We start from the raw sequence: 56584 nt of genomic DNA on the forward strand, positions 1-56584 counted from the left end.
ATTAAGAGGGAAGTGGTATTTGCCAATGAATGTCCCTCAGTCGATATGAGCGCAATAAAAAAGAGCCCATTTATGACATCATGGAGCTTGTGGGTATCCTGTCAGGCATCAAACTAGTAGAGTTGGGACATCGACCAATTGGGGATTATAATGCTTATGAGAATGCCATAAACGTTGTTATCTAAGCCTTTGATAATAAATATTATTTTTACACGATTTCACGACAATATATGAAGGAAGAAAACATTTTATTTATAATTTAAAAGGAAATATTTCATTATAAATTAACTTATCATTCGGTTTTCTCTTAAATCCATTTTTGTCCACAAAAATATAATGTTTATTTTCTTCAGCATCAAGTAAACTGATTAGAATATTAGCAGCCATTTAGATTAGTTCTACATCGATATATATATATATATATATATATATATATGTATATCGAAGAGGGACTATTGCTATGGATGGAATGTCGTTAAGTGTTTTAGTTTGTTTGGCGTGGGAAAGCGACGACACGGTAGATGGAGCTACGAAAAATAATTTTTATAAATTATATCTTTGGCGACACCGGGATTCGAATCCAGATAGCTACTGGCCGCGTAATCTCCAACAAGTCGGCCCAGGCCGTAATATTAGTTCCACATCAGTGTATTCGAGTGGCCAAACCCATACACCCTTAGTAGACACAGGTAGGCAAACTAATACAAAAACTGTTGAGGCTACGTGATTTCTTATCGTTTGATATATAAATTGCCATCCTAAGTTAAAGAGTGGGTGCCGCCCACCCTCAGGATACCCGGGTGGGCAAACCAATTTAAAAGCTGTTGCGGCCATGTGATTTCCTATCGTTTGATATATAATTTACCATCCTATGTTAAAGAGTGGCCACCGCCCACCCTCAGGATACCCGGATGGGCAAACCAATACAAAAGCTGTTGAGGCCATATGATTTCCTAGCGTTTGATATATAATTTACCATCCTATGTTAAAGAGTGGCCACCGCCCACCCTCAGGATACCCGGGTGGGCAAACCAATACAAACGCTGTTCAGGCCATGTGATTTTATATTATCTCGGTGATTAAATTAGTATTTTCTTAGAGCAGATATTTAATATGGATTATTAACAACTGCATAAATCATATTATTGCAAGAATGTATTTATGTACTAAGAATATGGCAAGACGGAGATTCTGTCCCCATGGTCGCATACTTTTCAGCTTAAGGGCCTGTGGCCAAAGCCCTAGCCAAAGTGCTAGCCCAGTGAATTTAACATGTTTGATTCTAGCAAAGCAGACTTTTGCAACACGCCCCAAGTTCGACTGCTTTGGACTTTTTGGTCTCACTCTTTCAAGTAGACGCTAGCGTAGACGATTCCAATCTTTTACTTTTATTGTTCTATGAGACCAAATTGTTTTTTTCGATAACTCTCCCTTTAAGGGGGTTGGTCGGAGGGGGCGGAAATTAACGGCACTGCGTGCGCGTCAAAGAGCTCTATCGAATGAGACCAACTTGTTTTTTTCGGTCACTTTCCCTTTAAGGGGGTTGGTCGAAGGGGGCGGAAATTAACGGCACTGCGTGCGCGTCAAAGACAGGGTTGCCACACGTCAGGGAAATCAGGGAAAAGTCAGGGAATTTAAAAATGGGCCTAAAAGGTCAGGGAATTTTAAGAATTGGTAAACATTCAGGGAAAAGTCAGGGAATTAAATTTTATCTTGGCACTTTTTGAAGGTAATTTAACTCTAGATCTATGACAAATTCCACGATTATCATTTATTTCCTTGAATGGTTGGCTAATTTTCTCAACATTGCAATAACCTTTTTACTGAAATATAAGTTCATCTAAACTTATTAACTTCTGATAAAATTAAAATATAAAAGAAACATTTTGGCCTTAATAAGTCAGGGAAAATCTGTTAAAATGGTCAGGGAAAACAGGGAATAGTCAGGGAATTTTAATCGGAAAGTTTTGTGGCAACCCTGAAAGAGCTCTATCGAATGAGACCAACTTGTTTTTTCGGTCACTTTCCCTTTAAGGGGGCTGGTCGGAGAGGGCGGAAATTAACGGCACTGCGTGCGCGTCAAAGAGCTCTAACGAATGAGACCAACTTGTTTTTTCGGTCACTTTCCCTTTAAGGGGGCTGGTCGGAGGGGGCGGAAATTATCGGCACTGCGTGCGCGTCAAAGAGTTCTATCGAATGAGACCAAATCTCTGGACCAACTATACAAACTATACAAGTTCGCCAAGAAGGCGATAATATTATTTTGTGCCACATATAAACGACTTCGATAAGAAAGTGCCATACTTATTTATTACTTCTGACCATACACGGTATCGATAAGAAAGGGCCACACTTATTTATTACTTCTGACCATACACGGTTTCGATAAGAAAGTGCCACACTTATTTATTACTTCTGACCATACACGGTTTCGATAAGAAAGTGCCACACTTATTTATTACTTCTGACCATACACGGTTTCGATAAGGGGGTCGAAATTGGGGCGGGGGGAGGTGAAGTTTGAGGTTAACTTGACCCTAAAACACCGTAAATATACATAAAATAACGCGGAAAAACGAACGGGAATTGCGATAACTTAACTTGACAAATCCCCCCGCGTTGCAAAGAAAGATTAGAGTTTCGAGAAGAATTCTAGGCGAACGCCCTGGCTGGATTGGTAGAGCGTCGGTTTTCATGGTTCGAATCCCGGCGCCGGCGGTAATAAGAATTATATTAACAATAAATTATTTTTCGCAGCTCCATCTACCGTGTCGTCGCTTTCCACACCAAACACACAACACTAAACGACATTTCGTCCATAGCAATAGTCCCACTTCGATATATATATCTCGATGTGGAACTAAAAACCGACGCCTATACGAAACGATCCTCTGAAATCCTTACTCGGGGGGATTTGGCTAGTTAAGTTGTCGCAAATGTCGTTTCTTTTTCCAAACTTCGCCTCCCTCCCCCCCAACCCAGTGGATTTCTACGAAGGGTGACACGGGCGTGGCGGGAAGTTTGAATTACAGTGTGGGGCTACACAACTTTTACCGATGTCCAGTTTCAGGTCTGTCGGGTAAACAGAGGCCACAATTTCGACCCCCCTTTAATAACAATACGCACTCTTCACCGTCAACTCTTTAACTTAGGATGGTACTTTTTATATCAAACGATAGAACGCGCAGTGCCGTTAATTTCCGCCCCCTACGACCAATGCCCTTAAAGGGAGAGTGATCGGGAAAAAAGTTGGTCTCATTCGATAGTACAATAAAAGAAAACATTGGAATCGTCTACGTGCAAGAGTGAGCTTAAAAAATCCAAAGCAGTCGAACTTAGCTGCAAAGTATGCGACCATGGGGACAGAATCTCCGTCTTGCCATATTCTTAGTACATAAATACATTATTGAAATAATATGATTTATGCAGTTGTTAATAATCCATATTAAATATCTGCTCTAAGAAAATACCAATTTAATCACCGATATAATATTAAATTCGAGAATGACATATTCTATTAATTTCAGTTCTGCAAAATTAAATTAATGGGTATTTTTTTTAAAGAATTTCCGAACTTACATGACTTTTGGTGCCTAAACTACCCAAATGTTTAATATAAATTTCCTAAAAAAACACATTTGAATCCCAGTTTAATAATAATAATAATTTAAAAGAATTATTTTCGTCGTGTTTTGCTTACCTATTTCACCTTTGATACGTTCAGTCTATCTAACGATAGGAAATCACATGGCCTCAACAGCTTTTGTATTGGGTTGCGCACCAGGGTATCCTGAGGGTGGGCGGTGGCCACTCTTTAAAGGGCAACGCAAGTTAGCTGCCATTTGTGTGAATATGTATGGAAAGTGCGAAATTTACGGTAAACTCTGCGTACTGAGTGGGTGTGTAGGCGGTTAAAAAGCACGTTACTTTTTCTTTATTTTGCCACAGAACTTGCGTTGCCCTTTAACATAGGATGCAGGGGCGGATTAACCCTTTCGGCGCCTTTGGGCAGAGAAACATTTTTCGCCCCTGGGCATTGTCTAACGGGCTGGTCAACTAAGTAGGGGCAAGCCAAGTACTTGGACCCTTGTTTTGGCGCCCCTAGAAAAATTCCGCCCTAGACACGTGCCTACTCTGCCCAATGGATAATTCACCCCTGATAGGATGGTAAATTATATATCACATTGCCTCAACAGCTTTTGTATTGGTTTGCCCACCCGGGTATCCTGAGGGTGGGCGGTGGCCACTCTTTAACATAGGATGGTAAATTATATATCAAACGATAGGAAATCACATGGCCTCAACAGCTTTGTATTGCGTTGCCCACCCGCGTCCCCTGAGGGTGGGTGGCGCCCAAGTTTTAATCCTTCAACTTAGGATGGTATTTGATATATCTAACGATAGGAAATCACATGGCCTCAATAGCTTTTGCATTAGTTTGCCCACCTGCGTATCCTGAGGGTGGGCGGCATCCACTCTTTAACTTGGGATGGAAATTTATATATCAAACGATAGGAAATCACATGCCCTCAATAGCTTTGTATTAGTTTGCCTACCTGTGTCTACTAAGGGTGTATGGGTTTGCCCACTCGAATACACTGATGTGGAACTAATATTACGGTCTGGGCTGACTTGTTATTTTTAAAATCCCTCCTTTTTGACCAGGGCTACGTTCAGCGGGACTCAGCGGACTCAGCGCTGAGCTCAACGGTCGGCGGTTTTTTGCTGAACGGGTTTTTTGACTTCCGGTTTTGACGTCACGTTGATCATCGGAGACTCAGCGGAAACATCGGCTGAGCGAGATGGTTTTCCCGTTGCTCATCGGTGTCGTGACGTCATTCGACAAAGTTAAAGGAGGGATAGCAGACGTTATTTTGTTCGTTAAGTCAGCGAACTATTAAATCGTACAACAACTTTTAGATTTTTGTGACGTAGCGTTGATTAAAAGAACTCAACGATAACTCAACGGTTTTTCTCCGTTGATAGTTGTTGAACGCAGCCCATTCTCACTCTTCAATAGAACTCGTGAGAAGAGATTACGTCACCTCCTGTGAGAAGGACCGTAAAAATTTTGATAAGTGAGAATTCTCACTATTAAGGGAAGAATTCTTAGAATTTTGACTGGTATCAGTGAATTCCTATTCTAGCAGACGACATTTCTAAATGTCAACTAAAAGCATGGACACTGTATCTCTCCATGGTAAAAGGCTTAGGAAACTCGTAAACCAACATTACTTAAAAACGTTAAGAAATCAGGCGATAGTATCGGCACCTGGGACCCTATTCTCGAGTCGACTTCGAGAGTGAGATCGAGATAAATTAGAGAATAGCCTCCCTGGTAGAGATAAAATGAAGCTTCTTCCTTCCCCCTTTCTCTATCTACGCACCTCTCTCTTACTAAAGCAGCTGGCATCATGCATTGCGAGACGAGTTACGTTTCTCTTTTCCGCCACCGGGTGGATTAAGCGCTGTACTTTCGACAGTCGTTAGCTTGAACCAACACTGCCTTTCGATTCAAACTTAGGGTTGATAGGCTTATGATTTAACTATATCCAAGAGTACTTTTTTCTTCAATGAAGTGTGCCTCATATCATCCGGTATACTTGCCCACAAACATCCAATTTAGCCTGTCGTGGTACAGCTCGAAGAGCGAGCCTAACATCGTACCATTTTCAACAACGACAGACCAGGCCACTTCTTCTTAAAAGCCTGGACAGGCGCTCTTCAAACCGCGAGTCTGCTTACAGACATCTTCGGGGAGGAGCCAGCTAGCTTGTCCGTGGAATATGTTTTCCACGTGGTCGTGGACTGTCCTCAGTTCTATGACTATCGTGTTGAAGTAAACGTGGTGGATTCAGGAGATGAGGAGTTTCTCCCTAAAGTACACTATTTTCATAAAATACAGTGAAACCATCGTATTAGGCTTAAAATATTTGTATACATCTGCCCAAGAACTGTTTACCTTAAGTTGTAGGACAGAGCCTCCTTGTTAGTGTTTTGGAATTTAGTTCAAATAATGATATCATTTTGTTTTACATTCGCCACTATTTGGTTCCCATTTTGAATAATGTGGTTCGTATTTTACCCTTTTTATATTGCAAAAAGAACCAATTTTACCTAATTTTTTAAAAGATTTGGTGGGAACCCTGCTCTAATCTCGCTTTTGAAGAGGAACTAAACTGGACTGGGATAAAATCACCGCTACGAACAGTGGCGGACTGGCCATAGAGTGAACCTGCCCGATGGCAGGTGGGCCCCACGGATCTTTCATGAAGTGGGCCCCTCAAACATGATAGCGGTATAGTTATTAAATCTGGGGCCCTTTGTCTTCTGGCAGCCCAAAATATTAGACCCAGTCCGCCACTGGCTACGAAAGGTGAATAATAAAGGTTTACTTTAGCAGAAATACATGAATGTATTTCTGACTTTAGTCTACGGTTTGGGAATTTACCAAATACCAATAAAAGCCCCTGTAGCCGGGAGTATTGGCTCTCTCCTGTAATCCCAAGCGTCTGGGAGGCAGATTTTGTGGATGGCCGAGTGAGGACGACCACCAATCCCCCAACAGGTGGTCGGAGTACTTCCGCCACGGGTGTCCCCACCCCTGTCCCCACGTATTCCCCCGTTGGCGTGGCCGTTACACATATCTCGCCCTGATTAATCCGATGGACGAGAGGACTGAACTGTACCACACGTTACAATCGAATAAAAGAAAAACACGTCCCTGTAAGCGCTATACCGTGGAATACCAGGCAACAAGATTCTGTTGTACACGTGAAATAACCGAGTCTCGTAAAATACCAAATTCCTTATGTTATGTACAGTCTTTACGTAAGGAAGTTGGTTGCCGGCGGTATAATTTGAGGATAATACCATATGTAACATAATTCCTCATAAGTATGCCTCTGTATAATATTTAAATTGAAAAAAATTCAATGAGACCTTGTTTCACGCGGAACATACATTGAGCGGACCCAAAAATGCAAAAATGCTTATAATCCTTGCGCTATTGAAAAGGTTACCATGGATGTGAAATCATGTGATCGCGAGGCACGAGCTAAACTTGACAGAAACGCGCGTGGAATTCTCACTAACTTCCGTTTCCCATCAGTAAAGTTGATGACGCATATTTCGTCACGGAGTTGTAAGTGACGTAATTTACGTCATATCCAGTGAACAGCGCTGTTAGACGTACCATAATTATGGTTCAAATCAATAATTTTAGGTAGAAATTTGGGTTGTACCATAATTTTAGCGATGTACCATATGGTACGCTTATTTACATAATTTTGATAGACTGTACTATAATTTCAATATTTTTTTAAATAGTATCATATTCTCAAAAATTTCGATTTCAATAACAAAGTCATTGCATGCTTTTACTTTCTGGTGTTCTGAACACCGTGTTCAGCCCCGCTTTCTCGTAACGGCTGCGGTAGAACTGCGCTAGGCAGGTTTGCAACATTACTTAGTCCTCTCTTGAGTCTTCTCTTTCAACCTACGGCAGTCTCAGACTAGGTCGTAGAATAAAACACTGATCTGGCAGCCAGCACAGAGGAGCGCTGGTTCAAGCCAATTATATGAACCTTGCGTTCAAGCTTTCGTAGTGTCGCGTGGTCTGTCACTGTTGCCGGCAGTTATTTATAAAAGTGGTCAAATGACAGGTCAAGTATTTCAAGAACATGTAAATCTTTGAGGAAAACACTTAAAAGGACTACAGCATTACATTTAGATTTGAAATTCCCGCCAAACTAGCTAAAAACGTCATAAATGGGAGGTGCAATAATTTTGCGAAGAATTCAATAATTTTTTATCGTCGATACCATAATTTCCGTTTTAAAATCTGACAGCGCTGCCAGTGAACAAGGTTTCATTAACGAAAATGCTTTTATGGCATACTTATGAGTGATTATGTTACATATGATAATACTATTGTTCTATCTTATTTTATAATTGTTATTTTATGGAAATTCATACATTTTCAAACACACTGTTAAAAATAATATTGAAATCTTATCTTTGCATTATTCTTTGATATTATCAAGCGCTTTGTTTAAATTTTATTATATTACCATATTACTACTTTATTACTGTTACTTATGCTATTACTTACATATTTATCAGTTGAAACTGGGTTACTGGGCCTTCAATATGGTTTGTCCATTTGGCACGTGGTAGTAGGTTAATAGTTGAATTTAAGATTTTGAAGCTATTTTAAATGTGTTTTAATGGATAAAAAAATCGATCTACCCCTAAATAATTCGGATTATAAAAATGTAAGTTACTGGAATTCTCGATACGAAAATGAAAAGGAAAAGGATTGGTTACTATCCTACGAAGGGCTGGAAAACATTTTAATTCACCATGTACGCAAAAATGACAAAATATTGATGCTTGGTAAGATATTAAATTTAATCAGAAGATAAATATCCTAAGATAGGTGATAAATCAAAATTTTTATTTTTAGGCTGTGGAAATAGTTTATTAAGTGAAATGATGTTCATTAATGGTTTCCACAATATAACCAACATTGATTACTCATCAGTTGTCATAGAAAATATGTCGAAGCATTGTGAAAATTGCAGCAAAATGAAGTGGCTTACAATGGATGCTCAGAAACTGCAATTTGAGAATGAGTATTTTGATATTGTCCTAGAGAAAGCCACCATTGATTCATGTTTAGTTGGCAATAAAGATCAATGGAATATACCTGATGAAACTAAGAAATTTGTTGATACAGTTCTGAGTGAGGTAAAGGAAGTGGCTAAAGATACGTTCACACTATGCTCTTTTTTAAAAAAATGTATAGTTGCGTTTGACGTTTTTAGAAGCAATTTTAATTAATTGGCTCCAGAAAATGTCATTTCTCCCTACTAAATGCCTAATAGAAAAGAACTCTGAAAATTACACCTAAATAGAAGTAGTAATACAAAGAGCCAGGACATATTTGTAAAAGCGTTATATTTTAAATTATGTGCTACTTAATATTTCAATATAGTATTGCTCGTTCAATATTGCATGCGCCTCCTGATAGAGAAAAATGGGTGTGCGCTCTCAACCCCAGCGCGTAGAGGAGGAAAGAAAAAGAGAGCGGTATTTATTGTAGCGCCTATTTTGTAAAGTAACTTTATTGCCTAGCCTATTGGTACAAACCCTCATTATTGACTGGTTTGGAGGGACAGGTGTCATTTTCTGAATGCTCAAGATGAAAATCGCTGCTTTGACTGACTTCATAAGTACAGTATGAAACGTTTTTAAACAAATTTTGCCCCACAAGTTTGTTGACAAAAATTTCATAGTGTGAATGTACCTTCATTTTATTTTGATTTTGTAAAAATATGTAATTATATATTCCTAGGTTAGCAGAGTTTTGAAAGAGAAAGGAAAATTTTTATCAGTGTCATTTAGCCAACCTCATTTCCGTGGACCATTGTATGCTTGCACAAAGTTCAATTGGTCATTTTCCAAGAAAGAGCTGGGAACAGATTTCCATTATTATGTATATATTATGACAAAGGGGCAAGCTTTGCAAAGTGATATATTTTTCTACAGCCCCCCCAATATCACAAGATTAAAAAATGAATGTCCAAGTTCGGAATCTGATGAAGACAATTTTCTATTTTCAATAGAACATGACTAATTCCATTAATTTTAAATTATATTATATATATTGCATAAAGAATATTTTTTAAGACAATTAAATATTTTTATTTTAATAAATCAAAAAACGTGGAAAAGGAGATTTATATTCCTTTAATAACTTCTTCAACTTCTTCTTTAGTGAACATGTGATAGCCAGTGCCTGGTTTAACCACCGATACTTCAACGTTTGAGGAATTAAGTTTCTCTTCCATAACTTGTTTCAAAATTGTTAAAGCTGATTTTAAGGCTTCTTCTAAAGTCATTGTTCTATGATAGGCTTCTTGTAATGATTGCTGAGCTCCTAAAATAAGCAATTTATCATTAATTTCAAGACAAAAAGTCTTTATTTTATTTTAAACCTTCGGATCCAGAACCAATAGCTTTAGCGTCATATTGTACGTATGTTCCTGATGGATCCATGTGATAGAGTTGTGGTCCTTTATCATCAATTCCCGCAAACAGAATTGCTACTCCAAATGGTCTGCTCATGGCATTTCCGTCATCATCATTGTCACCAAACTGGATAGCAAGATTTGAGACAGCTTGAGCGACACTTTCAACTTGCATCTTCTCATCATACAGAAACCAATGATTTTGTGCTTCAACACGAGCTTTATCTACCTGAAAATCAATGTTGTAAGTAAACTTCTCTTAAAACCTACTACTATAGTTTTTGACTGACCATGGTACGTGAATCTGCCATAAGACCACTAACAGCACAACCAATATGTTTATCAATCTCTACAATTTTCTCAATCGTGGTTGGTTCCATGAGAGTCGAGGTAACCCTCTTTTCAACTGCCAGTACTACACCTTCTTGTGTTTGAATACCAATAGCGGTTGAACCTAATTTGATGGCTTCAATCGCATATTCAACTTGGAAGAGACGTCCCTCTGGGGAGAAAGTATTGACACCTCGGTCGTACTCGGATCTCGTGAGAAACATAACTAAAAACTTATATTTTCGCGAGTACGATTAAGTAATTTACCTTTAAGAAATGTATAATATTTTTCTAAAGGTTTTGCCCGGCGAAATTCTGCGAGCCGTCACGTCAAGCAGAGGCTTAGCACAATGTGATTTTGCTTTGTCATTTCGTTCTATTTTGGGATTATATTTGGTGGTAAATGTTACGTAAGTGAAAAAGCAGTCCAATGGTGTTTTAGCTATAGAAGTAAAACTACTAGGAGATGAAATCAATTAATAAACGCGTTTTTCGCCCTCTAGTAGCCGAAAATTTTAAATGTTTCGAGTCTTTCGACGTAGCCGGAAACTGGTAGTCTCCAGTTCGCTTGCACCAAATGTTTTCATTTAGTCGAAAACTATCAAAAGTTCGAAAGTTCATCTTTGGGGCATCTTAACAGAGGGGTGCCCCCTCAAGCAAAAATTTGACATACTTGTAAGTTATTCCTGGAACTTTAGAGGGATGTATAAGAGGAATATCCTCTCCCTATATTTCATCTGATAATCTTATCCTAGTTTAGTTTTTTGGGAAGAGCTCTAATTTTTTGGGGTGAATATCAGCTAGGCCAGAATATTGATCAGATATTTGAGACCCAAACAGTAGACGGTTGTCAAGGGGACAAGTACCATTAGTAATAATATATCATGGTGTCTGTTTTTAATCCCAGCTTAGCCAATTCGTTTGGCTCAGGAATATCAAATTCATACCTGTCCGAAGCTCATAATCATATTATGGCTTCGGACCATGGTTCTGAAGACCACTTTAACATTGCCCGAGTCATTGATAACTTCAAAAAATGCTCTGAAGAAGAAGAAGGGTTACTTATTGACAGCTACTTAGAAGCTTATTTGGAGCTTCACAGGTACGTAATGTTTCTTTTTTTAGTTACCCACTGAAACCTTTATTTTAACTTACATTCTTGGTATTTAGATTCTTTCAAATAATGGGCTCTGTATTCAGTTTCGTGGCGTCTGATGTTCACGAGAAAATAAATGTACTTCAGAACTATAGGCGTTCCGACATAGGAGTAAACTACGTAACAATTGAGAGGATGATTGATTTTGAAAGGGACAACCATTTATTGAACAGCAAAGATAGACCATCAGGGTCAAGAACCTTGCTCAGACTACATCGTGCCTTAGAGTTTATCTCGATGTTTATGCGATCTCTGGCATCGGCATCTGCAACTGATAAAACCTCCTCATTGGCTCAAAGTGCTTATCAAGATACTCTCGCTAAATATCATCCCTGGCTTGTTCAAAAAGGTGCTACTCTTGCCATGTATGCACTTCCGTACAGGGATGATCTGATCAAGAAAGTCTGTGGACAAGCCCAAGTTACCGAAGCCAATTCTATGATGGCTAAACTTGCAGATTCTGCTGACACCGTTTACAACAAGACCCAAAAGCTCTATGCTCAGTACGATTTGTTGGATCTCCCTTAATTTAGATCCTGCTGATTGTCACTTCAAGGAAAAAATCAAAGCACTTTGCTCTTACATTATATAGCCAATTTTCCACTATTCCATAATTTAAGGAGTTGTCAACACACTTCAAATGGGCGGAGCCTTGCCAAGCAACGTCTATGCAGCTAAAACTTTTCAGCTCCTTGAAGATCAAACTATTTTTATATTTTTATTTAGAAGTTAATTCTGTTAAAAGTATATATATTTTGTGATCATTCATTTTTGATAGTAAGTCTTCATAAATTGTTTCTAATATTATTATTATTATTATTATAGAAATTTAATTCAACTAAGCAGTTGTGATGTTTTGAAATTAAAATTTTTCAGTAATATAAATTAAAGCCAAAATTTTTGTTAAAGCTTTGATTTTTTCCTCCAGATGGCACCACTACATCGCCGTTTCTTAAAAATTCGAGTTCGCGCCAAAATGTTTAAGAGTTGTTTTAGGTTATTTTTCCCTAGTCAAAACGTTTTCGGTTTTTTAAACGCCATGCTATTTTATTCCTTATCACGTGAGGAATTCTCGACGTGTAAATTAACGATAAAAAACTTCAAAAGATACACGTTGGCCTTTTCTTATCGTAATTTTTTATTGACAAAAGTTTCAAAATAACTTTTTATTGTATTCGAGAGATTGCCGAAAGAGAAATTGGGTATTTAATATTGTTCACCGACCCGCTGGTGTTTCGTAACATGTGTTCATTGTAAATATATTTCCTTTAACGCGGAGCGATTGAATTAAAGTACTTCTTCGCGCGTATTGACATCAGTTCCACCAGACACCGTTCAACCATCAAACGGAGAGGATGACGCTTTTGCCCCGTTTAACTTTGTTCATGTTCGTACATTTACAAATAACCGGCTTGTTGGCAGTTTCAAACGGAGTCAATGGTATGTTATTAACTTTTGGCTTTCATTCGACAGCTTTTAATTTTCATACGCTATTTCGCTGCGTTTTTCCATGGCCGGCTGTATACCGGCTATGGCTTAACAATACTCTTGCCCCTTTGCACCACGGGTATTGATTTCTTTTAATGAACCTTAGAAAGTTCAATGTGCCTTCCGGTATGTTTTATTTAACGGTACGGGGGTATACAAATCTTTTAGTGTATGCCCCGATATTTGTCGGTATTCGCTTAAGTGCAATTCATTGTACCTACCTTGTTAACAATTTTAGGATTTTATTTGAATAACGTGATATGATTACGGGAACCGTTACAATATCAGACACCCGTTTACGTTATCTTTAAATAAATAAATAAAAATAGTGCTGATAGCAACCAGCACGTGGCGCCCTAGGGCTGCAGGTCTATTAGCTCAATGGTCAGGGTGACCTTAAGTAGAATTTATTTTCGTGTCCTAGATAGTTTTAAAGGGAAGATGGTCTGTGACATAGTTTCGTCGATTTTATTTTGACTTAGAACGGATGATTCGTAAAGTACACAATTTATCCAAAGGTGGAAATTTGTTTTAAGGATGTGTGGGTTCCGTAAGGAAAATCAGCGTATGAATGACCCCCTTTTGGACTAGATCACTTGGCTACTGCATCGGCGCCTAGTTTCACGTAATTACCCCAGTAGAGGGATTAAATTATCTGACAATATAACGGAATTGGATACCGTTTTTCTAAATCATCCTCTCGTATTCGATAATAACAGTACCGTAATACAATCTCAAAATTTTATTTATTTGGGATAGGGTTACGTAATTTAGAGCCTTGTTGATAAAATAAATTGATACTAGAATATTGAAACGATAATTAGATAATATCAGTTTTATATTTCAAAATTCCACTATCGCGAGAAACCGAAATCTTTCGTTTCTTCGGGACATTTAGTGTAGATACTTTCCAAGATGACGTCAGATCTGAACCCCAATGCTCTTCATTTGTCGCATAAGTCATTTTACTAACCCAATTTGAAGCAGCAGACGAATTTATATAGCAGACTACAATTAAGAACAATTAGACGTTTTTCTTTCCCATTCACGCATTTTTACTAACTTTGCATTTCCACCAATTGCCCCTACGACCGCCCAGGGGTAAAAAGTGTAACACCAAACGACTTCTCAAATACACTGAACCTCTACGTTGTAGTATAGAGTAATATCGGCGTGACGTATGTCGACGTCACCAATGCTTTTTCCTATAGATAAAAAACTGCCCTCAAAATGGCGGCCATAGCCCAAATCTGCAGATTGATACTACTCTATCATAGAAATCTCATAGGTAACTAGAATGCTGCCGTGTAACTGGCAAATGGACCAAACGCCGTGGCAGACGATAGCCAGATCTCAGTCAATCAGAGCTCAAAGAGTGGTTCTGCCAAGAATTTAATGTCACCAGAGATAATGACGTGTCCTAGCTCCCGCGATAGAAGCGGAACCAAGGATGATTATTATCCTCCTTGGCGGAACCACTCTACGGCCTCTCATTGGCTGAAGGTTCAAGGCGAACTGGCGACAAGCTCGGCCGTAGACGGCAGCATTCTAGTTACCTATGAGATTTCTATGTACTCTATAGTGGAAAAATAGTAATTTGGAAAAGTGTAGTGTTGTTAAATTTCCGGATAATTCCAGAAAATTTTTCGCAATTCGGAAAATTTAAACAATTGACACACAAATTAATTTTTTTTTACTTTTTATTGATATAAAATGTTTAATAACAGTAAACATACTACAAAACCTTAATAATCAGTTTAAACTATTCTAGAGGTTTAGTTTTACTTTTAGATTCGAAAAAATAGGCGAAAATGCCGCTTTATTTAAACTATCAGACTAATCATCGAATGAAAACTTTTTTTTCGGTAAAATTCGGAAAATTTTCCGAAAAAATTTCCGACTTACAACACTAGTAAAGTGTAAAATGTGTAAACCCTCTTGTCTTTGTGTAATCGAATAATTTTAGCTTATTATCTTGATGATCTGATTGAAAAGTTGTAGAACTAGTTTGGCTTTAAAGTACATAGCTTCGTTAAGTAATTTTTATTATAATGTACAGTCCTGATCAAAAGTTTCTGGCCGTTTTCTCTTGGCAGCCATTTTGTTTCTATTTTAGGTAGAGAGCCGAATGAGGGCTACTATAAAAAAAAACCGTCGCGAAAATAATATAGGTGAAAACAATTAATGCCCTACCTTAGTTAGGGCGCGAGCAAAACCGGAAATAGCCAAACCCCTCCAAAATGTCGTCATGAAACAATAATTAAAATATGTAAGCGTGAAAGTAGTATTTAAAATAATATCTCTATTTGGGGTGATGCAAAAATATCATAGTGTCGAGCGATATTATTTTAAATGCTACTTTCACGCTAGCTTCATTTCACTTAAAAATTATTTTATTGTTAATTTTAATGTTTTCCGGCATCACTATTTCTTCAATAACTTTACAACCACAAATTCGATTTAAAAAATGAAACCAGATTATGTTTCCGAATATTATGACGCTTCGACACGACATATTGTATTTATTTTTTCGTGACGTAATTTTGGAGGGGTTTGGCTATTTCCGGCCTTGCTCACGCCCTAATTGTGGTAGGGCATTAATTTTCACCTATATTATTTTCGTGCGGGTATTCTTTCATAGAAACCCCCATTCGGCTCTCTACCTAAAATAGAAACAAAATGGCTGCCGAGAGAAAACGGCCAGAAACTTTTGATCGGGACTGTACGATCAAGAAATTATTAATGGCAGTGTTATTCATTAACCATCAAAATAACTAGGTAATAACACAGCACGGTGTTATTTATAGACAATCTCACTTATATCCCAAACTACCTATGTTGTAATTACGCCCCCGACATAATGAACCTAAGGAAGACTCGTTTTTGTCGCGAGAATCCTTGATGCGAGTCGAAACAGAGCGCACCACATTTTTTCGTCCAAGGCTACACCTGCAAAGAGGATGATCGTAAACATAATCTGGTTTCCAACCAGAGTAAATTTAAAAGCGTAGTCGAGGGAAGGAGGGTTTAAAAGTAGGTGTGATACCTGTCATTCTCAAAGGAAATCCGCTTTGCAACTCTACCTGGCGACATTCCGACGGAACGAACTAAACTCGCTTCCACATGCGCACCCTATTTAATTTAACTGGTAATCTGGTATTTTGGGCGATATGCCGAAAGTTTTAGGTTTAGCGTACTATCACGAATTACGTTTGCCCTTGGCAGTTAAAATAGGAGTGTAAGTTTGACCTTGGATGTGTTTCTAAATTCGAAGAATTGTCTATGCGTAATGGTCGAGGGGGTAACGACTACGTGTCGTAGGTGTACATTTTAAAAAAAGTAATACTTCAAGTATTGGGAAATATCGAAATTAAATCCTTCAAGTATTGGGAAATATCGAAATTAAATTGTAATATATTCAAAATCTTGTATTTCCGCTTAATATCGTGTATTTTTCGAAGTATAACGAATATTCGTGAAGTATTTTTCGAAGTATAACGAATATTCGTGAAGTATTTTTCGAAGTATAACGAATATTCGTGAAGTATTTTTCGAAGTATAACGAATATTCGTGAAGTATTTTTCGAAGTATAACGAATATTCGTGAAGTATTTTTCGAAGTATAACGAATATTCGTGAAGTATTTTTCGAAGTATAACGAATATTCGTGAAGTATTTTTCGAAGTATAACGAATATTCGTGAAGTATTTTTCGAAGTATAACGAATATTCGTGAAGTATTTTTCGAAGTATAACGAATATTCGTGAAGTATTTTTCGAAGTATAACGAATATTCGTGAAGTATTTTTCGAAGTATAACGAATATTCGTGAAGTATTTTTCGAAGTATAACGAATATTCGTGAAGTATTTTTCGAAGTATAACGAATATTAAGAATTCAACAATGAGATTTTTATTGGTCATGGTATAATATAATAAAAATGAATTATTTACGACAAATTCTCATGACTTTAATTGCTTGTAAAAGGAGCAAAATACAATAAAACACTGACGCGTATTATGAGTGTGACAATTCATTATAGCACCAGAGAAAATGTTCAAAAATTAATAAACAAACAATTGGAGAAAACTAAAAAATGATTATACAATGTGTTTTATTGTATTTTGCTCCTTACAAGCAATTCAATTCATGAGAATTTGTCGTAAATAATTCATTTTTATTATAGAATATTCTCATACTAATGAACACGCCTCGGAACAAGCTAATATGGTAAATTAATATCGAGATTATTCTATCTGGAGCTAGTTTCTAGGGATGTGTAGATTATTCAATTAGAGTAAATAATTATATCGAAATCAAGTTGTACTCGGACAAGCTCGTGAATATTCACGAAATTATTGGCGTACGTTCGAATTTTATAGAGCAGCAAATAAAACTGTTGAAATGTGATAAGAGTTAAAATCTGATGTTTTTGTTTTACTTTTTCGGTCACTTTTCAGTTACTATTTTTAAAATTGTTAATAACTTAAATCACTATTTTGCTGTGTGATTCAGCAACAGGCCGGTCAATGTCTACATCATTTTGTACCTGGACATACCTGCACCCTCGACCTGCATTTCCGAAACTGTTTAACAGGCTCGCAGTTAGTTCTTAGTTCTGGGTGTACGTTTCAAATGATAGTCGTTACCCCCTTGATAATGGTCTACCATAAGTTTCTATTTGTTCAAAAAAGTGTCATTTCTTTTTCTTATGGCGTGCAGGGGCGTAGCGTAGCACTTAGGGGGGCGGGGCATATTTTTTTTGCTAACTCAAAGCTTAAAAATTGCCAACTTCATGGAATAATTTTCTACTATCAACTATCTAATTAAATAATTAAATTTATTGTAAATGGCTTTAATTTCACAAAAATAAAAATAAATAATGGATTACGGGAAATATTTGGTGTAAAACCAGTTTTAACGCCTAGTGTTTGGCGAGTAGTTAAGAACTTTCGACGGATATAAATAATAATAATAATAATAAATAATAATCAGCTAGGCTAATACCCAAGGCCAAAGTCATCAAGCGACTTTTAAAGCCATTAGTTGTGAATTAGACAACGACGCCGCCGTACGATTTTGAACGGCGCGCCGCCGACGGTTAATATTTTTTTTTTCTTTCTTCAACACATTTCAATTATTACTTAGCTATTGCAAATAAAAGGTAGTTTATTTTCCACGAAATTTCATGCCGCCGTTAAATTTTGGTTAAAGCCGCCGTCGACAAAAAATTCAGCGCACACAGATTGCTCCGACGCCGCCGAAGGGAAATCAGATCGCCGCCGCCGATCGAAATTTCGCGGCGTCGGACGGTCGGGGTCTATGTAGAATGACCAAGGATCCTATAGAATAGTATCGCTCTGTAGCTTTAGGCTATGGCCGCCATTTTGAGGGCAGTTTTTTATCTATAGGAAAAGCATGGGTGACGTCGACATACGTCACGCCGATATTACTCTATATGTTACAATATAGGATCCTTAGAATGACCACGCCTCGAGGGGTCGCACATTTAGAAAAATTCCGTACGCCCAAAGAAAAATATAAAATTCACGAAAAAATCGAACAATTATTTAGTATTTTTTTAAAAAGAATACTGGTTTTTTAACAAATCTACATAATTAGGCAAAAATTCACCAAATTCTCGAAACAAATCTACCTAAAATACAAATCCTTTGGGTTTTTAAAAATGCAGCTGGGTTTTCAACAAATAGAGGAAAATTTAATACAAATAAAAATCGACTGCATTTGCAAATCCCTTACATTTTGTTTGAATGTCCGTCCGCTCGCCTCGCGTTTTCTATTTTGAGTATAACGACAATTCTACGTCACACCACAGATGGCTATTAGCAATTATTTCGACTAATTAACACATTTAGGAACGTAGTTATAGATTTATGGGTATACTTAATGAGTTGTGTAACTCGCTTGTCAGATCATGAAATTATAAATTTCCATTTTTATTAATAGTTCTTTTTATAAAATAACCTTGGCCATCTTGTTGAAATGTTGCCTCCCCGCTTCAGCTGTGGATCCGTTTTCTCTCCCACTAAAGAGTTTATGAACTCATTCTTAGGCATTGGCTGAACCATAGATAAAATAACTTCGTATATAGATAGGAAACTTCATGTTGTAGAAGTGACGCCAGAATTTTGGCCGACATCTGGTGGCGGCACCCGAATAATATTATTTGGTGAAGTTCGCGCTACTCGATGTCCGTACTAGAACCTTGGTGTTACGCAATCCCAATTGCAAAGGCTTAAGTGAGCTATATGTATTAAAAGTACTTTTTCTTGAACTGAGAGCAAATTTAAAAATAGCACTAAAGAAATAGCATTCAGTAAAGATTTCAAGTTTGTTTTAAACGCTATTTCTGGTATATTTGACGACATTTACCTTGCAAAATACGTTTATTCCCAAAACTCAGACCTCAAATTTCTCAATACGTTCTACCGAGGGGCTGATCACTCCGCGTAATCGGTGTACAGAGCCGTACCTTTGACTATACTAATGGGATTACGCGTAATCTTTGAAGTCCCTGCCTTTGGCAGTGCTAATCTAACTGTAATCCGGTGTATAGACTTTCTAAGAGTGGTTAGCCCCTCGCGTTCTACGCTCTTGAAAACACAGCCAACTGGCGCAGTCACTAGATGTCAGGGCAATCTCGTGAGAGTCAGTTGGCCCCATTGAAATTTCCTATCTATATACGAAGTTATTTTATCTATGGGCTGAACTATTCCAGGGCAACATTTCAACAAGTTGGGCAAGCGTAAAGGCATTTTATAAAATCAACTATTGCATTTTAATATAATTTTTACACCACTCGCTTATATTTTGATAAGTTCATTTAAGAAAAAACGTTCTATGACCTTTTAATTGTCTGTAGAAGACGTTAGATCATAGGGTTGGACATAATGATATATTTTTAAGTAGTCGGCCTGACTAGTGAACCTCCTATCATAATTTATTTTAGTAGTCACTGACTAGTGGGGGTGAATATGGGGGTCTAAAAACAAGGACAGCCAACATTTGGCTTTACCCGTCAGAAATAAAATAGTAGTTTATTATCACTTGAGTTACATGACTTTGGCCAATCACAATTTTTTTCACGACTTAAGTCTTTGACTAGTTTAAAATATTTTCATTAATAATATCATCAAATGACGCGTTACTTTGAAATCGAGATTCTGAATCAGAACTTGTCTGAGGTGCAGTTGACTCGTGATTTTCTACGAGATCTACAAGCATGTTGGTTGAACTCTTTCGCTTATTGGGTCGTCTTTCGCAAGCCTCAATCGCGAGGGGAATCAGATGATGATCAAATGCTTTAACTAGTGCAAAATCGTCGAATAGTTTCATCCAATATTTTTGAATTAAAAAAAGTACCAGTTAAATGACCAAATAACAATTAATTTGATGTACTTGGGTTTACATTTTTAGATTTACTCTGCTTCTTTATGAAATTTCAAAACACAAGGCTGAATAATCTAGCCAATAAGCGAAGAACCCCGTGATTATTGAACCTGTTTTGCAAATTATTTGCAATACCAAACATTTTCTACCACCCTTTTAATAGTCGTCAACATTTTTAAGGTTTGGTTGATTTGGTATTTGATCGAACTATTTGGTGTCACCAAATATCTTACCAACACTCCATTTTTAAAATTAAATAAATTACGCAACTAGCTTCTGCTAAACCTAGTGGCATAAATATGAAACTCATTTGATTCACCATAAATACGGAAGTTCATATCCATCCGACCCATGGGTATTTTTAGACAAAATTAATAGTTATAGTACGTCAAATCCGTATTAAAATCAAAAACAATTTTGTAAAGCCGATGATCACGAAAAACTCTTCTTTAAAATAGTGCCGTTTAATTTTACCATTAATACATATTGGTTTTCAGATCGTACCGCCGCCTATTGGAACGAGGTGGCTAGCCAGGACTTGAAGAATGCCTTGAATAAAGTGGTCAACACGGGTGTGGCCAAGAACGTCATCATCTTCGTGGGCGACGGCATGGGCATCCCGACCATCACGGCGGCTAGAATCTTCAGGGGACAGACCATGGGACAACCTGGCGAAGAGAACTACCTCGAATTCGAGAAGTTCCCTTATTCCAGCCTCATTAAGGTAATGATTATTTTTCAGCCGGTTCCGACATCCAGTGAAGTCACTGAAACCGGCGAGGGGTCGGACATTCCCAAAAAAAGCGTACGGGATTTCGCGATTTCGTCAAAGATTTCGCGATTTCGTCAAAGATTTTTCGCGATTTCGTCAAAGATTTTTCGCGATTTCGTCAAAGATTTCGCGATTTCGTCAAAGATTTCGCGATTTCGTCAAAGATTTCGCGATTTTATTAGGATTTCGCGATTTTATTAGATTTCGCGATTTTATTAGATTTCGCGATTTTATAAGATTTCGCGATTTTATAAGATTAAGCGATTTTATAAGATTTCGCGATTTTATAAGATTTCGCGATTTTATAAGATTTCGCGATTTTATAAGATTTCGCGATTTTATAAGATTTCGCGATTTTATAAGATTTCGCGATTTTATAAGATTTCGCGATTTTATAAGCTTTCGCGATTTTATAAGCTTTCGCGACTTTATAAGCTTTCGCGACTTTATAAGCTTTCGCGACTTTATAAGCTTTCGCGACTTTGTCAGAGATTTCGCGACTTTGTCAGAGATTTCGCGACTTTGTCAGAGATTTCGCGACTTTGTCAGAGATTTCGCGACTTTGTCAGAGATTTCGCGACTTTGTCAGAGATTTCGCGACTTTGTCAGAGATTTCGCGACTTTGTCAGAGATTTCGCGACTTTGTCAGAGATTTCGCGACTTTGTCAGAGATTTCGCGACTTTGTCAGAGATTTCGCGACTTTGTCAGAGATTTCGCGACTTTGTCAGAGATTTCGCGACTTTGTCAGAGATTTCGCGACTTTGTCAGAGATTTCGCGACTTTGTCAGAGATTTCGCGACTTTGTCAGAGATTTCGCGACTTTGTCAGAGATTTCGCGACTTTGTCAGAGATTTCGCGACTTTGTCAGAGATTTCGCGACTTTGTCAGAGATTTCGCGACTTTGTCAGAGATTTCGCGACTTTGTCAGAGATTTCGCGACTTTGTCAGAGATTTCGCGACTTTGTCAGAGATTTCGCGACTTTGTCAGAGATTTCGCGACTTTGTCAGAGATTTCGCGACTTTGTCAGAGATTTCGCGACTTTGTCAGAGATTTCGCGACTTTGTCAGAGATTTCGCGACTTTGTCAGAGATTTCGCGACTTTGTCAGAGATTTCGCGACTTTGTCAGAGATTTCGCGACTTTGTCAGAGATTTCGCGACTTTGTCAGAGATTTCGCGATTTTGTCAGAGATTTCGCGATTTTGTCAGATTTCGCGATTTTGTCAGATTTCGCGATTTTGTCAGATTTCGCGATGTTGTCAGAGATTTCGCGATGTTGTCAGAGATTTCGCGATGTTGTCAGAGATTTCGCGATGTTGTCAGAGATTTCGCGATGTTGTCAGAGATTTCGCGATGTTGTCAGAGATTTCGCGATGTTGTCAGAGATTTCGCGATGTTGTCAGAGATTTCGCGATGTTGTCAGAGATTTCGCGATGTTGTCAGAGATTTCGCGATGTTGTCAGAGATTTCGCGATGTTGTCAGAGATTTCGCGATGTTGTCAGAGATTTCGCGATGTTGTCAGAGATTTCGCGATGTTGTCAGAGATTTCGCGATGTTGTCAGAGATTTCGCGATGTTGTCAGAGATTTCGCGATGTTGTCAGAGATTTCGCGATGTTGTCAGAGATTTCGCGATGTTGTCAGAGATTTCGCGATGTTGTCAGAGATTTCGCGATGTTGTCAGAGATTTCGCGATGTTGTCAGAGATTTCGCGATGTTGTCGGAGATTTCGCGATGTTGTCGGAGATTTCGCGATGTTGTCGGAGATTTCGCGATGTTGTCGGAGATTTCGCGATGTTGTCGGAGATTTCGCGATGTTGTCGGAGATTTCGCGATGTTGTCGGAGATTTCGCGATGTTGTCGGAGATTTCGCGATGTTGTCGGAGATTTCGCGATGTTGTCGGAGATTTCGCGATGTTGTCGGAGATTTCGCGATGTTGTCGGAGATTTCGCGATGTTGTCGGAGATTTCGCGATGTTGTCGGAGATTTCGCGATGTTGTCGGAGATTTCGCGATGTTGTCGGAGATTTCGCGATGTTGTCGGAGATTTCGCGATGTTGTCGGAGATTTCGCGATGTTGTCGGAGATTTCGCGATGTTGTCGGAGATTTCGCGATGTTGTCGGAGATTTCGCGATGTTGTCGGAGATTTCGCGATGTTGTCGGAGATTTTGAAATTTGGTCAGATTTTGCGATTTCGTCGGAGATTTCTTGCGAAGTGTACGGGATTTTGTACAAATGTCCGACCCCTCGGAAACCGTTAACTTACGGTGTCATTTCCTGGACCATCCATGTGCTTAACCGACCATAAAGTAATTTTCACTGTAGGCGCTAAATAAATGGCCACTGTATGTATAATGAAAATGTTTTTATTATACATGCAATGGTACTTCTATTTAGTTTTATCGCAAAGTAATTTTAACTGTAGACGCTAAAAAATTACCACTGTATGTATAATGAAAATGTGTTTATTATACATACAATGGTACTTTTATTTAGTTTTATCGTAAAGTAATTTTAACTGTAGACGCCGTTGCGGCACTAATACATAAATTACTATTAAACTAAATAAATGAATACGTTACGTATAATGAAAATGTTTTTATTATACATGCAATGGTAATTTTATTTTATATTATCGTAAAGTAAGTTTAATCATTAAAAATGTAATTTGTAAGTGAGTTTCCGGTGCTCTTTAATCACCAAAATCTTAAAATAAGCCAGGACTCCTGATTTTCCAACGTCTCCTTTGTAAATTGTGGTTGAACGTCAAATCTTTCGAAAGCAGACAAAAATGTATTAAAATCGCGTCTAAAAACCTCTTCTACGCGAATAGTTAAATCTGCGATACAACTTTAAGGCCGGGTTTTATTGATTCAACAATTGATACCAAATTTAAACCGAAAAACTGCGCAGGTTTTAGGATAAAGTTTTCGACTCGCTTGCTCGTCCAACTAGTCGAGTTCTAAGGTACTAATCGTTTTAGAAAGTTTTAGGCAATAGTACCAATGTTAATAATATATCTCTTAAAGGGGAATTGTCACCACCCTAAAATTGGGTTAAAATCATTTAAATGGATAGAGGATGTCCGAAAATGGTTATTCAAAAAATTTCATGTTAATATTTCCAGTATTTGATTTATTATTAGCAACCAAATTTCGTGTTTTATCCCTCCCCCTCCGACTCAAGAATCTCAGAACCGCTTGGTTGAACCTACCTACAGCGCCATCTCGTGGACGAAATATTATTTTCACCGGTTTTATCGTTTTTCGGTCGGAACTGTCGTCTGCTACGACATTCTCCTTGGTTTTTCAACCGAGTTATACTCGTAGATTGTAGTTTATAGTGTTTTTTAAAATGCCTTGCACGCCGCACTTTCTCAAATTTTTGCAGCCGCATTCTTTTGGGGCCCTAAATGGGTTCGAGTGTGCAATAACTGGTGGCTTTACCGGGTAGTCGGGGTCCGGCTCTTGTAACCCATAAGGGCGGTGGCACACTGGGAGATGTTAGTTCTGATCAATTGATCCCATCTCCACCTCCGACTTCGGTCAGGTTTGGGCTGGATACTGAACTTCGGTTCAGGCTAACGGAGAGGGTCCAGGCAAGCTGGCCGCCTCGGCGGATTGGGTAGCCTGCTGTGGGGCGGCGGGCCTCCATATGCGGGCACGGCGGTCCTGTTTCCCGGCCTTTTGGGGCCCACCGGGATCTCCGGTGCCAGCTGGGCCGGGTTACTTGGGCTGCTGTGTGCTCGTCGTTCCCCTTTAGGAGCTCCCTCCAAAGGGTTTGGCTCCTTACCTACGTGGGTAGGGTGTCGGCTGGAGTTGCTATAGCATCCATTCTAAATCCCACTGCTGTGTGCGAAGTGGGGATTGGTCCACCCATTGCTGCACCTTCTGCTGGGTTGAGTGGCTCGCGTCAAAGGTGCGACCATCAGTAGTAGGGTTCTGCTACCCATGCTGGATTTGTCACCTGTCCGGGCTAGGTGGACTCTGGCGTAGGGCACTATGATGATAGGCCTCCGGTGATATGGTCTCTGTTACTAGGTACACCGGGCTATAAATTCTGACACACTGCATTCTTTTGGCGCTGCACGTAGGTTCAACCGTGATTTCTGAAATTTTTGGAGCCGTTTGATGTAGATTGCGGAAAAAGTAGCGTAACTTTTTAAATACTTTTCCAATAACTATAAAATTTGAGGGACATAATCATTAATATATTTTCTATCATTCTGTAAAAAACCCTGGTAAATTTTGGTTTTGGTGACAATTCCCCTTCAAGAGAGAATTAATAATCGCAGTCATCTAGCGACTTTTATTGACTTTTTATTTCAGTGGCTGGGCTAGATGGCGTAGGAGGGTAGTGGCTCCCTACACTTACTATTACCATAAGTTAATGATACCTCTAAGTACACAAATAAGCCCTTTCAAGGAGGAATCTCTGTCCAGAAAATGTTATGTCAAATCTTGTCCCTCCGATTCCCGCAAAAATGAAAGATTTGAAAAATATCTCTGACCCAGCGCCGCTGTGCGGTCGAGAATGAAACTATATTGGGAGGGGCTACTTTTACTAGTCGTACCTTAGTGGGGGTGCCTTAGCGGGGTGGATGGGGAGAGGGAGAGAGTTCATTCGTTATAATTTCAGTCACATGAGAGAAATAAACCAATAGCAAAAAAAAACGTTTTTCTGCCTCTGCGGGGGGAACGAATTTTCTAAGGGAATATCGAAATTTACCTCTTTTGGGGAAGTTCAAGCTAGCCTTGCACCAAACAGGATTAAAGAAACGTCAGCTTCGGCAGTTCCAAGTGTATGTTAAGGCTACTTTGATACGCAGTACGGAGAGACATAGGTCGATTTGGACAAGCATTTCCGCCATAGGCAGCATAGCCATTTGTGTACTTAGAGGTATCATTAACTTATGGTATTACGGTTCGCCTCTACAAGGTTTTATGGAAAGGGGAAACCGAAGGCTATTAAAATTGGCTACCTTCACAGGCTGAACGCATATTCTATTGGGAATTATTTTCCGCCAAACCGCGCCTGTTGTTTACCGTATCCTGGCACAAAGGTAACTGTGTATTACCAATAACGCGTAGAAGTAACTAAGCACTATGAAAATATGAATGCCGGTACTATCTAGGAATACGAAAACTATATTCCCCCAATACGGGCTCGCCGTCGCGTCGCACCTACGCTAACGGAGCTCGATCTAAAACTTTAACCTAAGCCTGTAGTGCCATCTTACGGCAGGCAGTGTTACTAGATTAACAAATAAGCGTGTACATATAATTTCGTCTGCTAGACGTTTGGAATAAGAAGAATTAACGGGTTTTTCTTTGGTTTAGTAGTGGAAACTGATTTTAATTAGTGGAGGAAGCTGAATGTTTGGTTTAGTAGTGGAAACTGATTTTAATAAGTGGAGGAAGCTGAATGTTTGGTTTAGTAGTGGAAACTGATTTTAATTAGTGGAGGAAGCTGAATGTTTGGTTTAGTAGTGGAAACTGATTTTAATTAGTGGAGGAAGCTGAATGTTTGGTTTAGTAGTGGAAACTGATTTTAATTAGTGGAGGAAGCTGAATGTTTGGTTTAGTAGTGGAAACTGATTTTAATAAGTGGAGGAAGCTGAATGTTTGGTTTAGTAGTGGAAACTGATTTTAATAAGTGAAGGAAGCTGAATGTTTGGTTTAGTAGTGGAAACTGATTTTAATAAGTGGAGGAAGCTGAATGTTTGGTTTAGTAGTGGAAACTGATTTTAATAAGTGGAGGAAGCTGAATGTTTGGTTTAGTAGTGGAAACTGATTTTAATTAGTGGAGGAAGCTGAATGTTTGGTTTAGTAGTGGAAACTGATTTTAATTAGTGGAGGAAGCTGAATGTTTGGTTTAGTAGTGGAAACTGATTTTAATTAGTGGAGGAAGCTGAATGTTTGGTTTAGTAGTGGAAACTGATTTTAATTAGTGGAGGAAGCTGAATGTTTGGTTTAGTAGTGGAAACTGATTTTAATTAGTGGAGGAAGCTGAATGTTTGGTTTAGTAGTGGAAACTGATTTTAATAAGTGGAGGAAGCTGAATGTTTGGTTTAGTAGTGGAAACTGATTTTAATTAGTGGAGGAAGCTGAATGTTTGGTTTAGTAGTGGAAACTGATTTTAATTAGTGGAGGAAGCTGAATGTTTGGTTTAGTAGTGGAAACTGATTTTAATTAGTGGAGGAAGCTGAATGTTTGGTTTAGTAGTGGAAACTGATTTTAATTAGTGGAGGAAGCTGAATGTTTGGTTTAGTAGTGGAAACTGATTTTAATAAGTGGAGGAAGCTGAATGTTTGGTTTAGTAGTGGAAACTGATTTTAATTAGTGGAGGAAGCTGAATGTTTGGTTTAGTAGTGGAAACTGATTTTAATTAGTGGAGGAAGCTGAATGTTTGGTTTAGTAGTGGAAACTGATTTTAATAAGTGGAGGAAGCTGAATGTTTGGTTTAGTAGTGGAAACTGATTTTAATAAGTGGAGGAAGCTGAATGTTTGGTTTAGTAGTGGAAACTGATTTTAATTAGTGGAGGAAGCTGAATGTTTGGTTTAGTAGTGGAAACTGATTTTAATTAGTGGAGGAAGCTGAATGTTTGGTTTAGTAGTGGAAACTGATTTTAATAAGTGGAGGAAGCTGAATGTTTGGTTTAGTAGTGGAAACTGATTTTAATTAGTGGAGGAAGCTGAATGTTTGGTTTAGTAGTGGAAACTGATTTTAATTAGTGGAGGAAGCTGAATGTTTGGTTTAGTAGTGGAAACTGATTTTAATAAGTGGAGGAAGCTGAATGTTTGGTTTAGTAGTGGAAACTGATTTTAATTAGTGGAGGAAGCTGAATGTTTGGTTTAGTAGTGGAAACTGATTTTAATTAGTGGAGGAAGCTGAATGTTTGGTTTAGTAGTGGAAACTGATTTTAATAAGTGGAGGAAGCTGAATGTTTGGTTTAGTAGTGGAAACTGATTTTAATTAGTGGAGGAAGCTGAATGTTTGGTTTAGTAGTGGAAACTGATTTTAATTAGTGGAGGAAGCTGAATGTTTGGTTTAGTAGTGGAAACTGATTTTAATAAGTGGAGGAAGCTGAATGTTTGGTTTAGTAGTGGAAACTGATTTTAATTAGTGGAGGAAGCTGAATGTTTGGTTTAGTAGTGGAAACTGATTTTAATTAGTGGAGGAAGCTGAAGGTGAAAATAAAGGAATTTATAGGAAGGCATTAAAAATATAGGAAGTCTCTTTACCCTGTCTGTGCTGACCCTAAAGTTATCAGTTTCACATTCTACCGGGGACCGTTGTTTCCTCCTACGCCTTTGCTTCTCATTAACTTCTGCCTTTAATTAATATTAAGAATGTATTTATACTCTCGGAGAATGACGTCACCGGCGTGCTTCAATCTCGTCAGAAGACGTCACTTTTAGGTAACCAATGAGATGCCGGGCGGATTCGGTTTAAGAGGAAGGATTTTTAATTTTTTAAATGATTCGTAATGTATTGTGACCTACTTTTTGTCATTGCAGGGCCCCCAGGGGTCCTATAATTCCTATAAATTCCTATATTTTCAAAAATGTCCTATAACATCCATTATTTTTAGCAAAATCCCCCAAAAGTCTAGTATAATTTTGATATTTTGCCCATTTCAAATCCAGCCACTCACGACGTCAGTTAAATTGCTAGATTTAGCTATAGTATAAATTTATATAACAAGTCATTCTAGTCTATACTTTTGTTATTGTTAACATGGTTAGCTACTAGTATATTTTTGTGATAAAATGGTTAAATAGTTTCTATATTTTAAGTGAAAATCAAAGATTTATTTATCTAAATATAGTTTGGTTTTTAAATGCATAAAGTTAGTAAATTAAATAGCATATATAATTCTATAAAATCCTATAATTTTGTAAAAATAGTCCTATTTTTCCTTTAAAAAAATTGAAGATTTGAGTGGGGCCCCTGTGATTGTGTTAATTATGTTTCCTTATTTTATTCTAAAACTGCCGTATCTTTTCCAAGAACGTTTATTATTAGAACACAGTGGCAATGGTTGAAACAGGTGTTAACTTGGAATGTTCGCAGTATGCAAATACGTTTCCGTATTACCCAAACTGTATGCAACGACGGATCTCCTTTTCAAATTCGGAATACATATTTCAATGCCTCAAACGCCGGGATTTTTTATTTCTCCATTTTTCTGTTACACAATGTACACAGAGGGGTCGGACATTCATTAAAAAACGTACGGGATTTGCAAATCCAGTGGATTTTTTGGATTTTTCACTGGATTTGTGGATTTTGTATTGGATTTGTGGATTTGCGGATTTAGCTCTTGGATTTTGTGGATTTGGGAAAATACAACTATTTTTTAAAAATCCTCGAATTGGTATTTTTTGCTGGATTTGTGGATTTTTCTCTTGGATTTTGTGGATTTATCTCTTGGATTTTAAGGATTTTTTGGATTTTCTCGTGGATTTTAAGGATTTTTTGGATTTTCTCGTGGTTTTTTGGGATTTTCTCGTGGTTTTTTTGGATTTGTGAAAAATTCTGGGTTTTTCACAAATTCAAAATTATTTGAGGAATGTTTCGTGGATTTTCGATTTTTCTGTGGATTTGTGGAATTTTTTCCTGGATTTTGTGGATTTGTAGATTTATAGATTTATTCTATGGATTTGTGGAATTTTCCAGGTTTTTTGTGGATTTGTAGATTTATTCTATGGATTTGTGGAATTTTCGCGGATTTTGGATTTTTCTGTGGATTTTTCGCTGAGCGTACGGGATTTTTCTGAATGTCCGACCCCTCGATATACACGCTATTATGCAAATGAAAAACGTGTCTTTTGATAAAACTAGAAAGACGTAAAAGGGTTTGGGATAACTGTTGTACTGTAGCGGTAGCTTTATAAGGTACAGTAGGTGTATATCTATTGTCTCGCCGTTAGTTACGGTTTGACTCGTACTTCGATGTTCCCTTGGCGGGTGACAAAAAGAACATTAGGGTATGCCAACAAGTCGCTGCATACGGAAAATGGCTGCTATTTAGTATTTTTGTATCGCGTGTAACTCGAAAGTACCAATCCAAATAGTTGATTTTATGCAATAAAAAGTGGTCTTGCCCAACTTGTTAAAATGTTGCTCTTGCGTCACAAGACAACAGCTTTATTGTCATATGCTTCGCACGAGCGATTTGCACGCGCGCTAGAAAAACCCTGCATTCCTCTGGTGACTGTAGCGCGCGCTCGTAGCCTTGTCAAAGTCAGAGACTGTGACGTCAGAGCCACAAAAAAACTAAATATTGAACAAAATTAATTTTTCAAAATTGCCCACTTTCAACGAAAAAGTTAACAATCCGATGTACTTTAATCATGCTATTTTTATCCACAGCCACATTTTTCACGTAGCAACTAAAGTATTAATTAAAAAGTTATATTCTTTCAAAAGAAAAAAAAACAATATAATAATGATTATTGTATCGGAATACAAAATCATCTGTATTAGCACTCGCTTAGTGTTTGCAATTTAATGTAGATGTCAAATGAACAGTAGCTAAAAAGCAGAGACAAGTCGGGTATCCGGTGTAGTCGGCTTTTTAGGCCCAACCCGACCCGAAAGTTTTAGCGGGCCTGGTCGGCCTTTTATTTAGTTAAATTTTTTGGTCATTTTTATATGCCTTGAAAATGGTAATTAATGTTCAATTTTCCACTATCGGTAATGGGTTAAGGGACAGCTTACTCTTAATTAATGGGCCCAAATGCCCAGAATTGAAACAGCTTTGGTGAGGGCACGATATCACCTATGGATTGCTGTATCATTTTAATTTATATCCTTAACGGTGCGAAGGACAGCAAATGGGCTCCAAGTGCCCTGTCCTCAAAAATGTTGATTATAACCAACAGGAACTTTCTTACTTTGAAGACTAAAATTCAAAGCGGGGGTAAATTAGTTAACCCTATAAAGCTAATATAGAATAGTTTATTTAAACGAGGTAACCCCGATTTCCTAGGTTTAAGAAATACCTTTCCATAACGTTTTCGCCTTCTAGCCCTTCTTACGTTGTCACGGATAACCAAATATACACAATCGCCTGCGCTACGGATTTAGAGATCTCTACCGTGCAATCACCCTTATTTTGGCACCCCGTAGTGCCCTGGGCTCGAAATTGATACAGCAACAAACACAGCTCTCCACACAAGGAGAACGCAACCCGTCAAAAGTCGTGGATTTTCTCGCGTACATTTTTCATTGGTTAGACGCTTTAGCGCCTGCTGCCGTCGGAAAATTCGGAAATGGTCTTCCCCACGCCGGTAAAACGTGCAGCGTAAAGGCTCGTCCAATGAAATTTGTACACAACACTGCCTTAGCGTGTTTAAAGGCTAGCTGCGTTCTCCTTGTGTTTGTTACTCCTAGCATTATCTGTGACGGCTGGCTGCTTGAAGGCCCTTGAGCCGTGTAGGATCTTCTCAGCGCTTTTTTCCTTTCCCGTCTGAAACCCCTTCTTCGCCGGACCGCGATTAGGCTCACTTGTCATTGTTGTCAATCAAAACTCCGCGTTTCACGTTTCCTCCTTGACTCTCTTATATACTGTTTAAGGCCCCTCCTTAACCAAAAGTTACCGATCTGGCTCACTAGATGGTGCCACCGATCGAAAGTAGCGCTCTCGAATTTTCCCTTTTAAAAGGGGGATTTATTTCCCCTTTTAAAAGGGGGATTTATTTCCCCTTTGCACAGAGAGTAAACGTTCAATGGTTAAGGTTTTAGGGTTCCCATCCCATTGTTTCCTGGCTTGAATAGAAAACTCGTGAGTGTCAGTCGGGGATCTCCCCCCCCTCAAAAAAGGTCTGGACACTCGTGTTTACGTGTCTAGAAAGGCTAGCAACGCGCAAAACTCCAAATATTTCGAAACAGATCTTCCAGGCAGAACATTTCATCTTTATTACCAAACAGTTTCTTATTTCTTGTTTTTTTATCTTACATTTCTCGGCGTTTTTATATTTATATAATTTTCGGCCTACAAAGCCGGGCGAGTACGAATTATGGGTTGGCAACGTTGGTGGTCAAGTTTAGTACGATAAAAGATTGGGTGTATAATATAAAAAAATAAAGGGTGATCGAGGGCGATAGACTAACCGACTAACTCACCTCTCAAGAAAAACCAGACAAGCGCAAGAGCGAACTACAACATCAAACTTATCAACCAGCCCCAAGGCATTCTTTAAAGGCCGACTACATAAATCTTCGGTTTACTGTCTTTCACTGGAAGTAGGCTGACTACATGGCACACATGTATTGCAGTAAGCCTACTTCCAGTGAAAGAGAGTAAACCGAAGATTTTTGTAGTCGGCCTTTTTAAATTCGTCAACTCAAAACGCAAATCGAAAAATGGCGTTCAATCTCTTCGTGTAAATGGACAAACGGTAGAGATTGCCACTTCACTGAACTCATATTTTGCTTCAGTTTTTACGTCTCTCCAGCAACAAAATCCATCTTCCTCTAACGTAAGCGAGGGGTCGGACATTTGCCATTATTTTGTTCGGGATTTCGTAGAGATTTTGGCGATTTTATCGTTACTTTTTGAAGTGATTTTGGGACTTCAATGTTAATTTACCATAGAGAGAGTTAAAAGATTTTGCGATTTTAGACAAAGTGTACGGGATTTTGGTAAATGTGTGACCCCTCGAACGTAAGCGTGCATTTCTACTATCTTGCCGGGCAAGCCATTCCACCAGTTGTCGCGTTGTGGCGAAGAAAATGAAAATATTCACAGGGCTTGTCCGTCGATCCTTCCACTTCAAAACGCCAAACTCATTAAGGCTATATTCAATGCTTTTCTCCTTCCGCTACTTGACTTTGCCTCGCCTATATGGTCAACTCATCTCAAAAGAGACTACAATCTTATAACTAAATCCTTAAACAAGCTCACAAAACTTGTACCTGAGCTTAAAGACAGTCTGCTGATGAAAGACGACAATTCCTATCTATTCCCTATCTTCAAGTTCGGCACAGCAACAATGACCTAGGATAACTTTTTTCCATACTACATGGCACCTCTATTTTAAGCGAAAAAAATTTCTTTGAACAAGCAGCAATTACCTGCACCAGAGGTCACGACAAAAAATAGTTTATTCCGCGCACAAATTCAACATTTCGAAAACATAACTTTACAAGCCGTGTCATCCCGCGATGGAACTCACTCCCTCAAAATTTAAAGGGGCTCCAAAGTTCTGTGGCAAAAAAGAAAGAAAATTGAGCATACTTTTCATTCCCCCCCAACCCCTCACTCGGCCTTGGCAGAGGCGGGCAGAGTCAACCGTAAATTTCGCACTTTACTGACTTTACGCACATTTTGCTACCGAACTTTGGAGCCCCTTTAATATCTGTAAACACTAAGTCACTCTTCCTAAACCAAATTCGAAAGACATTTGAGTGCCTATAAGCGACCCCTGGTGGCTTGGTACATTTCATTGAAGAAGAAGACAGAAGTAAATACGCATAACGGATTAGCGGAAAATATGTACGAGGGAAAATAATTATGAACAATATTTACGAAGTTTGCAATGGTAATTTATACAAAGGGGCGTCAGTGACAAACTTGGCTAACAAAGCCAGGTGAGTACGACTTATGGTTAGGCAACGCTTGTCGTCCAGTGGTAAAAGTAATTAGCGAAAGCTTCAAGCGAAATTAAAAAAACACTTCTTTTAAGAAGGACCCTTAATACGTGAACCAGCCACCCGTTTCAGCTCTTAATCCCCATTTTCATGCTCGCTGGTACAGTGAGACAGATGCATCTAGGAATATGAAGTTCCAACCTCCTAGGATGCATCAACTCAATATAGTTATTATTTAATTAGCAAATCTAAAACGAAAAATAAGTCTGTACCATGTAATTTCGATAAAAAATTGGCAAATAGTAACCAAAAAACGGCAACTCTAACAACACTTAATATCTAAGCCTTGTAAAACGTACGATATAGCAGACGATATTATCATTACTTAGCTCACGTTAGATGGCGGTATAGTTACCCAGCGTCCCTCGAGAATCTTTACTCCTTTTGAGGGGGTGGAATTTTCAACGAGAAAGAAACTTACCCCACACGCTTTTGTAAGGCATTTGCACTTCCAGAATTTCAGGCTCTGTAGTAACTTCTCCTAATGTAATTCTATATTTCACTATATATTTATGATTTAGTCAAAGTATTATCTTTATCTTGTACCCGAAGTATATATATCCGCCTCAGCTAATTTCGATTGTCAAAAAATAAACCCACAAAAATATGTATGGGCTGACAATTTTTTTATTAAAGGGCAACGCAAGCTCTGTGGCAAAAAAAAAGAAAAAGCACCGTGCTTTTTAACCCCCTACACCTAGTGTTCGTACGGGGACCCCGACCCCGAAAGTCGGGGATTCCCGACTTCTGTCCCCGACCCCGACTGTCGCAAATCAAGTCGGGGTTTTCCATTTTTCGGGGTTATGTTTTCGTAGTGTAATTTTAAATTTTCGCGCCGACGCACCCCGCTAAAATCCTAAAAATATAAAATAGATAGGTTCCTTCTCTCCCTTTTTTCGTGGGCGACAATAGAATGATCCGAATGACCTTCGGCTGATGCCACTGACGTAGCTCTCGCTTGACGCTTGCCTCCGACTTGAGTCGCTTTTTTAAGTTTTAGTTTCATGATTGCCGTTGTTTCGACTTTCGGGCTCAGCTAAGGAGTGTGGAGTTACAACGTTTCAACGTTTGGAAATTACTTGTGAATTTATAAAACAATTTATTTAAACAATTGCAATGCCTAAGCTATAGACCTATTTTAAAATCTACCTATCTGATCTATTTTTACTATAGTCCTAGTCGATAATTCAAAATTACAGTCAAAAATGCCGCCGATCAGTTTTGTAAAATATTTTCGGCGGCGTAATCGTCGGCCATTTTCGGTATGGAGATACAGGCCGGAAGGCGGGCAAGGCTGCCAGATTTCGATAGATTGAAAACGGCCAACTCTGAAACTTTTTCGTTTTCAAAACGAAAATTTTGCGGCGTAGCTATCGACTAAGACTATTACTAATAGTCCCTAGGCTCAGAGGCTGGCTTACACAAGATACACTATCTAATCTTAACCAGTAAAATTGGGGTATTTTTATAATTTTTCTATTCTTAATAAATACAAAGAATTTTCCATCCCCGACCCCGACCCCGACTTGTTTTTCGCGGGGTTAGACCCACCCCGACCCCGACTTTATTTTGACCCCGTACGAACACTACCTACACCCCCACTCGGTACTGGCGAGACCACGCAGAGTTTACCGTAAATTTCGCACTTTGCGTACATAGTCACACAAATACCAGCTCACTTGCGTTGCCCTTTAAGGATTATTAAATATAGGGAGCTAACAGTTCCACATCTCACGACGTCACCCATGCTTTTTCCTATTGAAAAAAATTTCTACCCAACATGGCGGCCAAAGCCAAAGCTACGGAGTGTTAGCTCCCTATAGTCAATAAACAGAACATGGTTATTAACATTGAAACGTCGTAATATACCAATGAGCTCGGGGGTGTTGTTATTTATATTGGGGATTTCTGCAGGCGGCGCGACGTTCTTAATCTTGGTGGCGGAAATCATTAGAAAGAATTATTAATTTTGAATAGACTCTTCAATAAATCATCCTCTAAAGATTGTAAGAAGTAATATTTCCGAGAGCCAGGACCTGCAAGTCATTGTTTATATAGCGCTTGCGGTCCTGGCTCTCAGAAGTATTACTTCTTGGTGATTTCCTTGGAGGATGGTTTATTTAAGCGCCTATTGGTAACAAATTCAAACATCACAACAATGAGTACGCCCAAAAGTGACATAATTACCAAAAGTGTGTCAATCGGACCTATTTCTGAATGAATGTTTCGAGCGAAATACAATTTGGGACGGGAGAAGGCAAAGTATCTCTTGGGGAGGGAAGGAAGTTAAAACCAACAAATAACGCCTCGTAGTGAGGAACGGAGTAACTAAGTAGCACTGGTCAAAGTTAGTGTATTTTTTATTTTTCGTCGTTCTGTGGAGGTGCTATCGCCATCTAAGTACGATATAATACCATAGACTATAATAAATAGTCTTTTATGTGGTCGATCTCGAGTCGAGCATTCATTAAACCTTTAGCATACGAAAGTACAAGGATTGTCACACTTTTGGTAATTATGTCACTTTTGGTACGCCGATTGTTAGGCCCGTCGAATTGTCTTAAATTACTAAATTAAAATTCTTTATGGTCTGGATTGATCCTTATAGATAAATATGTTGGAAAGTGTTGTAGAATTTTGCGATGGCATCGGCAACAATTTATTTTGGGTTTTTTTTTCGGGCCGGGTGAAATTTATTTTGGTTTTTTTTTCCGGATCGGGTCGGGTCGGGTCGGTAAAATTTATTTATTTTTTCAGGAAAATTTACAGTCCGTGGTCGGATCGGGCAAAATGTATTTTATTTTCGGATTGGGCCGTGTCGGGCATAAAAAATAAGTCTGCCCGACTCGTCTCTACACGTTACCTTCGAAAAATTGGACTCCATCGGGTGCTGTAATGCACTATCTATAGTAACTATGGAGCTATTTTTTCGGATTTCAGCAGGAAGTGGCTAAACGCTATTGACTCTTTAATCTTGGGTACGAGGTCTATATTATCTTTGGTTCAAGCATGGCCAACTTTGACACTCGCTCAATAGTGGCCAACCCATTCGTTGAAGTTTCTATGTGAACCTACGAACAAATATATCTCTCAGCGTTGAGCGCCCCTAGCGGAAAATTATTTTTAGAATAGTTTGCATTGAAGCTAAAATAAAAACGAGTGTGGCGCTGAATTCCAATAGTTTATAGCGGAAAATCCTTGTTCGTGGAATTTCGGCGAATGGGTTGGCCGTTATTGCGCGAGTGTCAAAGTTGGCTGTGGTTCAAGCAAGGATCTTTGACTCGTCACTCGTGCATGGATGCTACATGCATGGTCCAAAAATAGTTTTATCTATCCAGACGCCATCTACGTTTTTGAAAGTTTTAATATCTAACGCGGGATATTTGAAAACCAGAAATGGAATGACACTATCCTCCAACTGAGCCATTTGCTTCTGCTAGCTAAGTAGATTATCTATTTATGTCTTTTACCTTTTTAGACTTACAACGTGGATAAGCAGGTTCCTGATTCGGCAGCTACGGCGACTGCGATATTTTCCGGAGTCAAAACTAACTACGAGACACTGGGGGTGTCGCCAAACGCGAAACCAAAAGACTGCAATTCTACCTTCGGGAACGAACTGACCACTATCTTAGACTGGTCTCAGAATGCCGGAAAAGAGACGGGAATCGTAACTACGACAAGGTTAACTCACGCCACACCAGCGGCTTTGTACTCCAAATCCGCCCATAGAAATTGGGAATCCAATGATATCAAACCGGATAACGCATCTATGTGCATGGACATTGCCTCTCAGTTAGTTCAAATGAACTCTAGCAAGAATGTCAAGGTAATTTTTTTACTTAAAAGGTTCGCAGAATCATTTTTAAAATTTGACTCTAATTTTATATTGCGTCTCTTTTTTCTCATCTCAACATAACATACCCAACTGATCCTAATTTGGTATTTTTCCAGTCTTATTTCAGGAGACTAGCGAGGGAAATTTGAACGATTCTGTGATCCATGATGTTTAAAAGTTTCAATTTTTAACTGAGTTTTTTTCTTTGTTAGGTGTTTTTGGGTGGTGGAAGAAGGCATTTTATTGATAAGAATTTAAATGATGATAAAGGCAATAGTGGACAACGAACAGATGGTAGAAATTTGATTTCAGAATGGTTGAACCAAAAAAAGGACTTGAATGCCAACTGTAAATATGTGACCACTACAAAGGAGTTGAAGGATGTTGATATAAAGTCCACTGATTATTTACTAGGTTAAGTAAACACGGCACTGTGTCTGTGACATATTAGTTAATTATGAACTTCCCTACTCTTCAATATTCAGGAATATTTGCTCAAAACCATATGGATTACGATCTAGACCGTAACAACAAATCAGATGGACAACCTGCCCTTTCGGAAATGACAGAAACCGCCATTAAACTCTTGCAAAAAAGCGGGAAAGGATTCTTCTTGTTGGTTGAAGGTAAGTTTTACATCCAGGATTAATTAAAAGCTTCCATCTCCTTAATTATTTTGATTTTATTGAAAGGGGGTAGAATTGATCATGCTCATCACGCTAATCTGGCTAGAAAGGCTTTGGCCGATACGTTAGCGTTTGAAGACGCCATTAAAAAGGCAAAGTCCTTGGTGAATCTCGACGAAACTCTAATCATTGTGACCGCAGACCATTCTCACGTCATGACCATTAATGGTTATCCTGCTCGTGGAAACGACATTTTGGGAGTTGGAGATGTTTCCGATATTGACCACGCTGCTTATACGACATTGATGTACACTACTGGGCCCAGTGCCACCAACAATTCCTTCGAAAATAGGAAAAAACTACAAGAAATAGATCTGAGTAAGCATTAACTTGATAAAGGTTTATAAAAGATGGTTGATGATGGTAGTGAATTACCTGGTTTTTTTAACGCAATTCAGCACAACCACTTTTAGTCCCTCAGAAACATAATAAATTATTATTTATAACACATATTTTGTAGTTATATCATTGTAACCTTACAGGTAACAAAGAATACAAGCAAATATCTTTGGTACCTCATTTGGATGAAACCCACGGTGGCGAAGACGTGGCTTTGTATGCCACTGGTCCCATGGCCCATTTATTCCAAGGTGTTCACGAACAAAACTACATTGCTCATGTTATGGCTTACGCCTCTTGCGTAGGAAATAACAAGGATCACTGTAACTCCGCAGGTAATACCCCATTACCTGAGTTTTTATTACTTTTTATAGTTGTATTAGGTTTTATTAATTTATGAGATGAGTAATTTTATATAACTCGTTTTGTTGAATTGTTATACGTATTAAAACCTTAAAGATTTTATTGTAAAATATTGAAAATCTTATTAATTTATTGAATGAGTAACACTTGTTCAAACAGGTGTTCGAACATGCACATGGTTATTAGAATTGATGTTTGGAGTGGGTATATGCTCCTGTACCAGCCATACCCGTTATAATTGGACATCTTCACGTGCAAACTAAAGAAGTCATTTAATTGCCCCTTCATATAAGTTAATTAGATAATAGTTAAGCATTTTATTAGAAAAGCAATTTCTTTTTTTAGGGAAATATTTAAACTCGGGTCTCTAGTTATTGTCATTTGTTTGCATGAAAACATCTTTATTTCTCATCAATATGAATATAATGCATGTGTACTTGTTTCTTTCTAATAAATTTTATTTTTTTAACTTTATTATTGGCTTACAATATGCTCTCTTTCTACCCTCCTTAAACGCTATTTCATTCCTTCCCTAATCTCTTAGTATATTCCATTTGATTGATCGAGATTCACTCCGAATCTGTCTCTGATGTCATAAATCCTCCCAATCGGCTAGAGTAAAACTGCAAATGGAACATGCCATTAATATATTCCCGTGCTTTGTGGTTTTTCGCCTGCTAGTAATTCGAATTTTTGCGTTTCGGGTCTGCCATTTTGCCAAAAAATCAAAAAAAAAAATTGTCTCCGATCCTGAACCGTTGATCTGTCAAAATTGGCAGATTGATTTAAGCGATCTGAGCACCCGAGAGACTTGATCTGAGCATGCAAATAGAACATCAAATGTTGATCAGAGCAATCTAGAGCAGTCAAATGGAAAACTATCTGACTAACATAATGCTCCAAAATTCATTGATCCTAGTAACCATGTGGAAAACAATTTAATATAAGCCTACCAACCGGTTTTACCAGGATTATTTTGGCTTGACTACTTTGTTACGAAATAAATTGCACCAGTTTCTTTCTAATCATTTTGAGGCACAACGTTTAATTTTCTCAAATTTAATAGAGATAGTTAAATGTATGTTAGATTCTCACGTTATTAAGGTGTTGCTAGCAAAATTAATATCTCAATGTACGGGAAAATGCAAAATTTAAATGACATATTTGAAAGCGGAAATGAAGTGTAGAGAATTAGAAACTATTTGGGGTACTTTCTCACCTTCATGTGTGTATGAATTAAGATCTTTCTGAATTCCCCCAAACATGATCAGTTCTCCTTTACCAAGAACTAGAGAATACAATATTATTTCTTCTAATCCTGAATTGGACTGGTATTGAGGTGGCAACCAAGTCACTTGATTTTCATTTATAACTTTGCTTATGTCCAAAACGTAAAGGCACATGGGATTTTTAGGCGGGGAAGCATTTAGAGAGCAACTTTCTAAAGACGCTGCCTTTGGAATAACGCGGCGGGGAACACTGTTGGATCGTAGGTGACGCAAACGCTGTTCCATCCTGTCTAGGCCTTCCAACTGTCGTTGACGGTTGCGTCGAGCATTAGGGCGAATTGAAAGGGTTGGGCGACTGATTGCCAATTTTGGAGCATTTGTCAAGGGCTTTGTCTCTTGAGAATTGTCAATTGGAGATGTGGAAGTAGAAGATGAAGCAGGCATATCGGAAAGGGAGGTTGTAGAGGAAGAAGACGAAGAGCTTTCACTAACTGGTTGAGAGATATTTGGATGTAAGATTAGATCAGCAGTTGAAAGAGAGTCAAGAGTGGACGAGAGGTTACAGTTTTCAACAACAGGAACATGATTTTGCGTAGATAATGAAGGTAAGCTTGGTGATTTTTCAACCATTTCCTTCACCAGTTTATCACTCGCTTGCGAGGAAGTACTGGCACACGAGGTATCATTTGAGGTAGAAAGAGAAGAGACTCCTTTCTTGGGAGGCAGTTTAGTGGAATGAATTTCTTCATCGTCACTGCTAGATGTATTACTGCCTTTTCTAGCTAAGGTACGACTGAGGTAGCGCTTCAAAACCCCTTTCTTTCCATTTATGTTTGTTTCCCGTTCTGGAACTTCGGATGAAAATTTGGGGACTGGAGGCCTGTAATAAATATATAAGTAAGGTCATTTACATATTATTAAAATTTAATAATTACCTGGCAAAGTTTTCAGCTTGGAGTGGTATCCACAATCGAGTTGGGGCTCTCAAAAGTTGGGGCAAACATGATGGCAATGTCCTTGACCATTGAGCTTTGCTCAATACAACTACTTTGGTGCCCACCTACAAAATAGTTATAAATATCAAATTAAAAACTTTTGCTTACTAAAAGTTAAAATGTCTTATATGAGCTTCCAAAAAGGTTTTGGGAGAAATTACTTCACCACTACTGCCTGGTATTCTGACATTTTTCAAACATCTTTTTGCTCAGGCTACCTTCTAAGTCCAGACATTTGAAAAAATTAAAATTTCCCAGATGTCTGAACTTAGAGCCAGATAAAAAATAACGTGTTAATAAGTATTATATCGTACAATGCAGGCTGGGTGGAAAGTTAGTTGCGGTGCTGAACATTCTTTTTGTTGAATCTCTATTTCTTTCCACTCCCAAATTCCATTTGGGTCGGTGCTTGTTTTCAGGAGCCATATGTCATTGAATAACTAAAAAAAATTAATTTTAATTTCAAACTGAATTTCGTTAAATGGTGTAAATTTACTCTGTTGGGGCCGCCACATCCTCCCACAATAAGCAAATGACAATCATCAATGGTAATCTTGGGTTTAAAAATTTATTTTAAATAATGGAATTGAGAATTTTTTTATTCAATTAATTTTATACTTGTGAATGGCCATATCTTGGAAGAGGTGTGGGTGATGTGGTTTTCTGTTTTAACCAAGACATATTGGTCACATCCAAAACCCAAACCTCATTTGAGCTTAAATAAATATTCATGTTGTTAGTGATGGAAGCTAAAATTAACATTTTTGAGAAACTAACCTAGCGAAAGGTCCCCAACCACTTTGGCAATGCAAACCACCAAACACCACCATTTTACTACCAATCATACTAGCTGTGTGGCCAGCCATACCCGGGCAACTTGTCGGGGTCAAAACTTGAGTCCATCTGTTAGTGATGGTGTTATAAATGTGCAAATGATTAAAGATGAGCCAGGCCTAAAAAATTTAGATGATATTAACACCCAAATTTTTATTTTTGCTGGATTTGCATTTTTTACTTGATGCAAAGGATACGGAGAAGTGTGGGTCCACCCTCCAAATAGAATTAAGCTATCACTATAGCACACCATCGAAGCGCAAGCTTTAGGTGGTGGGTAAGTTCCTGTAGCTAAAGGTCTAATCCATGTGCGCGATCCTAGATCTAACCGCCATAGGTCATTGAAAGTAGTGCTTGCTGTTGTACATCCTCCAAATACAAACATGGAGTCACGCGAAACACAGGAGCTGTGAGAGTATCGTCTAGAAATAGTTGGCGTATCTTCAGCATATTTGTGTTCCCAACATACATTGCGAGCTGTGACAGCATTGTGAAAATCTCTTCTAATTGTACGAACTGTTCCTAAAATTGTAAAAGGTTCTAGGAGATGGGACACCAGCTTCGGTAGACAACAATGTCATTTCTGAAAACCTACCTTTTACAAGATCATACCACGTTTTATTTACTAATAAACATTGTTTTAGATCACGATACGGAGATAAATAACTGAATATATACTCAATAATTGGATGTGGTAAATCTTCAATGGATAAATACATTATTTAATTAAATTTTGACAGATCTAACGCGGTTATTCTTCTGCCTCTGCTATGTGCTATAACAAAAACCAACATTACTCCACTTCCGGTTCAAAAAAAGCAAACAAGAAGAGCTTACACATTTCCCAATAGATGTCGTAAAGCAGCAACAATTCCAGTCTTTCTCTTTAAGAAAGCTTGTAGAACTTCGTACCCTATATTCGAATTCAGAGATATTTACAATTGGCGGTTTTGGTAGCGAAGCGATTACCCACTTCCGGCAAGTGACCTCCTAGAAATAGGTCTCGGTCGAGTCGGTCCAGACCATTGAATTGGGAATAATGCTGCTAGAATTACAATTACGATTTCGGTTGCCATGGTTACGCGGGACCTGTTCTGATAAAACTGTACGAAATTCATCTTTATAATAAGGCGGTAGCGCCATCTATATTTTGTAAAGTTATATGGCTAAAAATATATAATTATTAGCTAACTCACCGTAACTTGAGTTAAAAAGGATCGTGTTGACATAATAAAATTATTTTTAAACAACTTCAAAGGTTTGTTTGTTACGAGAAATCAATACATTTCAATTTCGCATCAGATTCGCGAAAAATTCAATTGCAATATAGTTGCCACCATAAATGCAAAATTTAACCATGGTTAGTTTAAACTAGTCTATAGTAATTACTTACTATTTAATAGTTGCCACCACTAGAGACAGATGCCGCCACGGTAGAACGATAAAGTTGATAAAGTCTCCTTATGGAATGAAATTGATCCCGCGCCAGCCAGATTTAGTTGTACCTCTATTTATTCCCAACTCAATGGTCCAGACTTGGAAATAGGGATATTTTCAACGGGGGCCCTACAGTCTCCCGGCCCCCTTAAGTTAATTTTTAGTGAGGGCCACTGGCCTAGGGGGGTTGAAATGGGGAAAAATTTTAAAATAGGGTTGGAAAATACGAGAATAAAAATTGGTTACGTTACTTACGGAAACATTTATTGACTTTAAAACGTTCACTTTAACGCTAGATTTCGCTCTCGACTAGTGGTAATAAAACACCGTTTCTGAGACGGCGTAAAAAAAAAATTCCGGAAATTTTTTGGGGGCCCCGGTGGCCCGCAGCCCCCTTTCGAATGATTTATTTTAAGGACCACCTGATTTTTTTAAAGAGCCATTGGCCCCAGGACTCCCGCTATTTCCAAGTCTGTTTCGGTCGCTGTAAGCATAGAGAATATATCTATATTCTCTATTCTGTAAGACGCTATCATTCTATAGTTGGTTACCATGGTAGCTATAGAGCGAAGTTTTTAGGAGTTCCGGCAAGAAATGAGTAAACGCTATTGACAACGCGCAAGGCAGTGATTTCGAAAATAGGGGTATATAGAGATCTATGATAGGGTATGAGGTCTATTATCTTTGCTTAGAAATAGTTTTCTAGAAAAATAATGGCGACGTATTTTTTCTTAAAAATAAATTAAAATTAGTTTTCAACTAAGTATAAGTTTAAACTTCGGCAATCATGGAAGAAATAAGAAAACTTGAGTATCTTTCTCTTGTATCGAAAGTCTGCACTGAATTGGAAAACCATTTGGGCTTAAATGATAAAGATTTAGGTAAGACCGTAATAACTAAAATACAAAGGCTTACTGTTTATTATGATTAACATTTGAAAGTATAGTGAACCTTAGTGAACTAACTTGTAAGTGTAAATGTCTCTTATTAAAATTAATTTTGTAATATATATTTTTAGCTGAATTTATTATTGATTTGGCAAATAAAAGCGATACGTTTGAGAAATTCCGAGATTCTCTGGAAAAGAATGGTGCAGAGTTTTCAGTAAGTACTCTTGTTAAGTTTGCAATGTAAAGGATTAAAAAACAATGTTTTTTTTAGTCTCTGCGGCTCTTAATAAGTTTTATTCATAATCAATATTATAAATTTATGTATGGTTTTTATCATTCACTACCTATAGGACTCTTTGACATCTAATTTACTAAGAATCATTCAACATATGAGGCCAAAGAGTTCTGATGTTAAAGATGATAAACCTGTTTTTGATAGAAAACCATCATATGCATTTAAAACTGATTTGGAATTGAAGAAAGAAAAATTTCCTTATTTAGCAATGCCAAATAATCCAAATATCAAGGTATGTAACAAAATTGTACTTTATTTGAGTGTTTCAACAAAACTATTGATTGTAATATCATTTAGGCAATGTTAGATGATAAAGATGAGAAAATAGTAGCAGATGCTTTTGCAGAATTGGAAGCTTTAGCTACAGAGCAAAAGTAATTTTCTTCATTGCTTTTTCTATAATTTTTTTAAGTGTTTTTTTCATAAAAATTATGATTTGTTTTTGACATAATAGACCCCAAAAAGTAAGAGCAACGTCGCCTGAAACTAGAACAAAACACAGAAGTCGTAGTCGAGAGAGAAGAAGACATAGATCCAGGAGTCACTCGCCCAGAGGAAGGGATAGATCCAGTAGTAGATCTAGAGATAGGAAACATCATAGAAGTAGGAGGTCGAGAAGCAGATCAAGGAGCCGAGATCGTAGTAAAAGACACAGAGACCGTTCTCATGAAAAACCAGCCCCATTACCAACTGAACCTGTCGTAGGACAAGTATGTCATTTTTTTATTTTTTTCACCTAATTTTTGACATTTTAAAACTAATATTTCCTTTTCTTTAGATATACAACGGAAAAGTTGCAAATATTATGCAATTTGGCTGTTTTGTGCAACTTGAAGGTTTGAGAAAAAGATGGGAAGGCCTAGTTCACGTTTCTCAAGTAATTTATCTTTAATGTAATATAATATCATGTTTAAGATTAGTTTTAATATATTATTTTAAATTATAGTTAAGAAGAGAAGGACGGGTCACAAATGTAAGTGATGTAGTGCAACGGGGTCAGAGAGTTAAAGTAAAAGTTCTATCTTTTACTGGTCAAAAAACAAGTTTATCCATGAAAGTACGTTAATCTTTTCCACTTTGAAGTTTTGTCATGAAAATAAATTGAATAATGTTAAATCTTAGGATGTGGATCAAGAATCTGGTGAAGATTTGAACCCAGTTCGATCTGGTGGTTCTGGAAATGATCAGAGATCTGAGGAAGAAATGAGGAACCCAGATCGTCCTTTCAGTCTACCGCTTTTGACCAAACCTGATGAGGACGATATGGACAATAGAAAAAGAGTTCAACGAATTTCATCTCCTGAAAAGTGGGAAATCAAACAAGTAAGTTAAAAACAAAGTGTATATCTTTCTTAAAATATTTTACTAACCTAATGTGATTGTAGATGATGGCTGCAAATTGCATTGATAAATCTGAGCTTCCTGATTTTGACGAAGTAACTGGAATTATGCCTAAAGATGAAGATGATGGTAAGATTCAAACATTTTAAATAATTTGGTTTCAAAACTGTAGGTATGTGCTAGTAATAGATTTTGTTAGAGTTTTTTCTTGAGCTTCGAGCCGAGTAATTTGAAAAGTCGAGGCCTAGGCTTAACTTTCGAGTACTCGAAACTATTATTCTTGCCTAAGCACTACTCGCGAGCTTTTAAAAATGGCGGGGAAAGCTACTAAAAAAATTCCCTTGGCCCCTCTTTAATTGAGTGAGGTACAATTCCTAGTTGTTTCTGATTGGTCACTAATTTTATACGTAGAAAACGAAACCAAAACCATAAATTACATAATGTGGGGTGCCGTATCTGTTTGGCAGTTCAACAGTCCACTATTTTCTTGTTGTAATACCTTGTGTCGCCAGTTATTAATTCACAACTATGACTACAAATAAACGTAAAAGATCCTGCAGTAAATATTCTTTTATTGAAGAAATAGTAGAACCTAGTGATAGAGCTGTAACCCTAATTATTCAAGTACTAGAAACACCCTTTTTAAGCTAAGGCTAATTATTCTAATACTTGAAACCACTTTTTAAGTTAAGCCTAAAAGCTCGAAAGCTTTATAAAATTTTGAAGCTCGGCTCGAAACTCAAAAATCAAGACTCACACATGCCTAATAATTTTGTTATAAAACTGTTATTTTCAATATAATTTTTAATCAATGCAGATGAGGATTTGGAGATAGAGCTGGTGGAAGAAGAACCGTCTTTCCTTAGAGGTCACGGACGAGCAAATACGCAAGATTTAAGTCCGGTTAGAATTGTAAAAGTAAGTACTTAATTGCATTGTTGTACAAAGGAAACCATAAATCAATAACTAACAGCTCAAATTTAATTTAGAATCCGGATGGTTCACTAGCGCAAGCTGCCATGATGCAGTCAGCCTTAGCCAAAGAGAGAAGAGAGCAGAAACAACAGCAAAGGGAGGCTGATATGGACTCGATACCAACAGGGCTCAATAAACATTGGATTGATCCAATGCCAGATGGTATTAATATTCGTTTATTTCTGTTTTTATCAGTTTTCCAAGCTCTTTTTTTTTAACATTAAACTTCCATAGCTGAGGGTAGAACTCTAGCTGCCAATATGAGAGGAATTGGTTTGATGGGCCAGGAATTACCAGAATGGAAGAAACACATTACTGGAGGGTCAAAAGCTTCTTATGGAAAGAAAACGCAACTAACTATCTTGGAACAAAGACAAACATTGCCTATTTATAGGCTGAAAGACGAACTTGTTAAAGTAAGTCATTTAATTTTTCTAAATATTAGAAATTTTTTTACTTCAATTTTTTTTTTCAAAATTTAGGCTGTTACTGATAATCAAATTTTAATTGTAATTGGTGAAACTGGTTCGGGAAAAACCACTCAAATAACCCAATATTTGGCTGAGGCTGGTTTTACAAGCAGGGGCAAGATTGGCTGCACTCAACCAAGGCGTGTCGCAGCAATGTCTGTTGCTAAGAGAGTTGCCGAAGAATTTGGTTGTCGGCTAGGGCAGGAAGTCGGTTACACAATTCGTTTCGAAGACTGCACCAGCCCTGAAACAGCCATCAAATACATGACAGATGGTATGTTGTTGAGAGAATGTTTGGTGGATTCAGATTTGAAAGGCTACTCTGTGGTCATGTTGGATGAAGCCCATGAAAGAACCATTCACACCGATGTCCTGTTTGGTCTACTCAAAGGAGTAAGGCATTTTTCGCCGACTTTATTTTGTTTCTAACTTTTCTTTATTAATTTCACTATTCTAAACCATGTTGATTTCAGGCTGTTAAAAAGAGACCAGAACTGAAACTGATTGTAACCTCAGCCACTTTAGATGCTGTGAAGTTTTCCCAGTATTTTTATGAAGCTGTAAGTTATCAAGTTAATTTGTAAGAGATGTTGAGATGTATTAAAATTTTTATTGATTTGTAGCCTATTTTCACTATTCCTGGAAGAACGTACCCTGTCGAAATTTTGTACACAAAGGAACCTGAAACTGACTATTTAGACGCATCATTGATTACGGTCATGCAAATTCACCTGACGGAACCACCTGGTGATATTTTGCTCTTCTTAACTGGTCAGGAAGAAATTGACACTGCTTGCGAGATTCTCTACGAAAGGATGAAATCCCTGGGTCCGGAAGTTCCTGAATTGATCATTTTGCCCGTGTACTCTGCCCTTCCTAGTGAAATGCAAACCAGAATTTTTGAACCTGCCCCTCCTGGTTCCAGAAAAGTATGTTACCGTTGTGCTTATAAAATAGGGAGTTTAGCAAATATTAGCTGCGTTCAGTAACTCTTAAAAAGCTCAGCGCTAAGCTAAATGGTCAGCGGTTTTTTACTGAACGGGTAGCCGCCTTACTCTAGAAGGTTGGGTAACGTGCCTTTGGAGGCCTTAGAACGGACTACACAATAATTATCCTATTATAATGAGATACTAATACTTCTTAGAAAGGAATACAACCTTGCAGCCACTGGGGGAAATACTATAACTGACTAGCAGGCTAGCTGGGAGTCAACCACTCCTGACTTCTACTAACCACTGCTTCTCTCTGCTTATCTCCTTTTATACTAACCCCACACCAGATAAGGGCCTGGCCATTTGGCCTACTAACATTATGGCTGCCACTGACCATGTTGGCTACACTTGGTATGCATTGGTTGGAGACGCATGACTTCTTCAACATCTCGGCCAAACAGATTCGTAAATTTGTGTCGGAAGTAGGACTTTTTACCTGAAGTCACAGGCTAGGGGTTGCTTGCCACCTCTTTCAATAATAATACTGAACAGGTTTTTTTACTTCTGTTTTGACATTACGTTGCACGGCTGTTGAGCAACAAAGTCATGGGCTGTAAGAGCAGGTTCTTCCGTTGCTCAACGGTAACGTGACATTGCAGCACGTAGTAAGGCTAGCTGCAGACGCTGCAACAGACGATATTTTACAAAATTTACAACAAGCGTATAAAGCGTTCAACAAGATCCTGTGTCACGTTAGCAACGGTCTTAACGAAAATAATTTTTCAGATACTTCATTGAGAGTTACTGAATGCAGTCATTATACAAATTGATTTCATTGATTTTAGGTTGTTATTGCAACGAATATCGCGGAAACGTCTTTAACAATTGATGGAATTTACTACGTGGTTGATCCTGGTTTTGTCAAACAGAAAGTGTATAATTCCAAAACTGGAATGGATTCTCTCGTTGTAACTCCAATATCTCAAGCTCAAGCTAAGCAAAGAGCTGGTCGGGCTGGGCGTACAGGCCCTGGGAAATGCTACAGACTTTATACAGAGAGAGCCTACAGAGACGAAATGTTAACTACCCCTGTTCCAGAGATTCAGAGGACCAATTTAGCATCCACCGTGCTGCAGTTGAAAGCTATGGGTATTAATGACCTGCTTTCATTTGATTTTATGGATGCACCACCTACCGAAGTAATTATTTTTATTTATAATTGGTGCATTGATTGGTCTTTGGTAAGGTTAAGGCCAAAAATTAATGTAATTTGTTATTTTTCAATAGTCTTTGATTATGGCTTTGGAACAATTACATTCTTTAAGTGCTCTGGACGATGAAGGCCTTTTAACAAGATTGGGACGTAGAGTAAGTATTTTTAGGTTTTAATATTGTTTTTAACTGAACAATAATGAACTTTAAATGTTAATTAGATGGCTGAATTTCCCTTGGAACCGAACTTGGCCAAAATGCTTATTATGTCAGTACATTTGTCGTGTAGTGAGGAAATTTTGACTGTTGTATCCATGCTTTCAGTGCAAAATGTTTTTTACAGACCAAAAGTAAGTATTTCAATTCAATTCATTATGCATAGTAATTTATATATTGTAAAGCAACTTGTCCGCGTGCATGCAAATTTTTAAATTCCAAAAAAATTTTAACAATTATATAATAAACACATTTTAAACAGTTGCATAAAAAAACACAGTAATTAAATAATACAATTGAAAAAAGATCAAATTTAAACAATTAATTACCACATTAACACCTTACATAAAAATTTCAGTATTAAAAAATTATTTTATGTAAAGATTTTTAGTACTTAGTATAAGGTTTTTTATTTTATATTTTTTCTTAAAAAGTGACTTCTAATATTGTAAATTTAACTTTCCAGCATATTTAACCCTGTAAAAAACACAGAAGAAAGGGCACTTTCAATAAATCACTTATGCAGGTTTTAGTTTCAGGGGCAATGAATCTATTATATTCTTAGAAAAACGACTTTATTAGACAGCATGGTGCCATCTACTAATAGCAAAGGAAGCTAAAATTCCAAATAGCGAAACCATAACATTGTCAGAGAACCATTGTAGAATATTATAATTAGACAACTTATAGTCTATTAAGTGGACTTTAACCTAAATTATATATCCCATATTTTGTATTGTTTAAAAATACCATAATTTATTGTCAAATTTACAAAGCAGTCAAGTGAGGGGTACTTTGTAAATTGTATTGTAGCTTAAATATCTTGTTTTGATTTCAACACTAGCGACATCTATTGAAAAAAGAGCTACTTCATATCAGGCTTGGAAATAAGGTTTATTTCTAAACTGGTCTATTTGGCCAGTGACTCCCAACTCTTGAATTATTTAAGTGGTCACGTAGACCAGTTGGTTAATAATACGGTAGATAATTTTTAATTAATAAACTGGACACTGTATCAGTGAACCCCTAGCTTTTGAATAAAAAAACTGGTCCGAGCAATTAATAAACTGGTCTTTGACCCAGTGACCACCACTTATTTCCAAGCCTGCTTCATATCGAGCTGGCACTTGCTTTAAGTTATCAGTAGAAGTATTTCCTTATATGGAAATACCATAAGAAAGCGAAGAGTCAAAAAGAGCATAGTAGATCTCTATAAGAAACGTACTCTATTTTTTTTTTAATAATCAGTTAGGATAATACCCAAGGCCAAATTCATCTAGTATCTTTTATTGCCTTTAACTTAGGTGGTAACCCCTTCATGCCAAGCGAGCCAACAACTCCTTACACCCACTACTACCGTTAACATTTACAAATTTTTATGGAAAGGGGAAACTGACAAACTCTGGGAAAACCCCTTTAATTAGTGGGGAGAGAACTTGCAAACTCAACGCAGGAGTGGTTCCGATTTTCACCCAGTGCCACCAGCTGGTACTGAACCTGGCTCCTCTCGCTGCGAGGCGAAAATGCTGATCACTCCGCCACCTCACCGTTGAACAACCCTATTTATTGCAATACTTTTAAATTTGTAGGATAAACAAGCGTTGGCCGATCAGAAGAAAGCCAAATTCAACCAAGCTGAAGGTGATCATTTAACACTCTTGGCAGTGTACAACTCGTGGAAAAATAATAAATTTTCCAATGCTTGGTGTTACGAGAACTTTGTGCAGATCAGGACTCTGAAACGGGCTCAAGATGTTCGTAAACAGTTGCTCGGCATAATGGACAGGCATAAGTTGGATGTAGTGTCTTGCGGAAAGAATACGGCTCGTGTTCAGAAGGCTATATGCAGTGGTTTCTTCAGAAATGCCTCTAAAAAGGACCCTCAAGAAGGTTATCGAACTTTAGTTGATGGTCAAGTTGTGTATATTCATCCTTCTAGTGCTTTGTTCAACAGACAACCAGAGTGGTATGTACAATTTAATGTTTAAGTTACTGTTAGAAGTATTTGGGCCCCTGAAGGATGCATTGGTGTTGAAAAAACTAATTATTTGTTATTCACCATATTTATTTTGGCTTAACTGCGAATCCATTTCCGTAAAGCAAGAAAAATAGTTTAATTTTCGAGTAAAAAAGTTAACATACATGAGTAGCAGATGGTTGGAAAGCTCAGTGTCTTAATGGGGTAGGCTGACCATTACTTGAAAAACCAAATTCCCTCTTTGTGATTTATTTCATGGTAAATTACCAAATTCCCAAGGTGACATTTTTAACTCTCGCTGAAAAAGTTTTAAGAGTACGCCTATAGTTTACTTACAGGGGGTGTGCAAAATATATGGTTATGCCAAGTAATTCAGTCGAGTAAATGATTTGTCAAATCGAATAACCCTTGAATATTTGTTTTGCCTGTTCAAAAAGTTTAATATCCGAAAAGATTGGTAGAAAAAATTTGGTATTTCAAATACCAAAACTGGTTTAAAAACTGTTTTTTTATTTAAATTGATTGCTCAGTTTCAGTTTGTGGTTTTATGTGGCTTAATTGGAGTGTTTTGAAATTTTCTACAACAGCTAAATAAAACTAAAGAAAAATTAAAATTTTTTTCATTAGAAAAATATTTTATGTTTGATCAGATAACTGGCCCTGTTTTTTCCAACAAAAATATTCAACTAAACCATTCAACATGATAAATATTCGATTTGGTATTTGACGTCGGTAGAACACAAATATTTGATATTCGCTTGATCCCAATAAAATGGTATTTGTCTGAAGACCTCTAATTACCTATGGTTTGTCATTTTAGAACTCTTAAGAATTGTTTAAATTAGCGCCATCTAGTATATATAAAAGCATTAAAATTGAACCTTTTATGGCTTAGCTCTAAATGTTTGTTTATCTCATGTAATTTGTGAATTCGCCTAAAGCAAATCCATCCAAAATTTATTGAGTAAAAATGCTATATTTTTCCAGGGTGGTGTATCACGAATTGGTGCTTACAACCAAGGAGTACATGAGGGAAGTCACCACAATCGACCCTAAGTGGATGGTGGAATTCGCACCAGCTTTTTATAAGTTCGCCGATCCGACGAAGCTGAGCAAGCATAAGAAGCAGTTGAGACTGGAACCATTGTACAACAAATACGAGGAACCCAATGCCTGGAGAATATCACGAGTGAGACGAAGGAGAAACTAATTTGATGTCCACCGTTTATTGTTTTAATTTACCATTGTAAATAACTGTTAAGCCGCTCCATTCATCCTAAGATATAACATATTTATGGAATAAATGATGACTTTCTATACAATATTTTACTGGTTTTTAAAACTTGACCCTTGGTCTTCTATTCAAACGTTTTGTAGTGTGGGCTTTAGCAACTTGTTTTTGGTACAACGCGGTAAGAACATGATATATTTATCATAATAAACTTAATCTTCAGTTAATTTTTTTCATTTCGTTTTGGTTGACACCATTGCCAAAATGACAGTGGCCCTTAATCCATGCTCTCAGGGTGTCAATAGGCGCTTAAATAAAACATCATCCCAGAAATTGCCAAGAAGTAATATTTCCGACAGCCAGGACTCATAAGTTACTATTTATATAGTGCTTATATAGAAAGCTGGAAACTTTTCTCGAACATAACATCGGTTTTTTGCTAAGCCTTAACATGCCAAAAAAGGTTACCTGGTTAAAAGGAAACACTTTTTGCATACCGTACTGCAAAAGTAATACGTTTAGTTCTAAAGGAATTAGTTTTCATCTTTTTCCGAAAGATAAGTTTATACGAAATGAATTAACTCTGCCTCCATGAGAACCCTTAAAATTGCCCGGTAATATAAAAATATTCGTATAATTTTAATTATTTATACCATAAGAGGATGATAATAATAATAATATTATCTTCTTATACTTAGATTTAGTAACATTATATATTTTACCTTAAAATATGATCGAAAATTAACATTAGTATGTTCCTTATTCACATGAGCCGACTCGTTCCTATCTGACGCAAAAACGCGGCTCCAGTTGGCTTAAATATGACTTTTTGGCTAGCCATTCTAACCGTTTAACCAACCGACCGGAAATAGTTCCTTCCCAGATGAATTTCGAGAAGGGAGTAAAAACCGAGTATCTTTTATTGAAGCGTCCAATGAATGTATGTAGTAGGCTTTTCGCTTTGTCACTGTCTGTTCTAGGAATATAGAGCCCTTTATCTAGTGGGGCTGCTGGGTAAACCATAGACGAAGAACGGACTATGGGTAAACTTAAGAGTAATTTCATAAATAACGTTATACCAATAATATTTGGGATTTTTTAACAATAGGTACTTTTGTTTAATATTTAATTAAAACCTTTCCCGAGATCTACTACACCAACATTTTCTCTTTTTTGTTTTTGATTAGTATAGACCAAAATGAAAGTTTGATTTCATGTGTCCTGCAGAAGTTTAGAACAGCCAGTGAAATCTCAAATTCCCTATAACTTTTTATTTACACCATTAAATTCAGCGTAAAAAATCCAACCAATAAATAATAAAAAAGGGGGGGGGGGAGCTATTATTCACATTGGCCAATCACTTAAGTGATATTATGTTACTTATGGTAATTTTTGAACTATTTAGTCTCTAGTGCCCTGGTAACTGAAATGAATTAAGCTCTTCCGTTTGCCGAGATCAGTAGCCCCGCCAAGAATTTTCTGCACATAGGCCCAGCCTGATTTAGAGGCCCCATCTATAATGTTTATTTCAAAAATTTCCTGACTTTTAACGATTGTTTTTAAATTTTGACATGATTTCTAAAAGTTTCCCCTGCAATGGATTTTTTTAAAGGCATTTTAATCAAGGAATGACATTCGTCGATTAGATTTGTCCGAGGGGCAGGTCACTTCCATTTTGGCTGCGTCTTATCATAGTAAAATGATTAAATCAGGGTAATCGTGATTAAATCAGGGTGATCGTCATTAAATGAGGGTAATCAAGATTAAAAAATCTAATCTAGATTTAATCAATCTGATGTGTTTGTTCTTGTTAATTAAACACTCTATTGAAGCTATAAGATTTATTTCCATGATGATGATGATTTTTACATATGAAGTTTTAAGTAAGAGTACCGAACATGTCGGCAGCTGGTAGACCACTGTTTAGGTGGTCATAAAAACTAGAGCTCCCTCAGCTTCCCCACCCAGTGGCGCCCCCTAGCTATTATAGTTCATAACATCACCTCTTTTTTAAATAGACTGATTATAGTGTATTTTAACTACATTAACGATTAAACATTTCATTCTTAAATTAAGTCTTTTAATCGATTTACGTCTTCGACTGGATCTTCGTACGTGTAGTCTGTGTCTACTCGACTGAGGCTCTTTGTCGAAATCTTGTCTAATAAGTATCCTTGATCGGGCTCCTTCTGATGATGTGGCTACAATAGGAATAGAGATGCTTGTGGTAGGCTGTTGCTCTGGTCTCGAGTCTTGTCGTGGTAATAAGATAGGATTGCGACTCGGTGATCGACTTGGTGATGATTTTTACTCCAGCTTGGAGATTCATTGTCAGGACTCAGGATTGGTGGTTGCTGATGACTCTGGATCGGTGGTCAAATGCTTGAAACCGTTATTCTGCGTGAAGATTTGGAACTCGTTACTTGTGAAACAAGTGGCATTATCACTCACCAGGGTCTTCATAATTCCATAACGTGCCAAATTTTGTCGTAAGAATGTGATGACTACGGCTGAACTGGTTGTTGAAGTGACTCCGATTTCCATCCATTTCGAGGTAGAGTCCACTAATATCATATGTAACATAATCACTCATAAGTATGCCATAAAAGCATTTTCGTTAATGAAACCTTGTTCACGGGATATGACGTAAATTACGTCACTTACAACTCCGTGACGAAATATTCGTCATCAACTTTACTGATGGGAAACGGAAATTAGTGAGAATTCCTCGCGCGTTTCTGGCTTTGCCCGTGTCAAGTTTAGCTCGTGCCTCGCGATCACATGATTTCATTTCCATGGTAACCTTTTCAATAGCGCAAGGATTATAAGCATTTTTGCACTTTTGGGTCCGCTCATTGTAAGTTCCGCGTGAAACAAGGTCTCATTGAAATTTTTTCAATGGAAATGTTATACAGAGGCATACTTATGAGTAATTATGTTACATATGGAATCAACGATTTGGCGGGAAATGCGCACCAACGGAGTTTAAATGGTCTAGATGTATACTTATAATTTCAACTTCTACCGAAACTGATTTCGAGTATTTAACGCACTGACAAGGAGACTACCCGAGGTGTAACTCATCGATTTTGTTTAAATTCAGGGATTAAGTAGATCTTCATGTAACTTAATAAACCCCAAAGGGAAAAAATTCGATTTGCTTTAGTTTTACCATGGCAACCGAAAACATTTTTGACAACTAAAATATTATATTTCTCTAAGTAAATTAACATGGCAAAATCGAAGTTTCTTATGAAATTATTAAAAATTTTAAAGATTTCTTTTAAAACAAAGGTGGTTAAATTTGGGTAAATATCTAATTTATTTTGGGTCAATATCTAATTTTGGGTAAATGTCTAATTTTGGGTAAATGTCTAATTTTGGGTAAATATAGAAATTTTAGTAATAATTTGGGTAAATATTTAAATTTTGGTAAATATTTTAATTCAGGTAAATATTTTAATTCAGGTAAAT

General features: G+C 37.6%; 6 protein-coding genes across 10 annotated transcripts; 4 read left to right on the plus strand and 2 right to left on the minus strand.

Moving 5' to 3' along the window:
• The first annotated feature begins 8091 nt into the window (after nt 1-8091).
• On the plus strand, nt 8092-9682 carry LOC149925900 (EEF1A lysine methyltransferase 4-like). The gene is made up of 3 exons (XM_090161346.1): nt 8092-8397; nt 8468-8751; nt 9359-9682. Exons 1-3 carry the CDS (start codon nt 8229-8231, stop codon nt 9638-9640), a joined length of 735 nt encoding a protein of 244 aa, XP_090017472.1. The 5' UTR covers nt 8092-8228; the 3' UTR covers nt 9641-9682.
• A 2-nt stretch (nt 9683-9684) lies between these two features.
• On the minus strand, nt 9685-10769 carry Prosalpha5 (proteasome alpha5 subunit). The gene is made up of 3 exons (XM_090161347.1): nt 10325-10769; nt 10002-10263; nt 9685-9943 (listed from the first exon to the last, which is right to left on the minus strand). The coding sequence occupies exons 1-3, from the start codon at nt 10586-10588 to the stop codon at nt 9744-9746; spliced, it is 726 nt and encodes a 241-aa protein (XP_090017473.1). The 5' UTR covers nt 10589-10769; the 3' UTR covers nt 9685-9743.
• A 112-nt stretch (nt 10770-10881) lies between these two features.
• LOC149925902 (ceramide-1-phosphate transfer protein) lies at nt 10882-12558 on the plus strand. Its single transcript, XM_090161348.1, has 3 exons — nt 10882-11039; nt 11272-11466; nt 11535-12558. Exons 2-3 carry the CDS (start codon nt 11336-11338, stop codon nt 12046-12048), a joined length of 645 nt encoding a protein of 214 aa, XP_090017474.1. The 5' UTR covers nt 10882-11039; nt 11272-11335; the 3' UTR covers nt 12049-12558.
• Nucleotides 12559-12704: 146 nt separating this feature from the next.
• Nucleotides 12705-39549, plus strand: LOC149925903 (alkaline phosphatase, tissue-nonspecific isozyme-like). Of its 3 annotated transcripts, none has more exons than XM_090161343.1 (8): nt 12705-12960; nt 20915-21141; nt 37328-37678; nt 37900-38101; nt 38173-38313; nt 38380-38691; nt 38856-39047; nt 39235-39388. In XM_090161343.1, the coding sequence occupies exons 1-8, from the start codon at nt 12876-12878 to the stop codon at nt 39336-39338; spliced, it is 1614 nt and encodes a 537-aa protein (XP_090017469.1). In that variant the 5' UTR covers nt 12705-12875; the 3' UTR covers nt 39339-39388. The 3 variants fall into 3 exon arrangements, with proteins under 3 accessions (XP_090017469.1, XP_090017471.1, XP_090017470.1); XM_090161345.1 differs by lacking the exon at nt 39235-39388 and adding an exon at nt 39421-39549 and having other exon boundaries at nt 12707-12960; XM_090161344.1 differs by lacking the exon at nt 39235-39388 and having other exon boundaries at nt 12707-12960; nt 38856-39190.
• A 566-nt stretch (nt 39550-40115) lies between these two features.
• On the minus strand, nt 40116-43137 carry LOC149925904 (F-box only protein 42-like). 3 transcript variants are annotated; one of them, XM_090161095.1, is made up of 11 exons: nt 43107-43137; nt 42971-43046; nt 42729-42908; nt 42315-42655; nt 42077-42252; nt 41918-42014; nt 41796-41852; nt 41614-41739; nt 41240-41364; nt 40868-41184; nt 40116-40795 (listed from the first exon to the last, which is right to left on the minus strand). In XM_090161095.1, exons 3-11 carry the CDS (start codon nt 42850-42852, stop codon nt 40227-40229), a joined length of 1932 nt encoding a protein of 643 aa, XP_090017221.1. In that variant the 5' UTR covers nt 42853-42908; nt 42971-43046; nt 43107-43137; the 3' UTR covers nt 40116-40226. The 3 variants fall into 3 exon arrangements, with proteins under 3 accessions (XP_090017221.1, XP_090017219.1, XP_090017220.1); XM_090161093.1 differs by having other exon boundaries at nt 40116-41184; nt 43107-43135; XM_090161094.1 differs by lacking the exons at nt 42971-43046; nt 43107-43137 and having other exon boundaries at nt 40116-41184; nt 42729-42915.
• A 1144-nt stretch (nt 43138-44281) lies between these two features.
• Nucleotides 44282-53203, plus strand: pea (ATP-dependent RNA helicase pea). Its single transcript, XM_090159742.1, has 20 exons — nt 44282-44451; nt 44589-44674; nt 44811-44987; nt 45053-45129; nt 45210-45465; nt 45534-45632; nt 45702-45812; nt 45878-46078; nt 46141-46225; nt 46914-47014; nt 47086-47233; nt 47306-47487; nt 47554-47934; nt 48015-48101; nt 48165-48470; nt 49319-49672; nt 49761-49841; nt 49907-50035; nt 51491-51867; nt 52867-53203. The coding sequence occupies exons 1-20, from the start codon at nt 44358-44360 to the stop codon at nt 53087-53089; spliced, it is 3555 nt and encodes a 1184-aa protein (XP_090015868.1). The 5' UTR covers nt 44282-44357; the 3' UTR covers nt 53090-53203.
• The last annotated feature ends 3381 nt before the right edge of the window (nt 53204-56584 follow it).

The sequence above is a fragment of the Leiobunum rupestre genome, chromosome 10 (assembly GCF_980474605.1).
Source record: "Leiobunum rupestre chromosome 10, qqLeiRupe1.1.hap1, whole genome shotgun sequence".
Taxonomy (NCBI): Eukaryota; Metazoa; Arthropoda; class Arachnida; order Opiliones; family Sclerosomatidae; genus Leiobunum; species Leiobunum rupestre.

Excerpts from the sequence above, each read along its gene's own strand:
- LOC149925900 (XM_090161346.1), top strand. The coding sequence starts at position 8,229 with ATGGATAAAAAAATCGATCTACCCCTAAATAATTCGGATTATAAAAAT. Across the intron at positions 8,398-8,467 it reads TGACAAAATATTGATGCTTG|GCTGTGGAAATAGTTTATTA; the intron begins GTAAGATATTAA and ends TTTTATTTTTAG. Across the intron at positions 8,752-9,358 it reads TTGATACAGTTCTGAGTGAG|GTTAGCAGAGTTTTGAAAGA; the intron begins GTAAAGGAAGTG and ends ATATATTCCTAG.
- Prosalpha5 (XM_090161347.1), bottom strand. The coding sequence starts at position 10,588 with ATGTTTCTCACGAGATCCGAGTACGACCGAGGTGTCAATACTTTCTCC. Across the intron at positions 10,264-10,324 it reads TGGCAGATTCACGTACCATG|GTAGATAAAGCTCGTGTTGA; the intron begins GTCAGTCAAAAA and ends ATTGATTTTCAG. Across the intron at positions 9,944-10,001 it reads TATTGGTTCTGGATCCGAAG|GAGCTCAGCAATCATTACAA; the intron begins GTTTAAAATAAA and ends TGCTTATTTTAG.
- LOC149925902 (XM_090161348.1), top strand. The coding sequence starts at position 11,336 with ATGGCTTCGGACCATGGTTCTGAAGACCACTTTAACATTGCCCGAGTC. Across the intron at positions 11,467-11,534 it reads GCTTATTTGGAGCTTCACAG|ATTCTTTCAAATAATGGGCT; the intron begins GTACGTAATGTT and ends CTTGGTATTTAG.
- LOC149925903 (XM_090161343.1), top strand. The coding sequence starts at position 12,876 with ATGACGCTTTTGCCCCGTTTAACTTTGTTCATGTTCGTACATTTACAA. Across the intron at positions 21,142-37,327 it reads CTTATTCCAGCCTCATTAAG|ACTTACAACGTGGATAAGCA; the intron begins GTAATGATTATT and ends TTACCTTTTTAG. Across the intron at positions 37,679-37,899 it reads ACTCTAGCAAGAATGTCAAG|GTGTTTTTGGGTGGTGGAAG; the intron begins GTAATTTTTTTA and ends TTTCTTTGTTAG.
- LOC149925904 (XM_090161093.1), bottom strand. The coding sequence starts at position 42,852 with ATGTATTTATCCATTGAAGATTTACCACATCCAATTATTGAGTATATA. Across the intron at positions 42,656-42,728 it reads GTGGTATGATCTTGTAAAAG|GAACAGTTCGTACAATTAGA; the intron begins GTAGGTTTTCAG and ends TTACAATTTTAG. Across the intron at positions 42,253-42,314 it reads CTCCGTATCCTTTGCATCAA|GCCTGGCTCATCTTTAATCA; the intron begins GTAAAAAATGCA and ends TAAATTTTTTAG.
- pea (XM_090159742.1), top strand. The coding sequence starts at position 44,358 with ATGGAAGAAATAAGAAAACTTGAGTATCTTTCTCTTGTATCGAAAGTC. Across the intron at positions 49,673-49,760 it reads TGGATGCACCACCTACCGAA|TCTTTGATTATGGCTTTGGA; the intron begins GTAATTATTTTT and ends ATTTTTCAATAG. Across the intron at positions 50,036-51,490 it reads ATGTTTTTTACAGACCAAAA|GATAAACAAGCGTTGGCCGA; the intron begins GTAAGTATTTCA and ends TTAAATTTGTAG.